The 72089-nt window shown below is 41.3% G+C and overlaps 1 long non-coding RNA gene across 1 annotated transcript; it reads left to right on the top strand.

Annotated features, from left to right (window-relative positions):
* The first annotated feature begins 27387 nt into the window (after positions 1-27387).
* Positions 27388-43019, top strand: LOC125960277 (uncharacterized). Its single transcript, XR_007479915.1, has 4 exons — positions 27388-27505; positions 27722-27765; positions 42057-42136; positions 42923-43019. It is a non-coding gene; the product is annotated as an uncharacterized LOC125960277 (long non-coding RNA).
* Positions 43020-72089: the final 29070 nt, after the last annotated feature.

The raw sequence follows: 72089 nt of genomic DNA, 5'->3' as shown, positions 1-72089 counted from the left end.
CAGGATTAATCTCCAAAATATAGAAGCAGCGCATGCAGCTCAATATCAAAAAAAACAAACAACCGAATCCAAAAATGGTCAGAAGACCTAAATAGACATTTCTCCAAAGAAGATATACAGATTGCCAACAAACACATGAAAAGATGCTCAACATCAATAATCATTAGAGAAATGCAAGTCAAAACTACAATGAGGGGCTCACAGCCCGCCCATTGAAGCCATCTGGCACCAGGAACTCTGGTCTGAAATGCCAGGTGCAATGCCTCTGCACATGGCAGCCTATGAACAAGTTAAACTAGAGGAACGACAAAAGGGAAAAAAAGTTTCTTTCCTGCTGGTGCTAGTTTCTCTGAAGTGGGCAGGGGAGCCCTGTGAGCCCATTGTAAGACCAGGAACCCCAATTTCTGGAAGACCTGCGAGCTGCTGGTCAGAATAAGAAACACCCACTGCCCCCCCACCCAACTTTTGAGACAAACCTTGTGTGATTATCGACTGAGGTTCCACGAGCTCTCCTCCTGGTATCAGCACAGAATACCATCTGCCCCAGCGGTCTGGCATTACATGGGTGGCAGGACACAGATAAGATCACGCAAATCCATGCAATGTAATTTCCTGTCTCTGGGAGGAATCACAGATGATTGCAGAATGTGGACCCCTTCCACTGAGAGTGGACTCTTGTCTAACACTCGGAAATGAATTGTCTGAGGAGACACACATGCTGACAGAGCAAGAGACTTTATTGGGAAGGGGCACCTGGGTGGAGAGCAGAAGGCTTACTCGGGAAACTTTAATAAGAGTAATTAGCTTCTATTCAAGGGAGGGGCAGGGTTATGATTCTGGGGCTACGGCCTTGGTAACAATATCATTTAACAAAATGTTGCAACTCTAATGATTATTTCCCCCATACCCAGTAGACCAGTGGCTTCCAAATGTTTTTGAAATAAACTTTATTGTGGCATAGTTTATGTACAGTAAAGTGCATGTACGTTTCAAAAAAAAAATCGAAACTACAATGAGGTATGATCTCACACTGGTCAGAATGGCCAGCATCTATAAGCCTACAAACAATAAATGCTGGAGAGGGTGTGGAGAAAAGGGAACCATCTTGCACTGTTGGTGGGAATGTAAATTGATACAGCCACTATGGAGAACAGTATGGAGGTTCCTTAAAAAACTAAAAATAGAACTACCATATGACCCGGCAATCCCACTACTGGGCATATACCCTGAGAAAACTGTAATTCAAAAAGAGCCATGTACCATAATGTTCTTTGCAGCACTATTTACAATAGCCAGGACATGGAAGCAACCTAAGTGTCCACTGACAGATGAATGGATAAAGAAGATGTGGCACATAGATACAATGCAATATTACTCAGCCATAAAAAGAAACAAAATTGAGTTATTTGTAGTGAGGTGGATGGACCTAGAGTCTGTCATACAGAGAGAAGTAAGTCAGAAAGAGAAAAACAAATACCGTATGCTAACATATATATATGGAATCTAAAAAAAAGATGGTTCTGATGAACCTAGGGGCAGGACAGGAATAAAGACGCGATGTAGAGAATGGACTTGAGGACACGGGGAGGGCAAAGGGTAAGCTGGGACGAAGTGAGAGAGTGGTATGGACATATATACACTATCAAGTGTAAAATAGATAGCTAGTGGGAAGCAGCCACATAGCACAGGGAGATCATCTTGGTGCTTTGTGACCACTTAGAGGGGGTGGGATAGGGAGGGTACGAGGGAGACACAAGAGGGAGGAGCTATGGGGATATATGTATATGTATAGCTGATACACTTTGTTATAGAGCAGAAACTAACACACCATTGTAAAGCAATCATACTCCAATAAAGATGTTAGAAAAAAAAAAAGAAGAGAAAATCCATTATTCCTCTACTCAGTGGTAGTCATGTGAACATTTTGATGTCTTTTACTTCATACTTTGAAAAAATATTTTGTATGTAAAAAGTGTGTTTTTGTAATAAAATATAATAAAATACCCACCTGTGCATCTGCCTCCAGCTTAACAGAACAGCACCCATCCTGTTTTATCCCGTCATGCCTCCTCACTTGTGTTCCAGATGCAGTTTTTTTCCTTTTCAATTCAAATTTGTCTTTCAAAAAAAAAAAAATGTTATCTTGATTATTATAAACTTTAAGTCTCAATAGATTTTAAATAATTCAGTACCCTCGATTTTGTGTGTATCATTTTCTTGTGTTCCTTTATAGTTTCACCACACATGTGTGTGATCCTAAGTAATCATTACTTTTTTGTGTGTGTTTTAATCCTTTAAATAAGTGGAATTATATTGTATGTCTTCTATTGGAACTTACTTTTTTCGATTAACATTATATGTTTTGTGAGGCGTGTGGCTGTAGTACATTTATTTTCACTACTGTATAGTATTACTTTGAGTGAATGTACCACAATTTACCCATTGCCTATCGATGGACATTTGGGTTTTAGTTGTGTACCAGATTCTGTCAGTGCCTCACCCTTGACCCTTGGGTCTGTCTTGGTGCTTTCAGCAATTTCCAGATGCTGTCGTCTGCATCTATGCTTGAGGACGTTTCTCCCCACTCCCTGCAGAAAGCTGTGTGGCCAGTGCACAGTGCAGCAGGTTAGGCACACCCATGGGAGTAGCTCTCAACGACATAGCTCTCAATGACTCTTGAGAATTGGGATATAAATCCCTCTGCTCCCTCTGATAATTTCAGTCCCCATAGTTTACCCATGAGGTGATAATCCGGTGACCCACATAGTGACTGGTTTAATAATACAGTCAATACTCAGTATCCACAAGGGATTGTTTCCAGGAGCCCCGTGTATCCCAAACCCAGGGATGTTCAAGCCTCTTATATAAAATGACATAGTACAGTAGGTTCTCTGTATTCATGGGCTTTGCATCCCTGGGTTCAACCAACCATAGATGGAAATTTTATGGTTGACTCCATGGATGCAAGACCTTCAAATTTGGAGGGCCGACTGTTCAGTATTCACTGAAAAAAATCCGCGTATAAGTGGACTCCCGCAGTTCAACCCCATTTTCTTCAAGGCTCAATTATATACCCTTTATTGACTGCCTTTCCTTCCATTTGGTACTTCTCCACACCTCTACCAGTCTTCCTGTTTAGTTTTCCTTCTAAGTAACCTTAATCCTCACCTCAGGGTCTACTTCTAGGAGAAGCTAAACTAAGACAGGGTGTTTATTGCTGTGGATATCCTTGAACATGTGTCCTGGTACAAAGAGCAAGTATTTTTCTAGGATTTCTTCCCAAGTAGAATGACTGGATTACAGGGTATGCCTATGTTCAACCTTATTAGATGATGCTGTGTTCTTTTCTAAAAAGTGACCAACACTTATGAGTAGTGAATAAACGTTCCTATCATTTAACACCCTTGCTGAGTTACCTTTGGTATCATGGTGAGCATAAAGCAGTTTGTCATGGTTTTAATTTGTGGTTTTGGATGATTAATTAGATTGTGCATCTTTATGTATATTATTGGCCATTTGTATTTCTCTTCTGTAAAGTGCATATTTGTATCTTTCGTCACTTTTTCTTTTGGTCTGTAGTTTCTATTTGTAGGAGCTCTTTATATATTCTAGCTACTAGTGTTTATGTGCTTTAAAGATATCTTCTCCCAGTTTGTGGCTTGTTAGCTCATTTTCTAATGAACACTTTTGATGAACCAATATTAATTTAAAGTAGATTAATTCAGAAGAAAGCATTAAATCTTTAAAAATTAAGTATGATATTACTTGTAGGTTTTTCTTAGATGCCCTTTTAATTGGAATGTTTAGACCATTTTTATTTAATGTAATTATTGATATGATTTGGTTTAAATCTATCATCTTACTTACTTTCTGTTTTTCTTATTTTCTTTCTTCTTCATCTCCCTATTCCCCCTTTTCCTCCTCTTCCTCTTGTCTTGTCATATTCAATACTTCATACATAGAACCAGAAATCCAATACATTAAAATTTAACAGTGTTTTTATTACGTGGACAAGTAGAGGATTCCTTTCTATCCTGGATTGCCAGCTGTGGAGTACATATCTAGAATAAAGTGTTTCTGACAGAATGGATTTGGACATCACTCATATCATGAAAAGTATGGAGTGTGAGTTTGTAATACTGAGCCACATCCAGTGGGTGACATTGTTTGCTGATAAGGTGGCTCTTGAAATGACACAGACCCAGACAAATTTGCTAGAAAACACCACACAATTGAACATAATACTTACCTTTGAAGACCATGTGAGATAAGTGATGGGCAACATGTAGAAAGTGGAACTTAGAGGGACATCTGTATGTAGTTCATTAGGTTCATGATCAAATCAAGAGTCTCATGCAAGGGACCCAAAGCCATGTCTCAGTTCATTCACCAAATAAAGGGAGACTTGCTTCTCAACTTCCTTATGTTAATCTGCCTGTAAGTTCAGCAAAACTCTTTTTTTTTTTTTAAAGTAACTGAAATTACCTGAGAAAACTTTATCAGTTAACCTAAGTCTTGCTGCTTTAAACAGCTTAGTGTAGAAGAGTCTTCATAATGTTTATAAAATAAGGTTGTGTGAGGTCATTAGAATGGTGTTTGTTTTTCCTGCAGCCATTTCTGTGGCAGTTATAGGCTGCTTGATAGGCATTGTGATATCATGAGCATATACAAACTTTTGGTCTGTACTTCCTGAAGCAACATTTTACTCTGTGTAGAGATAGTGTGGTATATGCTAGTTCCTGTGATTTTTTTTTTTTTTTTTTTTGGGTAACGCGGGCCTCTTACTGTTGTGGCCTCTCCCGTTGCGGAGCACAGGCTCCGGACGCGCAGGCTCAGCGACCACGGCTCACGGGCCCAGCTGCTCTGCGGCATGTGGGATCTTCCCGGACCGGGGCACGAACCCATGTCCCCTGCATCGGCAGGCGGACTCTCAACCACTGAGCCACCAGGGAAGCCCTCCTGTGATTTTAATAACAGAATTAATACTGTGTGAGACATGAAATGGGTCTTAGATGTCATCCAACTGCTTCACTTAATAGAAAAATAAATAGGCATGGAGAAATTAAAAATCTTGTTTCAATCATGCTAACTTGGAAATACAGATAGATCACGTAAAGTAGAGCTTTACCCCCAAAATGTATTAGTGGTTGAGTATTGATCTGGCAGAACCATTCACAAAATTGTTTTCTTTTTACTATCAGGTCCTTTAATTCAGAAGGTGACTAAAGTTACAAGAATGAGGAAGGCAGTGTACGTTTCAGGAGAATATCTATTTCTCAAGTGATGCGTTCAGTGAAAAGTGGTGGGAAGGGAGATTGGAATCATAAATCTAAGCTTAGGAGTGTTATAGCCAATCTCAGTATTTTGAAGGCCAAATCTCATGCATGCATGTCTTTAGGTAGTCCCTGTCAGTGACTGCTTAAGAAAGAGGGGAAGCTTAAAAATAGTTAAAATGGAAAATTTTATATTATGTATATTTTACCACAATTTAAAAAAAAAAGAAATACAAATTAAAAAAAAAGTAGGCTGTGAATTCACGCCATTTCTTCTAGTTCCTTGGGTAAAAGAGAAGGTAGCCTCTACTGGGTATAACTTCTCTGACTTTCCTGAGGGTTGCTACCAACTCCTGAAGACAGGTATCTCTTTTGAAGGTGGAGCTGAGGGGATCCTTAAAAAAGTTATGGGAAAATAAAAATTGGCCTGGCTGCTGGAGGCTTCCCAATCCTCTTCTTTCTGTCTTGTCAAATGAGGACTTCATTCCTTTTGCTCTGGCCTTGCTGCTGTGAATGACTCATGCTTCCATATAAACCTGAATGGATGGTATTTATTCAGTATCTGTTATGTGTGAGGCAATGTATACATTATCACAATTGTTTATCACAGTCGTGTGCTGGAGGTGATATTATCCCTACTTTATATACAAGAAAAATGAGGCTCTGAGAGGTAAAATAACCTATTCAACCTCACATAGGTCGTGTTTTAGAGTTAGAATCCAACTCCAAGTCTCTGTTATTGAAGTTCTCAATCTTTTTACTATAACATGATTACTTCAAATTTTTTATCCCGTTCAAGTTAAGTGAGGGCAAGAATTTAGTACCTTACACTTGGTATATATTTTTGCAAGGGAAATAAGTTTAAGAAAAAGGATTTTGTTTGGCATGAAGTGAGTATTTCATTCATTCGTTAGATTTTTTTGTTTTTTTTAATATTTATTTATTTTTGTCTGTGTTGGGTCTTCGTTTCTGTGCGAGTGCTTTCTCTAGTTGCGGAGAGTGGGGGCCACTCTTCATCGCGGTGCGTGGGCCTCTCACTGTCGCAGCCTCTCGTTGTGGAGCACAGACTCCAGACGCACAGGCCCAGTAGCTGTGGCTCACGGGCCTAGTTGCTCCGCGGCATGTGGGATCTTCCCAGACCACATCTCGAACCCGTGTCCCCTGCATTGGCAGGCAGATTCGCAGCCACTGCGCTATGAGGGAAGCCCCCATTTGTTAGATTTTTAATGAGAGTCCACTTTGTGCTAGGTATGGTGATCCACAGCCCTGAACAAGATAGACAGGGTTCCTGCTTACAGGGAAAAATAGATTATGTCATTTAAACCCACTTCATCTATATGCAGAAATTTATTTAAAATCTAATTAAAGACAAAAGTACAGCTTTTGTCTAAACCCACTTCATCTATATGCAGAAATTTATTTAAAACCTAATTAAAGACAAAAGTAGAACTCTTAACCATTTCTCTGCTACTTTCGTTACCACCAGCTGTCGTCTGGTTTAGCAGGAGCAAAATAGACTGATTTGCCAAGATATCTTTCTTTGGAGAACTCGAAAAATACCCATATTTAAAATAAGTGCATTCAATTCTTGTTATTCATGGTAGTTATGCTCTGTACCGTCACTGTGAACACTGAATTTGCAAATATGGAACCATTGCTCCTAGGGGAAATACAAGGTTAGGTTCCTGTGAGCCTCTGGTCACAACATTTTTGTCAACTGAACAATACATAGCCTTGTTTTATTTGTGTTTCTGCTTAAAAACACTTGATTTAATATATATTGTTGATTGGTTAATATTTAACTCACAGCCAACAGCCCTGGCACTCATGCCCGAAAGATGCTTATCTAACACAAGAATTTTCTCTGTAAGTACACCATAGCCTTCCTGTGCAAGACAACACTTCAGTACCACACTTGGGGGGGGGCATCCTAAACAGCAAAATCACCAATAAAAAGGACAAAAATGTGAAAAATGGGCAGTAAATAGACCACAGAAAGGATACTTGTTTGCTGTGTGAGACCTGAAACAAGAAATAGAGCATGACCTTGTTGGACCCCAGCTGGGAATGTGTGCCTTGGTCAACTCAATATTTTTGCTGCTCTGTGCTTGCCCTGAATGAATGTGGAAGCACTGTGTGTATTGATTTGGGGGACTACAAATGAATTTTAGCCAGTTAGCCAGTTAGGCATGTTCATAAATACAAAAATCTGTAACTAATGAAGATGGACTGTTCTGATTTCCATAATAACAAGTAATGCTCAAGAAAAATATCAGATGTTGCCCTGCAGAGAAGTAAGTAGGGTGATGCAGAAGCACCAGGGTGGGTACTGCTGTTTGGGAGGTCAGGTGAGGTGCTTCTGAAGAGGCTTCCTCTGCACTGGGACCTGGATTGCAAGGAGGAGTCGGTCCTGTGAAGATCAGAGGGAAGGGCATTTGAAGTGGGGGGAGCAGGCAGAGAAAAGGCTCAAGACAGGACGGAATTAGGAAAGAGGAACCCCAAGAAGGCCAGTGTGGTGCTGAGGCATGAGGGAAGGACAGGCCTGCTCATTAGGGCTTTGTAGGCGGGGGTGGAGGGTGAGGATTGGATTCTCGTGCGATGGGACACGCAGGGATGATTGCAATATCAGGGCCACTGAAGGTCACTTTGGGGGCTGCCTGTACAGTTTGAGGAACTGTAGCAGTGTCCTGGTCGCACGAGTTATTTCAAGTGTGCCCGGGAAATTCAGGTTTTCCTGATCCCACGCTTGCACGAGCCTTTCCTCTCCCTGTTAGTGCCGGTCCTTGCTTTTCCAACAAATCCCTGGCCAGGAAGTCCTTCCCTTGTCAGAAGCATTTGATCCTGACCACTGCTGTGTTCTGCATTTCCTGAGTACTCTTACTTATTCCTCTGGTACCTCATCACTGACTCTTGGTCTATTTCCCTGTCAATGTTACACACTTTAAAACACTTTCTCAGTCATACTTCCTAAGTGTAGGGGTCATTTTTTCTTCTTTATTCTCTTTTTTTTTAAAAAGTAGTAATTTTTTAATTGAAGTATCGTTGATTTATAATGCTGTGTTAATTTCTGCTATATAGCAAAATGATTCAGTTATATATATATTTGATATATATATGTTCTTTTTTTAATATTCTTTTCCATTATGGTTTATCACAGGTTATTGAATATACTTCCCTGTGCTATGAAGTAGGATCTTGTTGTCTATCCATTCTATATTTTATTCTCTTTTGGTACCCTGACACAGTAGCCCCTGTATGTGTTGAATGACATGGAACTTTTGTGTTCCGGTGCTGTGACCATTCATCCTGTGGACATTATGGTTGCGAGTGAAATATACATGAATGATGGCACAGGAGTCTGCTGGGTGGTAAGGGCTGAGTGGTGGGCAAGGAGGGAGAGGGCAGTACTTACAGGATGAAAGTTACCTATACGCTCCAGGTCTGAGTTTTCTCTAAAGGAAGAATAGCAATGTTTTGTCAGGAAACAAAAGTCTGGACCAGAAATACATTTAAAGTCTTTGATAATTCTTAATATCTACGGCTTTACGATGGTCATAGAGCAATTTAGGTAGCTCAAACCCTTGAGGAATGGGGCAAGGTAGACATAAAGATATTATACTTTGCTACCTTTTGGTATGTTGGAAGCTCAGAACTGCTGCACTGAGCATTCGATGCCACATTAACCGATAGTTTGGTTCTCTCAGTTATCTGTATTCCCTCTGATCCCTGTCTAGGTAAGCTTTCAGTAAATGCAGCTTCTCGTTTCTGTTTAGAAAAATTGACTGAAAACGATAGAACTTGTGAGTTTTAAAATTTCATAGAACACACTTTGTATGTTGTATTTGTTGGACATGTTTCAGCATATTTGGTGAAGGTGGGCACATTAAATTTGCCTTTTCCAATGTCCTCTGAATTTTTAATGAGCTGCTATATGTCTTGTCATTTTTTTTTATGCCCATAACCATTGTTTTCAGTGTAACTGTGTTCTAGAATTCTTTTCTCTACAGAAGTAATTTGTTTCTTTTACTTTTCAAGATGGCTTCTATTTTTCTGCATGCAAGTTCCAAATTTAGTACAGTATAGGGTGTATAAAACACCTTTTTTTAGACTGAAAAGCTATAGAATCTGTTATATGCAGTATATAACTGTGACATATTTATCTAAGAAGAAACATGTCACCACAAAGGCATGGATTTCTTTGCTTTGGAAGAGTGTTCAAGTGCATCAGTGCTTTAAAAATCACCCTTGTGTTATCCAAACGTGAGAATGAGTGATTTGTCAGAAAGAAAAAATGTGTTCCAAATAGATCTCAGGTGATTTATTTAATCATACATTCATATTATGGACTTTTTTTTTTTTTGAAGCTGAATGTTTATACTAAACACTATGAAACTGCAATTATAAGCTACTGTGTCAATTAGGAATTAGAGGTTCTTAGACCCGTGGATTATTCCATAGCTCTGTGAGAACACTAAGTCTGCATGCTAAAATTCATTTTGACCATAATTAAGTACAGAAGTAGAGCTTTTAACCACTTCACTGCCAGCTTTTGACACCATTAGTCGTGGTTAAGTTAAGCAGGATCAGGTAATAGACTAATTTAATAAAATATGTATATTTTTGAGAACTAAAAAATACAGGTACTTAAAAATATTTCATTCTAGTCAAAATTTTGTTTATTTACAGAAAACTGTAATTTGGTTTGGGAAAATACTGATTGTTTTTACCTTGGTTTTAAACCGCAGAAGAAAAAGTCCAGTCTCTACTACAGCCAAGATGAACCAGTTGATCAGCTGAGTGTCTTTGTGAACAACCCACTCTTTCAAGAAGATTAATGACTCAGCCGTCTCGGTTGCCTGATGGACTTAGCTTGGGATCATGGACTAGATAGGAAATTGTGGCTCTGTCTTTGCCCAGTTGTCTGTCACATGCCACCCATTGAACACGATGGTTTATACCGAGAAAACGTGAATAATTCAGTGCCAGATACATCTGTAATGATTGGAAATGCAACTCAGAATATACAGGTCCCTAATAGTAACGTCATAATTATGTGAGAAGATGAAATCCTTATATTAACCCTGTGTGCAGGAAGGCAGCACCATTTAGAGTTTCCATTATTAATAATGTGATAATTTTATGAAAATATTGCATCTTCAGCAAACAAAAATGTAAACATTCATCCCTTGGTATATGAGGGGGATTGGTTCCAGGACTGGCTGCAGATTCCGTAATTCATGGGTGCTCCAGTCCCATAGTTGGCCCTCCAGTGTGCTTGGTTCTGCATCCACGGATTCAACCAACAATGGTTTGTGTAGCACTCTGCAGTTATTGAAAAAAATCGCATGTAAGTGGACTTGTGCAGTTCAAACCTGTATTGTTCAAGGGGAACTGTATACATTTGTCACTATGTTGGTAGACACGCAAAATCAGTAGTATGGGTTTTTTATGGAACTCTGAGTATCTGGGTGATTGGTGACCTTATAGCAAACACATACAAAAAAATCACATCTGGCCTTTAGGGTTTGTTTGTTTGTGTGTTTTTTTAAGTATAGTTGATTTACAATTTTGTGTTAGTTTCTGGTGTACACCATAATGATTCAGATATATATATATATATGTATGTATATACATATATCTGAATCATTCATATATGTATTCTTTTCCTATTCTTTTCCATTATGGTTTATTACAGGGTATTGAATACAGTTCCCTGTGCTATACAGTAGGACCTTGTTGTTTATCTGGGCTTTAGGATTTTTTAAACTGGAGAGTATAAGGGAGACTATTTAAAAGGAGGTTGAAGCCTCGTTTTTCTAATGTGCACTCATATTCATGATAGGAACATTATATATTGCCAAGCACATCTCTTACTATCTGTTCATTTACATTGTATCTTTATGTATTACTCTGTATCTCCCAGAAGGTAGCCATTAACTTGCCTCTTAAGATTTAGTTAAGATTTCCTCATATCCTCATTCCTCAGATTTTGAAGGGTTTGAACCCACTTCCCTCACCATCCCCTGTCAAGATATCCTTGAATTTCCAGGGCTCTTTTGGCCATTTCTTGTTTTTAGCTCCTTTTCCAACTGAATCCTTAATCTCACTCATATGTACCCCTCTATGGCTGTCCCTTTCTCTTCCCTCTGCACAAACTCAAAGCCTCAGACTCCTTTCCATGATTTAAAAAAAAAAAAAAATCACACAATGCATTATGAATGTAGAGACTTTAATGAAAGGGGTTTTAGAATCACAGGAATACCAGTAATTCAAAACTTATAATAAACATCCCTGTTCTTCAATATCTTACTGGCCATCCTTTCTCCATGAACTCTGGGATTCTGCAAATTGCTGATTCTTCTTTCTCTCTCTCTCTCAAATTTCCATAATACTTTTACATCAAGAGGTTAGCTACACTATCTCCTTTATCTCCTGTCTCCCTTGCCCTCAAGTGGCTCATAAATATATTTTCCTAAATAAAGACAGTTTCCTCCCCAAGAGGCTCTGGGATCGGCTGTTATAATAGTATTTATTTTTCCCACAACAAATACACTTGTCATGCAAAATACTGCCAAATTCTCATCCCATTATCTTTCCTTCTCTCTGTGTTTCTCTATCTTGGGGAATATCTGTAGAGTTTTTGTTTCATATTACAGCAGGCTTTGATTACTTTGGCCATCTGTGCCAAGGCAGCAAGGGGTTGCTACTCAGCAACTCAGTGGCAAAGTAGGAGAGTCACTTTGGTTGCTTCTCATGCTTTTCCACATTATGGCACATAAAATATTTGTAAGGTGCACACTCAGGAACCAATAGATAAGGTTGCATGTGGCCAAAGATGCCTGGTCCAGGGGTTCCAGCTGTTCTGAGGGCTCTGGCCACCCAGGCTCTGTCCAGCCAACACAGGGCTGAAGAGATCAATATGGAAGCATACGTGTGAACATCACGTGGCCACTTGTTGGGAAGCTCTGAAACACAGTAGCCTCACTCAAGCCAGGGAAAATCAAAGCAGCCCCTCATCTGATTGGGTCAACTGTCTCTGTTTGGGACTTCTTGTGATACTTTCAGGAGATGTATCGTTTTTTCTACATAGTCAAATATGTATTGCATTAAGTTGCATTACCTCCAACCGTGGAACTCTTAAAAATACAAAACCAAAAGCCTGCCTTATGGCACCAGGGTTACTGGATTGTACTTCATTAAGCCATGTTTCCAAATGTACTATATTAAGATGCACCATAGAACTATCTTTTGTGTTTATTGTTCTTTTAACATTCTAGTCATTGCTCCTTTTAATCAGCTGAATAATTTAAGGGGACCTTAGAACATCTGCAGGAGAATCACCTCAACATGTAGGTGGTTAATTCCAAAGCTCATTTTCAAAAGGGATGGATTGTGATCATTCACTTTTTTCATTCAATCATTCATTCAAGAAGGTTGGCTGAATGCCTGATGATGTGTGGAAAAGAGAGAAAGGAAAAAAGTACGCCATAGTTGCTCCCTCCAGGAACTATGGAAACTAGAGTCCAATGGAGAGACAATTCTGGGATATTTGAAGTGTTGAAGTTACGGATAAAAGAGTTTATAGTAGAGAACAACAGCGTTGGAGGAATTTCCCCAAAAGTGTGCTCTGGCTGAGGGTGCATTGTTAGGGAGTAAGGCATGATTTTAGCTGGTCTGGAAGGATGAGTGGGATTCAGAATAGCTAGAAGGGAGCTAGTCCTAAAACCATGGATTCCTGCAGAGTTCAGTTTAGTATAAGAAAGGGCTTGTTTTAAAATAAAATACCTCCAAGAAGAGAGGTAAACATTGGAGCTAAAAGTTTTTCTAAGTAAAATTGTATTTATTTTAATGAAAGAGAGAGTGAAATAAAGAAGAAATGATCAATGATGTTGGCATAATTCTAATGTAAAACGATCCAGCATAATTTATTCACTAAATATTGGCGAAGGATTGTGTGTTAGTTGTTCAGATGGGTGTGCTTATTGTTCTGATAATGAAGAATAAGTGTCTCAAAATTGTTGCCTCCTAAGAGAGCAGAAATAGGCATAACATGCATTTTTAAGACCCTGTAAATATTTTATTTGTTCATAGCCAGCACCTTTATTGAAGGGAAACACTTTTGCTATTTTGTGACAATTTATCTTATTAGCCATGCTGCCAGATGTGATTGATGATAAGAGAAATAAGGGTTGTCCATCTGTATTCTCATCCCAGCTCAGCAGAACCCAGTTAGATGTTATTTATTTTCCTTTTCTCCTCTGGATTGCTTTAGGGCCTGCAATAGAAATGACGTAAAACTGTGATTTTTGAGTTCTTCTGGGCCGGGGGACCAGGACTATTTTAAATCCCTAGAAAGAAGCAAGACTAAATTCTTGTCGGTTTTTTCCTTGAATGTGCTGGTCTGAATAAATTCTTCCCACGAGTTTTGAAAATTAGTCTGTATAGGAAATTTGCCCAAGAATTAGAGTGTAGAGGGGCCAGAAAGGGAAAAAAAGAAACACAAAAAAGCCTAGCTGTTCACTTTTGTCATTGCAATCAGTAGAATAAGTAAAAACTGGAGAAGATTCTTTTTGCCAATTAAAAAGCAATGGACTCTTACACCTGCTGAGCAGGTTAAACTTGTCTGTGAAGGTTTTGTTCACATGAGAACCAGCTGTTCAATTTATAAAGCAGCCACTTAGAGCATTTATCATTCATTCATTCATTCATCCTTTAAATGTTTTGTACCTACTTCCCAGGTAAGCTACCCTGGTATATGTGGGTGGTCATGCCTCTTCTTGCGCTGCTTGCGTTTTCGCCCACGTGTTCATATACTATGATCAGCTTTCTGAGCCCAAACAACTCGATCGTCCTTATTCTTATGAATGGCATGGCAGTATTGGATGGAACAGAATGAATGTATCATAATTTCTTCAAGGAGTTTCCTTTAAAAAAGGGCAGGAAAACTTATCAGTTCTCATACTTAAATTAGAGTTAGGGAAGGCAGTTAATATTTGATTTATTTGATTTATTTAAAGAATTCCACAAGCCCTGGGGGGTGGGTGGTCTGTGTATATGAATTAGATATAACATTTTCAAATAGAAAATCTGAAGTTAAAATCACCCCTAAAGGACAAAATACATTCATTCTTTACAGGTCCACACACAGAGACAAGACAAAGCATTCTATGGACTGCAAGAAAGTCTTCTTCAGCGTGGGCTGGCCTCCATTCTTTTTAAGGCGCTCTCTGCTTTTGATTATTCCATTGCCCTTCCTCTTGCATATTCAGTCATGGTGGGGCTTTTGCTCCCCAACTGCCCTCCCTATTCCTGGAGGGACCACCTCCCTCCCTAGCCTCATGCATATGTTTGGGTGTCCTGAAGATTTGCAGAAACCCGCCCACCATGCACCTTCTATTTAAGACTTATCTTACTGTTTTATCGTAGGTAGAACTGGAACCACTCTTCTGTAAGGTTTGGTACAAGACCTGGTCCTGTTTTCACAGAATCTTGCATCCTTGCTTTCTTCCCTCACCTTGAACACCTTGATGTTTTGGTCTGCCTGATTATAATGATCCTAATTTATTTTATTTTACCTATGTGGATCAAACATTTCAAATTCATCTCTTCACATCTATGTAAACATCATTACATAAAATTAATTTGAAGGTTGTTTTTCACGCAACAAAGAACAACATGTTATGTCTTTAATTTTGGCTGCAAAGTTGAAATAAATCAGTGTTTTAACAAAATGGATTTATTGGGAGATGAAATACAAACATCGCTGAGAAGGAAATGCGGTATGTATTATCTATTTAGGAGTTTACCGAAGATAGACACTTTTGTAATTTGAGAAATAAAGCCTTCCAGAGAGATACAGAATTAATCTTACCCTTTGAATGATTGTGGTAGGAGAGGGTTCTTTTTTGTTTAAAACTCAGGTGAAGTCTGATACTTTTGTCTAGAGTCTACTTGGCTGCATTTTATTTGACATCACTGAACAGGACAATGCAACCTTATCCAACATGACTCCCATTCTTTAAAAAAAATTAAAATGGGTCGGGAGACGATAAAAATTTAATTTCTTTTAAATAGAGGAACTTGAGAAAACTATAAAGTGCTTACCCAAACAGCGATATTTCCATGGATTGATAGCTAAGTAATTTAGAAGAGATTGGTTTATTTCTAACTGTAGAATGATATCTGTACCAAGATACATTTGTGAAATAGGAGACCTCTAGAAAATAATGAAAAATTATAAACCATGCCCATAGACAATACTCATCCAAACCAGATTGTGGAAGTACAAGAAGATAGAGCTCATCTTAGTCATGGTTGGGAGTGGAGAAAATTTGAGAATTCTGCACACTCCTCAGAAAAACCCTGTATGGTTAACAGTTCATGCTAAGGCAGCCCGATTGAAAGCATTTCTCTTCATATTATCTTATAGCACTAACATCTACCTGTACATTGTCTCAAAAGAACTTTGGCCTCATAACAATCTTGGTTTAGCTCACACAATGTCTTTTTATTGTTCTGAGTTATGTTCATTTCATAGGGATGATGCAACTGATTATAGAATCAGTTAATTTGAAAGAGATGCAGCATAAGTACTGTGAATCATGAAATGTTTTTATTACTTCTTTTAGGTTCTCATTTCCTTTGGTCATGGTCTTATGGGAGATTTCAGTGGTAATATAATTTTGATTTCTCTTTTCAACATTCTTTGCCCATGAGAAGGCAATCTTCCCTTTGTTGTTTTTATTTAATAAATTCTGATGTTTTAAAGAAATCGGTTGTTCACTCATTGATAACTTACCAAGTACCTACTAAGTGTCCTGCACTGAATTAGGTGTTAATCTGATATTATTTTCAGTTCTTCAAGTCGTCTTATTTACTGGATTTAAAAAAAGGGTATTCATATAGACTAGAATGTAGATTTTCGTTTTCTTTACCAGTTGTTTGCTGCTTATATAAATGTGGACTAAATGGTTAGTTTTTGGTGTTCCCAACCACCTAACCTTCAGAGTTTTAAAGGTACTGCTGTAGAATTAAAATAAATAGATCCCTCAGTACTGGCCAAACTCATGAATTGGTGGTGCTTCAGAATAATGTTGGCTTTTAATGAACAGAATAGATTTGTATGGAAATGCCATTTTCAGAGAGAGAAACAGAGCTGGGATTTAATTTCCCCTTGAAGATCTGCATTGAAAATGTGTCCCAGGCCTGCTTTGCCCCTATCCTAGTGATAAAAATTATCACTTTTATTCTTCCTTGGGATTCATAAAGGTAAGAATGGCAAACAGTCTGTTTTGCAGTGCAGTTATTTTTACCTTATCTTTCACCATCCACATAAAATCACTTTTCCCCTCTTACTCCACCTGCCTTGCACAGACCGGACAAGAAGAGTGAATGTGAAGATGAATTCAAGGGCATCACTAAAGTCCTTCGCCTGCCCTGAGCCACAAGAATTTTTTGCATAAAGTTACAAGTTCATATTAACTGCTCAACTTTCAAACTTTAGCGGAGAAGCCAGTCCTTCTTCTTCAGTGGTGTTATCAGTCAATTAAGTTTGTATTCTGCATCCTGTCTTAATATTTCCCCTCTCTGAGCTTCTCTCCAGCCCCAGAGATCATATTCTCTGCATGTGTCAAACTTCCTTTTCTCTCCTCATATTTCATCCTTCTAGGATCTGTCAAGTGTCCAAGTTCTCAGAGCTCACTTAAAAATGGATCAAGTCCAGAGGGACCAGTGCCGACTTCCCATTAATCTATCAGAGTTTCAAGTATACGGGCTTTTGAGGTGGGAGAGGAGGAAAAAGAGAGTTAGGGCTCCTCTCCAGGAAAGGAAGGTGTTGCCTCTATTTCTGTGGCAGGATTCTTACCTTAAAGTTCACTCTCTCCAAAGTGAATTCTGAGCTGAGCCATGCAGGGACAAGTCAGCTCGAATCCACAGGAGTGAGACAAGAGTTTGGCTAGGACCCTGTGACTTAGCTTTGTGGTCAAGGAAGAATATGTAAATTCACTCAATTCCCAGGCCTTTCAGCCCTACAGGAAGCGGATTAGGGGAATCCAAGAGTCCTGACTTTCCTGGGAGGCCGAATTACAACTAGAGCCTGTTTTAACTAGCACAGCTTTAGTTTCATACTTGAAATGAAGCTTAAATCAAAATACTCTCCACTCTTACCATATTCTGATGGGAAATTTATTAAATGTTAAAGTCTAATCTGAAAGCAAACGTAGCTTTAAATAAAGCTATGCAACATCATTTAAATAGTCTTTATAACTCGAGTGATGAGTATCTGGGCCTAATAACCCAGATAGGAGAAGGAATTCCACAGCCCTCCTTCCCAATCTGGACCTGTCTGGAAGCGTTTATTTGTACTAAGTTTTCCAGTCTGAAAGTCTGTGTCATTGTTTAGATTCTGCCTGAATAAACAGGCAGAATGATAAACTTCCTCTTCAGGTGAGGTTTATATCTTTTGAATCAGACCATAGCCTCTAAGCCATAGCTTTCCCGTTCAGAGGCTGCAGAATCAGTTCTGCAGATGTTTTTGGGAGGCCCTAATATGTGGCCAGACCTGTAGGGTGTACTTGTAGGTATAACGATGATGACAACGATACCTAGCCCCTAATGAAGTTGTAGTCATTTTGGGAAAGTCAATCTGACACACATGAAATAAGATGCTCATTTAGGAAAATCCTAAAGTAAATAGAGTCAAAAGTCATGATGTCAAATATCAAGTTCAGTTCAAGCAGAAATTTTGCACTTAGTAATCAGGAAGAGGAAAAATGAGTGTGGGCTTTAGTTATTGGGGGAGAGCTTGATGAAATAAATTGGATTTGACATGGTCTGTGCAGAATGTGTTCAATTTGGGGTGCCAGATTTTAAAAGAGTAACCAATACTATTAGTGTAGATCTTCCCATGTGGCTACCATGCAGGGGTTATAGGCGTGCTACCCATCCATGCTACACAATCCTGGGCAGAGGCCTGAGCCTAGAGTCCTCAAGCTGGTCAGCACTGCCCCAAACCCTTGTCATCCTTCCCCAGTATGTACCAGTGAACATACAAGAATTCAGTTCAAATAAGAGTTTTTTTACAATTAAAATGTCTGACAGGGCACCATTTTTCAGAGCAGTGACTCCGTCACCCCTGAAAGCGTGAAGGAGAAGTTGGATGTCTGTATGGTCAGCTGTGTGGAGAGGTCGGCCGGGCTGGACCAAGTGGGCTCCAAGATGCTCTTCCATTCTGATAGCTTGATCACTGGGTGTGTATTGAGGAAACCTAGTTGAGTAGAAAGTGTGGTGGCCCAGAACTGAAGGGTGAATAAACATGTCAGGGGAAGCAGGGGGAGAACTGGAGATTTCTCTGCATCGCGTGAGTGGTGAGGAATGAGATTGATGGTTGAGAACTTTACATATTCTGATAGGCAATGGGGAACTTGCTTCCTGTTCTGGGGCAGGATATGGTAAAACCAGTGTTTGAGGAAGCTTTGCTTTCTATTCTGTACTCCAGGGATGTAAGAAAGAGAGCGAGAGCGAGACAGAGACAGAGAGAGATTGGTTCCAGCCAGGGAGACCACTTAGGAACTTTCCTGTAATCCTATGCCTTACCTGTACTATGGTGGGTGGTAATGGAAATAGAGAAAAAGGGGCAAAATCAGAATTTAATGGAAGGACTAATATGGGTCTCCTTGAAAATGGCTTGGAATTAGGATTCTTTAGATTATTACTTGAAAGGTATGTGGTTGATGTTTTTAGGTCAGCAGGCCACAATCAAGTATTTACATCTTGTCTACCACTCCAGCTGACCAGTGACCTGAGACAAGTCATGAAAATTCCTCTTATTCTCATGCCCTGGTAGTATCATCCCAACAAGAAAGAGTGTTTGCAAAATAGTCTGAGCCGTGGATGTAAGGGGGCTTGTTCTATTAATATTGTGCTATAACAATTCTTGGTATTGGGGTTATTGTTCTCCAGTACATCTCCAATGCAATGGTGATGTAACTCTATATTTCCTACCTTAGGGATATTTTTGTCTTCCAGCAGGATTCTGAAAGTGGGCTTTCCTGTGAGATGTTCTTTGAAAGACTGGCAAATCATTCAAATATTTGTTTTAATATTGGTCCATCAGGAGAAAGTGAAAAATATGTAATATTCAAGATGATCACTCCTATTCCCCTCTCAATCTAATACCTCAAATATATTGAAAATCCTCTGGCCTCATCTATTTACAAGAAGCTATAATGATTTAGATGGATGCTTTCCTGGGGTACTGATGTTATTTTTCTGTGGAATTCTCTGAGCAGGGCTTTCCTGAAAAGAATACATTAAGACTGTCAGAATGATTCTTTTCAGCAGGCTAAGCTCTGCAGATGCCCTTTGTTGAGGAAAAAATGCATTATTCTGAAAGTCCTTCCGATCTCCAGGAAAACTGAAAATATCAAATGTTCTTCTACAATTTGAACTTCCCTATAAGAAAATCCCAGAAATTTTTATTTTCTGGACTAAGATCATTCAGAGCTTATGCTTCTTTAAAACATGAGAATAGAAACGTCTGGAGGAAAAAAACAACTTTTAACATATGCATTTACTGAGAGGAAGACTCCTCTGCTCTCGAAAAGCAGAAATCATTGTGCCTCCTTTCTGTTTTCCATTTAACCCTTTTTTTTTTGCACCTGAACATTTTTCTGAGCGATGTGTCCAGCATAAACATCTTGGGATATAATTACATAATGTGTGCAAATAAGACATGGTTCAGACATTCACTGAGCCCTGGTTGGCTGTGTCCTGAACAAGATCGTGCTGTTTCAGGATTGCAACAACAAATCCAGCGCATTGGAAAAAGAAGAAAGGAAGACATTCCTCGAAAAGAGTTGCTTTCATGGTTTAGACATCCACTTTGTGCTTATATGGGCAGACAGAGCTTGGGTGGGAGAGAACTCACTTTGATTTACAGGGCCTTATAAAACATGCTACCCTTTGTACCCAAAGCCACAGACCTGCTGTTAATAGGGCATGGACCCAGAGTTTTTTCTGGTGGTAAAATTTGTAAAACCCAACAATATTCTCTTCGGTAAGCTCCTCAAAGATGGGAGCGAGTCTGTTAACTTCCGTTTGTTTGTTCAGTGTTTGGCACGGGGCCACATGTCCACAAGCCCTCGCACATGTCTTTGTTGTTGTTGATGATTGAAACGGGGACGAGAGTGAGGAGCAGAGGGGTTTGTTTAGCATGATGGATAGAGGAGAGCTCAGAGAGGGGGAGGGGAAAGATGGATGGGCAGGTCGAGGACGTATTTTGGCAGACGCTACTGCTGTTCTTGAAGAAAAAGGAAAAATGGCTCAACTGATCTTCAAGGAGTGTTCTGGCCTTCTGCTAGGAAACTGGTCCCTGGTTTGAAGGTGTCTGAGATGTACACTGTGATTAGAGGGCGAAAGGTCATCTGTGGCAGAATCCTGTCTTGGCTTTGCTGTCTGCCTACCCTGCTCAGCCTTTTAGGTCAGTCCCAACTCCCTTCCTTTCCTTCCCCTTTTAGTTTCTTCCTTCCTCAACTACTTCTTTAGTGCCTGCTTCTCTTCTAGGCTGTTAAGATACCATTCTTTTCCTTCACGCATATAGAGACCATTTCAGGGTAGGTAGAAGGACCTCACATCAGCATTTTCGTGTGTGAGGAAGCTGAGGCTTGCTTATGGACAGAAGGGGAAAACCTACAACATTTTCTCACATGCATATTGCATTTTCTTACCCATTTAGTGGAAAAGCATATCAATGGGCCAAACCTCAGCAGTATTGCGGTTTATTATTGTTTAAAATGTATTCATTTAAAGCAATTTTGTTGAGAAAAATTTCACAGTTTGGGGGAGAAGATAGTAGAATCCAGTATGTGGTTGTTTCATTGTTGAGTTATTCTTGAAGTAGCAAGAACAATGAAGAAAAATTTCTCTCAGGTAGTATATTGCAACTGAGCTGAAATTCTACTCTGCACACATATGCTTGTGAAAAGTTACAGTAATTTCGAATTGAAAATCCTGAAAAACCTGTATGTTGCTGTCAATAGTTACCCTAATTCTAGTTTTTGCAGAAAAGATGATTCATAATAGAAGGAAGAAAATATACACAAAGTATATAGTTTGTTATACTTTTAAAAGAGATTTTGCATGCACAAATTACTGTGATTTTAAATATGTATTTTTATTTATTTATTTATTTTTATTTTATTTTTCCATACGCGGGCCTCTCACTGTTGTGGCCTCTCCCATTGCGGAGCACAGGCTCCGGACGCACAGGCTCAGTGGCTGTGGCTCACGGGCCTAGCTGCTCCGCGGCATGTGGGATCTTCCCGGACCAGGTCACGAACCCGTGTCCCCTGCATCGGCAGGAGGACTCTTAACCACTGCGCCACCAGGGAAGCCCTGTATTTTTATTTTTAAAACGTTCTTTTTTATTGGAATCATAGAGCTCTGTTCAGTGAGAACTTTTTATGCTATATATTGGTCAACAAGCACATTTTCTTCTAAAATGAAGCCCTCCAAACTGATTTTTGCCTCTGTCCCCAGTGTAGTCTTCCTTAGGGCAACTCTAACTTTGTACTACACTCTGGATGGCCGTGGGGTCCTTGTGGCCACAGGAAAAAAATGTCACCCCTCGTGGTTTCCTCACTGCCAGAGGCGGGATGACATCCATCCGTTGTAGGCCCATTTGTTCCAAGAAACAAGTTGTGCCCTTTGCATCTGGAATAGTCCAGTAACTACGGTCAATGGTGTCCCTTCTCAGGTCTGGTAAAGTGACTCTACACTCTGGCTTGTCCGACACTCCCATTGAACACCTGCTATCCCAGTAGAATTACTAGAAGCACCTCTTTCATTCTCTGGGTTTATTGCTGACTTTCCTCAGGTATTAGTAGAGAGAGGCCAGGGTCAAAGTGGGTGTTACATTAAACCCAATACTATTGTATTGGGAGAGAGAAACCATTGTTGTTGGTAACTTAGTAACCATGGGTCTACGCGAATAGGTTTCTGATCTGGGAAGTGGATCTCAATTATTCATTTAAGAGATATTCATTCACCACCTATTTTGCGTCAGATGCTCTTCTAAGTATGGGGAATATCGATGTGAAGAAAACAGAGTCAAGCCCTAAAGAAGCTTATGTTTTGGCAGGGGAGACTGGCAATGGTGAAAATAAAAAGAGATACGATTTAATGTCAGGTAACAATAAATACCATAAAGAAATAAAGCAGAGTGTGGGGATAGGGGTGTCACCAGTAGTGCGGGGTTAGGTGGAGTGTCCACAGACATCTTCTGACGTTTGGACCACCATCATCATTCTCTCAGACAGATCCTGTGCAACACGGAAGGCCTCCTTGAGTTGCCTCACATGCTCCTGGAGTAGCCACAACCCTACAAGGGAAAGGACAGTGATAGCTCAGTGCTATGGCAGTTTGCTTTGTGTGTTATCTTCAGTTGCTCTGAACTTGCTTTCCACATCTTAACTCCGGTCCCAGCCATCCTACACCAAATATTTTCTACTTGGTCCATTCCCCACATTGCACAACCAGTCCGTTTAAAAGCTCTAAGAGGTATGGAGAGAGGTGGGCATTTTAAAATATGGTGCAGCAACACTACAGAATGTTTCCCGAGGCTGCTTCCTGTCAGTCACTTGGCTTCTTGGGGAGGCATTCCGGAAAAGTCTTCCTATGCCCCAGGTCTTAGTTCAGAGCTTCCTGCCATCTGAGAGGACTGCTGTGTTTCCTGAACCTTACAGAGTGAAGGGGAATGGGCTCCTATATCCAAAACCTTCAGACTTAAGGGTTTGCCAAGTGCTTTGCAATCTGCCTTTGCGTAATTCCTCTCATTATCTCTGGGATGGGGTTTATCGTGCCGGGACTGCACATCGCTGAATAAATGGAGGGACAGATGGAGGCGGCAGAATGGAGGCGAGGAGCAAGAAATGACATCGCGTTCCGAGCTCTTCCCAGGGACGGTCCGTCTGTGGCCTTCCTGTGGGAACGAGCTTGTGACTGGCAACATGGGATGGGCTTTCAGCAAAAGTCGTGGCATGAGTCAGGTACGTCAGGTGGTGGCCGGGCTGCTGTTTACCTGAAAAGTTTTGAATACAGTCAGATTGTAAATTAACTAAGAGACCCTGCTGTGGATGAGGAATACGATGACTCAAGTCCTCTGGCATGGTGAATCTTCTTGATCTGTATATCATAAAGACTTTTTCCACTTTTTTTTTTTTTTTTTTTTTTTTTGCGGTACGCGGGCCTCTCATCGCTGCGGCCTCTCCCGCCGCGGAACACAGGCTCCGGACGCGCAGGCCCAGCGGCCATGGCTCCTGGGCCCAGCCGCTCCGCGGCATGCGGGATCCCCCCGAACCGGGGCACGAACCCGCATCCCCTGCATCGGCAGGCGGACTCCCAACCACTGCGCCACCAGAGAAGCCCCATAAAGACTTTTAAAGAAATGGATGGCATTTAAAGCTTTTTGGTAGATGAAGAAAGCCTGAGTGATGAGGGGGTTATTATATGGTGAGTTGGCTCACTATCCCCTCGGGTTTGAATTGCTGACAATATCTTGAAAGCTGTAGCTGATGGCTGGTTGGTCTGTCCCTATGTTCATTTGCCCATCCATTCATCCATCCACCCATTCGAGTTTGTCACATAGGAAGAGGTTCTGTCACTTCACCAATGGTGTGGTTATTCGGTTTTCTTTTTTTGGCCGCACCGCGCAGCATGTGGGATCTTAGTTCCCAGACCAGGGATCGAACTCATGTCCTCTGCATTGGAAGCGTGGAGTCTTAACCACTGGACCACCAGGGAAGTCCCTGTTCAGTTTTCTTACCTATAGAATAAGAAAACTAGATCATTTTGTCTAGATCATTTAAAGGGTCTTGTTAATTCTAGAATCCTGAGCTTCTTATAATTCGATTATCTGTATGACAGTGGAACGAATACAAACATGAATTAAACCAGGGTCCTGCCTCCCCCAAAAAGCACACGGTGTGGTAGCTGTGCTGACATTAGAGGGGTAGTGATAATGCAGTTAGAGGGTGGGGGGGTGGGCGGGGGAAACCCAGCACAGCTGAGTTAAATTAGGAGGGGACTTTAGAGACGGGAGAGATTATTTTTGGCTGCAGGTGTTAAGGAAGGCTTGGGGGTTAAGGGGATGGGGGCATTTAGTTTGAGGGGGGGAAGTAACACTAAGTTGATGAGCATGTGTTGATTATCATCCTGGTTTCACTTAAAGTTCACAATGAGATAGTCTTTATCATCCCCATTTCGCAGATGAAGAAACTGAGGCGGGGAAGGAGATGAAGTCACTTGTCCAAAGCCACCGGGCTGTTTAGAGGCAGAGCTGTGATCCAGGAGGAGGGCTTTTAACCCTGGTTTCATCCTTCTGTCTTGAAGGTTGAGTCAGTAGAGAGATGAGGACAGCTGGGCATTTCGGGTGAATAAAAGACCATCCCCATCGGCATGGCTGGGTGGAAGTGCCTGCACACAGGAGGAACAGCAGGGACGGCAGGGGGCCTGGAGCACCGTGAGCCTCAGGGCTAGTAGTAGAAACCAAGCCCGGGAAGACAGTTTGGGGTCAGGTAGGAGAGGCTCCCTAGTGTCTGGCTACAGGATCTGGTCTTTATTTGGCCCACATGGAGGCTCTGTGCAGGGATGGGACATGATTAAAGGAGTACATTTTAAGATGTTTATGACGGTAAGACCTTCCTGTGATTCTAAAATACTTTCATGCAACTAAGCTCTTTAGTGTGATGCTGAAGAAACTCCCTCCCCAAATGCTTCCTGCAGTCTAAGCCCTTGAGAGTTTTAATCCCAGGGTTTCTGTCCTAAGGAACACCCAGGCCCTGGCTCCACCGTCCTGCCCTTCTGAACATTAGCATTTTAAAAATCCCTGCTCGATTCTTGGGATTTTGAGAAGAAAATTCCTTAATCTTCCTCCTCTCTGCTGTTCCCTCGCTTTTAACCTATTTTCTGCTATTCAAAACTTCTACCTAGATAGACGAATAATAATTAGATGTCCTTTGGCTTTGCTAGTGAAAAATATACCAAAATATTTAGATTAAAACAGTGTAATAACGGCACTAGACAAATACATCCTGGTTACAAGATGAATTCCTCCTTTTCCTTGTTATTCGTGGTATCCTGGGGTGGCCTACTGGAGAAAAAATACTATTTGATTCTCCCTGGGTGGTCAGACAGGACTTGTAAAAACTCTTGTTTGTTTAGTGTTGAGACTTCAAAGGCACGCAGACTTTCCTACATAAAGATGGACTAAGAAAATAGGAATTTTTTTGAAGTTGCTTTGTATAAAGGGAAATTCAGAGCAACCATCTTCCTTTAGAACTACAAGCTAATGTGATTAGAGGGTCCCTTTTCACCAGGCATCTTTGTTGTTTCCATCTTGGGTCATTACCACCAGTCTGATGGGGAAATCTGTGCTTACGAAAACCATCTTCACCTTTTTTTTTTTAAACCATCATACAAACCCATCCTTTCAGTTTTAAAACTACATTTATTGTGCATATTTAGATTTCGTAAGAACTAAAAATCTGAGTGGGGTGTGTGTGTGTGTGTGTGTGTGTGTGTGTGTGTGTGTGTGTGTGTGTGTGTGTAATTCAGGGCTCTCTGGTGGTGTGTGCTGCTTCCAGGCCACGTGATCTGCACGTTCCAATTAGTAAGGCCCACCTGCTGTGGTATGGGAGAAGAGTTTGGACTGGGGTTAGGGCTGGCTAAATGTAGGGTACTTTATAGTGCAGGCTTTGCAGAACTCCCTTATTAGCACCTCGGAGTCAATGAGCACTTGGGAAGGAAGCTCGTGTCTTGTGCACATTTGGTATTTTCTGCTGTGTGTGGTGTTTCGGCCATTTTATTTATCCATACTTCCTTTTCTCATTTCAGAATATTTTAAAAATTTTAAAAAGCCTATTTATTTATTTTTAAAATTGAAGTACAGTTGATTTACAATGTTGTGTTAGCAAAGTGTACAGCAAAGTGATTCAGTTATACATATCTATTTATCTATTTATAAAATTAATTGTATGTAATGGGGGAGGTTGATAGTGCTGAATTATTTTGAGCCTGGAGGGAGCAGAGCAGCTGTGTCCTACATCAGACCCCTGATCTATCTAATAGGTTGTCTTGCCACCTGATTCACTGGATGAATGTGCGTAGCCAGTTATGTGAATCCCTATAAGGAAGGAAGAATGACCTTGAACCCAGAGAGCCAGACAGTTGCTTTACGCAATGCATTCACCCACCGAAGCTGCTTCACTGCCTTGGCCTAATAGGAGTGTCATATTTCTAATCCCTGGAAAATTATTGCTCCTTAAAAAAAATAGCCACGATGTGAAATAGCTGAATCTTTCATGACTTGCCAAGAACTTTGCTTTTGGAAAAAGGTGCTGAGAAAAGTAATTTGGGGATGTTGCCTCTAAAAATTTTAAGCAAGCTCAAAACCTCCAAGCTTCTTCCTTGTTGTACCCAGACATAACCTACTGGTAGAAACTATGTTTTTCTGTTAAATGAGGGATATTAGAGAAAGGAAAATACAGATTTTTAAGTAAAAACATTAGAAATATAAGCTAATTTTCCTGGGCATTCTATTGGGCAATTATTTTATAGTCAAGAGCATTTTTACAAAATATCAGGTATTTTGAAAAGATAAGTCTGGCACAGAAAACAAACCTAACCCTTGATGTAATCTTGCATGTCTCTTTAAGTCCTGGAGTCAAAGTTCATGGTGGCTTTGATGTGATGCTACCAGTTAACACGATGACATTCGGTAAATCACCAAGGGTGTAGTGGGAAGAACTTCCCCTTTGGGGTCAGCCAGCTCCTGGTTTTGATCTATGGCTTTGCTACTGCTGGATCTGTGACCTTGGGCACGTTCCCGCACACTCTCAGCCACAGCCTTCTGTTGCTATCAAGACTACCCTTACTAAAGGGTTTTAGAGGTTAAATGAAATAAGCTATAGAAAAGGACTATCTAGGGTCTAGCATGTATACTGCCATTAGCTCCCTTCTTTTCTTCTGATTACATCCCAGGACTAGTCTTTTCCAGTGTAGCTTTGTACTGTCAGGTTTGGGAGTCACTCTGGAGAACATCTAAAACCCCTTCGTTTTCCAGATAATGAAGTCTGGACCCAGAGAGGGGGAGTGACGTGCTTGCGGTGCTTTAGCGCAGGACTAGCAGAGCTGGTGGTAAAACCGTGCCTGGCTGGATGCTTCCAGTTTTACTCAAGGTAGGAGGAGGGCTTAGCACTCTGAGTGTGTCCCTGGCACGCCTCCAGAGCAGTCAAGTCCAAGGCTGGTCTTAGGGCTACAGTTTAAGAAATAATCAGCTTTTCAGATTTTCCTCTAGGTACCTTCAAGGTAGACAAAACTGTGTTCTGAAACCTTACTCTGCTGTGTGCTCCTTCCTTTGACAACTTTTGACTCAGTTTCCTTTTCTCTCCTAGTACTCTCAGGTGACTACAGAAGTGTCAGTGCCCACCATGGTCAGGTAAGAGACTTCCTGGATGGGGAAGATTTCCAGACAAATCCCTAACTCCCTCAGTGGTTACCGCTTGTCCCTTGCTCATTTCTGGGCCGCCCCAAAGATCCTAAGGGCCACCGTTCCCTTGTCTGTTCTCCATTTTGCTTTCCTTTGTTTAAGTTTCATTTTTATGCTTTTAGTCTATCACATTTTTGGTTTTATTTTTATACATTCATCCATGCACGCTGTTACGACATAAAACATGCATGGGGATGGTAAATCCTGCCTTCAGGACAAGGGTTGCCCATGAGGAGGGTGGCTGGGTGCAGGGTGGATGTCAACTCTAACTGTAATATTTTAAAAAACAGATTTTTTCTTCAATACATATCTCTTAAAGATAAGAACTTTTTGGGTTTTTTTGAACTTTTTGTTTTTTAAAACATAAATACAACACTATTTTCACACCTAAAACAATAGTTAACAATAATTCCTTTCATAAAATCTCTAGTCAATGTTCAATATTATTAGAGAGACAGATACTGGAAAAACAAATCTCTTAGGGATGTAAGGCAGTACAGGAGGGCTGTAGTTCCCACTGCTGTCTGGTATAGTTGACAGTTGTTAGGGTAGATCCCAAAGACTTATCATCACAAGGGAAAAATATTTTCTCTCTTTATTTTTGGGGTACCTATATGAGATGATGGGTGTTAACTGGATGTTAAGTAAACTTATTGTGGTAATCATTTCACAATATATGTAAGTCAAATCATTACACTGTACATGTTAAACTTATACAGGGCTGTATGTTAATTATCTCAATAAAACTGGGGGAAAAATAAAAAAATAAAAACAAAAACCAATCTTTGGTAGTTCGAGTATTTGGACGTGCCAGAAGTGTAGTGAGACCAGTGGCATTAGCATCACCAGGGAATTTGTTAGAAGTGCAAATAGTTGGACTCCACCCGGAAGGACTGGATCAGAAACTTTGTTGGTGGGGTGTTTTAACAAGCCCTCCAGGTGATTCTAATATTTGGTAGAGTTAGAACCACTGGCCCAAGGAAAATAAAAAATGTATGCTCTCTACTCAGTTTTAATTTGTCTTTGTGTTTAACACAGCAACATATCCTGAGACCCTCAGAATACCTAAGATGGTATACTTACACCTGGATTGCTGTGGTATAATAGCAAATACATTTTTTGGTCTCCTGGCCAGAGCTCCTAAACGCCCTGTAAGTTCCGAAGACATGAGCAATAGGAGCATCTTTTGTTCTAATATTTGGTTTTCGCTCAAATAACCTGAAACAGCTCTGCAGTGGTGAAGGTGAGAAGACGATCTTTTTTTTTTTTTTTTTGCGGTACGCGGGCCTCTCACTGCAGTGGCCTCTCCCATTGCGGAGCACAGGCTCCGCGATCATGGCTCACGGGCGTAGCCGCTCCGCGGCATGTGGGATCCTCCCCGACCGGGTCACGAACCCCTGTCCCCTGCATCGGCAGGCGGACTCTCAACCACTGCGCCACCAAGGAAGCCCAAAACCGTGTTTTGTTATTCAGAACAAGCTGCTTTCAGCCACTGGGGAGTTTATGTTAATGAGGTGATTTTGGAAAGTCCCTAAATATGGAGGCGGGTTGCCAGGGGAACCAACCTTCTAATTAGGGAATTGGCACTCTTAGCCCCGCCTTCTGACCTCCCGGAAGGCGAGTGGGGCTGGAGGTTGAGTTCCTCAGCTGTGGCCAATGATGCAATCAGTCGTGCTCACCTGCTTACGTGCTTACGCTTACGTAAGGAGACCGCCCTTAAACGCCCTATAAGGCGGGGTTTGGTGAGTCGGTGGGTTCAGTACGTCTTGGTGGGATCGTGGAGGCCTCACACCTTGCCCTGCGCATTTCTTCTATTTGGCTGACTGTTCCTGGGTTGTACCCTTGATAATAAACCAGTAGTCTGGTAAGTGAACTGTTTTCCTGAGCAGTGTGAGCTGTTCTAGTAAATTGTGGAACCTGAGGGAGGGGTCGTGGGAACCCCTGATTTATAGCTGGTGGGTCAGAAGCCCAGGCCACAACCTGGACTTGGAATTGGCATCTGCAGTGGGGACCGAACTGCCTTGCGGGCCTGAGCCCTTAGCTAGCGAGGTCTGTGTTAACTTCGAGCAGTTAGTGTCAGAATTGAATTAAGTTATAGGACACCCACTCCGTGTCCGTTGAGAATTGGAAAGTTGCTTGGTGTGGAAAACCCCCACACATTTGGCACCAGAAGTGCTGTGTGAGCAGAGAGAAATGGGAGTTTTGCGTTTCGTTTTCATTGTATTTTATTAAATTAAAAAATATATACAATTTTTAAAGGTTACTTTCCACCTAGTTATTATAACATTGTCTATTCCCTTATTGTACAATACAGCCTTGAGCCTATGTTGTACCCAATAGTTTATACCTCCTACTCCCCAAGCTTTTGCTTTTTATTCCCCAAGATGGCGTCCGGCGTTTCCTCGCCTCCTGGGACGGGTCCCAAGCCTGCTCCCACCTCTAGCTGTGGAGAGCTTCAAACTCAGCCTGCTCCCACGTTAGGAAGTGCAGAGTGCTCGCAGGCGGTGGAAGGAATGACCAGAACTTTCTGGAACAGGACAGCCTGGGTGGAATTAGAGCTCTAATGTCTTTGAGTGGATTTGGGAGAGAAACTGGATGGTATTGTAAAGAGCATATTTCTAAAGCTGTGGCTCTCATCTACGATTGTGTAGTGGAGCCACCTGGGAGGCTTTTAAGAAACACTGGTCCCCTGGCCTGACTTCAAGAGATTCCAGTTTCAACTGAGGTGGGGGTAGAGGTGGAGGGAGGTGACTGCAAAGGGTCTCAGCACCACCTTGGTTTGAAGGCTCTCCACGTGATTCTAATCGCAGTCCTGGTTCAGCACCACTAGTGGAGACAGGTTTGGTTTGGGACTCAGATGAGAAAGAAGGTAAAGGATCCTGCAAGAGTCCACTTTCAGGAGTCCTACCCCTCAGATGAGTAAGTGCTTTTCAAACTGTGGGTCTTAAGCTATTAGCGACTTGATTTGGGGAAGTGTTCTTCCGCCAGTCTTTCACTTTTTTGTTTTTGTTTTCACCTGGTGCTCATCTGTTGCACAGTATTTTTGGCCAGATTGTTCTAGGCCAGGGGACTTGACTAAACTTTGTCCACTCATCTGTAGGTGTGTTGGAGGACACTGTTTCTACTGCATGTAAATGACATCCCCTCTCACCTCTGTGGTTCTCTTTGTGTGAGTGGATAGAGCTCTAGGGAAGGAAGTCAGAGGTACTGATACATATTTTGCAGTGTGAGGCATTCCTTCCCTGCAGTCCCGAAGTTAACCGAAAGGAAAGACTGAGCTGTGTTTGTTGGTTGAGTGTTGAAATATTCCATGGAAAAAGGAAAGGGAAACAAGTTCTACCACTGAATTTTTTTTTTTTTTGGCAGGGTTTGTCACCTCCCCCCACCAAATTTCTGGCAAGTGCGATTAGAAATTGACTTGCAGGGTTTGCTCACACTAGCTTCCCAAGACATCTCTTGTCCGTTTGCTGCTGACTAGCGGTAGTTAATTTGCTATCTCTCACACGTGTTACCCAAAAATCACAGAACTCATTAGCAATAAACAGCATGAACTTGGTCACATTTGGAGGATTAGCCAGATGTAAATCTGAGTTGCACTTGGGAGGTTTCTGTGCCTCATTTTAAAAATAAATAGAACTCTAGCCTTGAGTAGAAACAGATTTTTTTTTAAATGAAATATCTTACTGGAAAACAAATTTTTTCTCCAGTAAAAATATGTGGAGGAGGTAAGCTTTCCTTGACGCCAGTGCTTATTTGATTTCATGCCCTTCTCCTTGCTGATGGCAGATGTGGCAGAAATAAAGACCCAATTTCATTGTTCACAATGGGAGAAAAATTTAATCAATTCAGGAATTTATTCTTAATTGACAGCAGACGTTTAAAACTTGATTGGTCACAGTCGACTATTTAACGTGCCTTTTAGGAAAATAAACATTTTTGTATTTCCCCAACCGTTCTGTGCACTCATCACTACACACTGCAGGGTATGGAGGTGTTGGCCTTGATGATGATTCTTAGACCTTTTAAATAATGTTTCTCACTAAGCAATTGAAAGGGGTAATTTTCATGTGGTTACAATATATGATTGATGTGATTAGAAAATTTCTGTTTCCTGTTGATATGCAGACTCGCTGCCAGTGTCACTGGATATTCATATGCCACCTGTTTTTAATTCCAGCAGAACTTATCAGAATGAAATAAATAACTTACCTTTGAAGAATCAGAAAAATAATTCAAATTTATTGAAACTTTGTGTTTATCCTTCCAGATCATACTAAATCAGATGAGTACACAAATGCCCAGGGGTTGACTCTACCAAGTAGAGATAATGTTTCATGCAGACACATGAATTGAATTAGAGACCTGTTAGAGACTTCCCATGAGCTGATTTTGATCATCCTGGTTTCTAGCACTCCCCAAATGCAGCAATTATATCACACTACCTCCTGTTTTCTATTTCTTACAAAAATATAACCTCCTTAGTAAGACATCTGCTTTATCAAAATCAGTACAGGACTGTTAGCTGTTCAGTCCATCTTTCTGCTCATGAAATCATTCATTTTCTATTTATTGTCAATCCTGAGGTCAAATTAACAATGTATGTTTTTCTCGTTTTCTAGGGAGAAAGACATTTTGCCCAGTTAGCATAAATTTAGTGTTTCAGAAGAAATAGATGGTCAGATCTGCAGCAGGCTGACTTCTCAGGATTCATTACAGAAGGGCTCTTTTTTGAAACATCTGTCACTGAAGGTGTGTCATGAGGGATGTGGGAGGAATGTATCTTCCTCACTTCCAAAGAGCTCTGTCCCCTTAAAAGCTCTATGGTAGCAAGGTAGTAGAACATTTCAATAAGGAAGGCTGCAGGGAAGGGTAAAGAGAAAGAGAGACAAAATGAAGTACCAGAAGCAGGTAGTTCTATCCATGTTCATATCATGTCCATACGACCTGAGAAACGGATACTGAAGTGGCAGAACCAGACTGCTTCTTCATCCCTATGGTCTAATTAAATGTATTTTCACTTAAAAAGGATAACAATGTTAAATCTTAATGGGATGAACCTAAGTGAAATTTATTATGCTTTGCTTTGACAGTAAAGATTATGGATGGCTCAAGTGCCATTTTGAGATGGTAGCTTTGGATCCTGTAATTTTTACTATTGCTGCTCTGCTGAAGATACCAGAGTTACCCAGCAAAACTTGTGGGTTATATAACTGAGACTTGAAATACAAGTAGAGTTTGAATATTTTTCCCTTTAATTTTTTTGGAGGTTAATTTTTACTCTTTCATGTTAGAGTGAAGTCTCTTTAGCTGAAACAAAGGAAATGGGAGCTTTTTTAAAAGACAAGGCAGTGTTGATCACTCCTTAGGGTCTGTCTTGCTCAGAATTACCTAGATGAACTGTTTCTTTAGTCCATGTTCACTACCTGCTCCTTTTCCTTTGTATGTATTGCAGGAGTTCAATAATATAGATAGGTTTTTTGGTGGTAAAATATACATAAAAGTTACCATTTCAACCATGTTATGTGTACAGTTGAGTGGGATTAAGTACTCATATAGTTGTGCAACCATAACTACCATCCGTCTTCAGAACTTTTTCATCTTAAACTGAAACCGCTTACCCATGAGACACTTAACTCCCCATGCCGACCTCCCCCAGACCTTGGCAATCACCATTCTGCTTTGTTTTCATGACTCTGACTATTCTAGTGACCTCATGAGGGGAATCACACAGTATTTGTCTTTTTGTGACTGGCTTATTTCACTTAGCAGAATGTTGTCAAGGCTCAACCATGCTGTAACATGGGTCAGCATTTCCTTCCTTCTTAAGACTGGATAATATTCCATTTTATGTATGTACCACACTTTGTTTTCCCATTTGTCAATGGGATAAGAGCGTTTTTAAACCTCTTGGCTTTTGTGAATAATGCTACTAAGGACACGGGTGTATAAATATCTGTTTGAGTTCCTCAGTATCTTTGAATTGCTTCCCCATAAGAAATGTCTTTCCAGCTTAATGCTGATGCTGGTTTTGGTACTAACTTAGTGACTTAATATTGTTTATAATAAAGAAAGCCTTTTATGTAGCATAATTGGAATTAGTATGTTGAGTCTGAGTTATGAAGGTCCCCAAAAGCATATGGGACAGGTAAACACAAGGCAATGAAAACCTTTTTGGAATACACCTGACTAGGTATTGTGAGCCATTTTCATTGATAAAGACCCATTGCAAGAGACTTTAAAAAAAATTGGATTTATTGTAAAGAGCTGTGTTTTAGCATCTTCATTAAAAGGTATGTTGCTGCATGGCATCTGGAAAAATCAAATTGTAGAAGTGACTTGCAAAATAAACATCCTGTGATTAACCGAAATCCTCCGAGCAGAAGACAATCCAGGGTTTGGGATGTGTGTCTCCTTCTCTAGAGGAGAGTCTGGCTTCCCTCTTGGAATGTAGAGTAATAGCTCATACTGCTGGCATGGAACCCCTGAAGATACATATCCTACCCTCACATTCTTGGTGTTTTCAGCGTCTTCTCTATTTTCTAGAACAACCTTGAGAATTCTTTCCGATACCTTAAGCTTAACTAGACAGAGACAAGCTCCTTCGTGTAGTTAATACTATTTATTGAGCATGAACCATATATCAGAGCTATATTATTACTAGCTAACATTTATTCAGTGCTTGGCATATGTTGGGCATTGTTCTAAGCTCTATATGTGTTATAACTTATTTGATCTTCACAACATCTCAATGTATTTGATACCAGCATAACTTCCTTTTACAAATGAGGAAAGTGAGACACAAGTTGACTTGACTGAGAACACAGAAATTGGCAGAGTAAGACTCGAACCCAGGCATCTGACTTCAGACCTTGTATCTTTGGCCTCCATGCTGTGCTGACCTGATACTTTACAGCTGATCTAACTTATTAGCCCTGTGAACAACAGTCTCTGGAGGACCAATTCTTTTTAAGAAGAATCACAGCTTGTAAAGCTAGAAGTTGTGTGGGTCTCTCTGGAAACTCATGCAATGTTAAATGGTCCTAGAGTAGTTTAGAGGTTCAACACCAAAGAACCAAGTTTTCTACTGAACATAGTGACCTTTATTTCACTTTTAAAGGTGAAACAGAAAACGATATTCATAGAAAACATTTCATAGAAAACGATATTCAAAAAGACCATGCTTAGGAATATTGAGAAGTTTATTTTTGTAAAAGGTGTTATTACTTCACTATGAATTCATATTTGGCAAAGAAATTACCAGGAATATGTATTAGGAATCAGCCTCACTCAGAAATTTGGTATTAAAGAGTTTGTAAGGAATACCTACTTAGGTCCATTTATAAAGAGATTTCTCTTAAAAGAAGATATTGGGGGTTTCAAAAGTACTTGTAGCCACTTTCGTTTAAATATATCTGTGTACCTTTATTTACATCTGTTACCAAGTGATGAGTCTTTTTAATGAGAGGTCTTAATTCTTAATGCTCATGGTGAGGTTTAAAGAGTTCTTTACAGCTGAAGGAACATTCACTGAGCAACAGTTGCCAGGAATTTTGCTAGATGCCAGAGCTTTAAAGACAGACAAGGAATAATTGTTAGTTTTAAGGTATGCTTAATCTATGAGATACAGAAGGAAGAAGAGACTTCATCCTCTTGAGGAAAGAGGTTAGGAGAAAACAACTGGGTGGGAGCTTGGTTTTGAAGGTTGAAGAGGAGTTTTCCAGGCAGACAAAGTAGGGTGGGGGCGGGGTGAGTGGTGTCAGGCAGAGGAAAAGCCATGTACAAGGGCACTGAGACAAGCAGCACGGCACGTTTAGCAAACCTTTAATAGCGAATTGATTATAGTGTAAAGACCATAGGCTTAGGCAAAAGTTTAAAAAACTACTCTTGAGTCTTGGTTTTACCCTATTAAAAAAAGAAAAGCAAAAAGAAAACCTCAGCCACTTTCGTTCTTGTTTTGAGGATTAAAAATAATACATGTAAATTGTTCAGTAAAGAACAATTTAATGGCACACAGGTTTTTATATTGATACTATCAATTATTATTATTTTTTTGCGGTATGCGGGCCTCTCACTGCCGTGGCCTCTCCCGCCGCGGAGCACAGGCTCCGGACGCGCAGGCTCAGCGGCCATAGCTCATGGGCCCAGCCGCTCCGCGGCACGTGGGATCTTCCCGGACCGGGGCACGAACCTGCGTCCCCCGCATCGGCAGACGGACTCCCAACCACTGTGCCACCATGGAAGCCCCTATCAATTATTTTTAATTTTTGTCTTTTGATTTATTGTTTTGAATAATCTGAATGGTTCAAAAACCCAAAAAGTAGACAAAGCACCCATCTTTGTGCCTCATCAAGTGCTTCCTTTTCAACCCCCATCAGAAGCCACTGTTCGTTTCTTATCCTTCCATAGTCCCTTTATGCTCCACAAGGGCCCTTTTACAAAAGGTAGCATGTTACACACATTGTGCAATACCGTCCTCTTTTCACTTAACTATTCATCTTAGAGGACTTTGCATATCAGTTTATAGGGAGCTTCCTCATCCTACTATAAAGAAGTGCCACTTTATTTTTATATAGCTTGACTCAAGAAATTGTAACAGTGTAGAGTTCCCATTGTGCCCTTCACCCAGCTTCCCCCAGTGGTAATTTTACATGACTGTAGTAAGCTATCAAAAGCAGGAAACTGGCATCAGTACAGTACTATAAACTCAGGTAGAGACCTTATTTGATTTTACATGCATATTTTTATATGCAGTTTTTATATGCATTTTTTTGTTGGGGGAGTACATATTTCTATGAGATTTTATCATCCTTGTACATACAGTATATTCAAATAACCATCACCACAGTCAAGGTACAGAACTAATTGTTCCCTTACCACAAAGGAGCTCCCTTCTACTTTTTTTTTTTTTTTTTTTGCGGTACGCGGGCCTCTCACCGCTGGGGCCTCTCCCGTTGCGGAGCACAGGCTCCGGACGCGCAGGCCCAGCGGCCCCGCGGCATGTGGGACCCTCCCGGACCGGGGCACGAACCCGTGTCCCCTGCATCGGCAGGCGGACTCTCAACCACTGCGCCAGCAGGGAAGCCCCCTTCTACTTTTTAATAGTCACACCCTCTCCCCAGTCCTAGCTACTGACAGCTGCTGATTAATCCACACATTGCATGTGTGCTTACTTTAAGACAACCCTACCACGTATTATATCTTCCTCAAGGGTAAGAAACCTACTTTCAAACTTTTATTCCCTGCAGGCCTGTGCACTTGATGGGTACTTAATGGTTTTTTTCTTTATAGATTTATTTATTTTTGGCTGCGTTGGGTCTTCGTTGCTGCGCAGGCTTTCTCTAGTTGTGGTGGGCGGGGGCTACTCTTTGCTGCAGTGTGTGGGGTTCTCATTGCGGTGGCTTCTTGTTGTGGACTGTGGGCTTGGTGCATGGGCTCAGTAGTTGTGGCTCGCGGGCTCTAGAGTGCAGGCTCAGTAGTTGTGGCGTATGGGCTTAGTTGCTCTGCGGCATGTGGAATGTTCCCGGACCAGGGATCGAACGCGTGTCCCCTGCATTGGCCCGCAGATTCTTAACCACTGTGCCAAGAGGAATCAAAACCAAAACAAGGGCTTCCCTGGTGGCGCAGTGGTTGAGAATCTGCCTGCTAATGCAGGGGACACGGGTTCGAGCCCTGGTCTGGGAAGATCCCACATGCCGCGGAGCAACTAGGCCCGTGAGCCACAACTGCTGAGCCTGCGCGTCTGGAGCCTGTGCTCCGCAACGAGAGAGGCCGAGATAGTGAGAGGCCCGCGCACCGCCATGAAGAGTGGCCCCCGCTTGCCACAACTAGAGAAAGCCCTCGCACGGAAGTGAAGACCCACCACAGCCAAAAATAAATAAATAAATTAAAAACAAACAAAAAAAACAAAACCAAAACAAAGCCAGCCCAAAAGACAATTCAGAGTTGAAAAACAAATGAGTCAGGATAATTTGCTTTCCAAAATAACAGAAGTTCAGACGCTCTTAAATAGGAACTCCTCAATGTGAATTAAGTGATAATTTATCACTTCCTTCTGGCAAGACTCAGTAACCTAAAAGTGCTAATGATGAGAAACACAATTTCTCTAAAACATCACTTTGCACTTTTCAAATCATTTTCGTTTTTATAAATTTTTCTCTTTAAGGACTTTGATACGCTAGAACGTTTATTATTTCTAGTTGACAGTAGGAAACTGAGGCTAAGAGAGGGAAGAAAGAGAACAGGGACTGAATCTAATGCGCTCTTTCGTTTTGTCCTCCCAACAACTCTGGCCTCGACATTGTTGTGCTCATTTTACAGAAGAGAACTTGGGTGCTCAGAGGTTCAGTAATGTGTCTCTGGTCAGTGTATAACCGAAAAGACTCTCAAACCCTACACGTCACTATCCCATTATGAAGCTTTCCTTAGGGAATCTGAATTCTTATTTAATTCCTAACCTTTTCCAAAAAAATGGTGGTGGGAGTGGTGTTTCAGTACATTACTCACTTATAAAAGGTAACTACTGTAGTAGTTTATAGAAGTGGTTAAGGGTTTTGGAGTCGGCCAGACCTTCTGTCCAAATCCCAGGTCAGCCATCCTCTAGTTTTGCTGACTACGGGCGCAGTTTTATTTATATTTATTGAAACTTAAGGTAATCAGCTATAACATGGAGACCCTGGTAGCTCCTCCATCAGGTTGAATCGATTAAATGGGATAAAACCTACACAGCACTTAGCATAGTGTGTGTTGGCTGCCACTCGTTCAATAAACAGCAGCTGTTATATGTGAGCCTTCATTTTATGGACTTTCCACTTCTAATAACAAATATTAAGCAAATACTAAGTTGTGTTGTGCAAAACAATGAACTACTGATGGAATTAACGTAGCTACACAGTTAGACCTAATCTTTAACCTTAGAAATTTAGAATACATTTTACCTATACAATTTTAAAATTTCTCATTCAAGTTGTTGTATTTTCACATCTAAAGCTGCCATTCTCCCCCCAACCCCCTAAAGTTTACGACTTTGGTCTGTGAACGAGTAGACTTTCCAGAAATGAAGAATTCATATCTATAACATGGGGCAACCGTGAAAGAACTATTTGTGGCTTAGCTCTTGCTAAGCTTCTGGTACCCTTATCCCTATATATCGATGGACATTCATGACCTGAGAAATGGTCCAGTGGAGAAGGGGGTAGCTGGTGTGTGTGTGCGCGGAGGGGTGAGGGGTACTTATTGTATACAGCTTTTGTAATACAGATAATTAAGTACAGTCAACAGGCATTACAGTCATATCCTTTCAGTTATTCAGAGAATGTGCTTAGCTCTGCTTAGCGGGGTGTGTGTTTAGGGTGAGACTGACAGTTGAGGTATATCGGTGAGAAGCATTTGTATCACAGCGACAGACTGCAGAGAGCTCTTTCCTGTGTTACAGATTGCTAGGAAATTGGATAGGACCTCCTGAGAAATTCTATCCCACGCCTTCCCACAAGACTAGTCAGTGACATCCGGTAGGAAGGCAGCGGGGGTGGGGAGGAGAGCCGGGGGTTTCTGGGAGTGAACTGACACCCCCCCCACCGGCCACACCGCCCCGGCTGGTGTGGGAAACACCCTGTACTTCGGGGCACTCTGCACAGAGCGGTTGAGTGTCCTCAGGTCAGCATGGGAAGTGTGCGAATGTTCCTTTGAGAGCCCCTGGGACTTGTCAAAAGACCTGATCATAAAGGAGAGCTTGCTTGGCAGTTCTCATCAGAAGTCTAAATGACGGAGTTTAATGCTGAGATAGAACAGTGGCTCTCAACTCTAGGTGCAGATGACGTGGGAATTTTCTTTAACCTTCCAGGTGATTCTACTGTACCTCTGGGGTTAAGAACCACTGGGATAAAGAGAAAGCACTCTGACAAAAGGGCAAAAGGGCAGAAAAGCCCCCCACCCTACATCGGGTGGCTGGGTCCCCATATTTCCCAGTGAGGCCACTGGCCTTTTCAGTTGGCTGAAATTTCTATTCACGTTCTGGATCAGGGTCCACTGGGCAGAGATGCTGTTGGCTGCCGTGGCCATCCAGCTGCATTCCCTGGTGTGTGGGGTGAAACTGCTCTGCTTGTCTCTGGGGTGAGGAGCAGGGTGTCTCCCTACTTTGGAATCATCTTTTCAAGCCTTGGCCCTCAGGCTTTAAGCAGAAATGTATGCTACATTCTGAAGGATATTGTGTTTAAATCTTAATAATTTGTCTCTTTCACATAAGAGAAATAACTGTGCAGGGTGGACAGAAACCCTCTGAGAAAACCATGTGTTTCACATTTACTACGAATAAGTCATTCCCTCTCTTAGCTGTCAAAAGTCATAATCTGGGAATCATTCTTTTCCTACGAAAACCAGAAACCTGTTTTTTCCCCTCTCCTTTTGGTAGCAGCCATAACAAAAGTTCCCATAGGCAAGAGCTTTTGATTTGATAGGATGCAGTGGCTGTCTTTCTAGGGAAGCTGTGGAAAATGCATTGGTGCATTTTTTTTCTCAGTTGCATGTATCTTGTATCCCCTGAACATCAGTCCAAGCATGATGTCACTCACATGACTTTGCTACATCCCAAGTCCTTTTACAAATGCAAACTACAGAAGAAACAAACTGGTTGAGTGTGCAAAGTATATTTCAGGAACGTCCTAAACGGTCTGTTTCAGAGGCACACAATTCCAAAGTATTTGCTGACATTTATTGTCTGGCTTCAAATTATTAAATGTCTTTCTGATCACATGCTGCCATGTTTTGCATAGGGTGACATATCTGTCCTCTTTTAAATGCATGGGAATTGGCAACAATCTTATTTCACTGGTGAGTTTGCTGAAGTGTTATTACAAGACAGCCAGGATGATTCATGAGTGCTCTTCAGGTAGGGAAATGCTGCCAGCTTGGTTTGTGTTTTGTCTACCTAGAGTTCTGCTTAATTTTCTATTTCGGTTAAGCGTAATCCCCTTTCCTGCTAGTGTCCGTAATCACATTATAAGAGACTTAAAAATTCTCATTTCCCAGTGGTTCTCACAATGTAAGCATTTTTATTTCATGTAAGATTGCTCTTTTTTCCTGACATTGGGAAAGATAAACTAGGAAATCTAAATATTGGTCTAATTGGAAGAACTCAGGGTACGTTCTGGTCAAGTGGAGAAGTTAAGGAGTGATGGAGGGGAGTCCTGGACTCCATCTGAAAGGGTAGCAATAGGCCTTAAATGTGGTAAGAGACTTAATGTACCTTGACAGTTTTTAAAGAAGAACATTAAAATTTTGCCTGAGAATCTGATGCCTTTGGTAAATGTGGGATCTAGTGAGGCGCACTCGTTTCTGCCTCTCCCCATATATTCCTTTGATCGTGTTTGTGCCGTTCTTGAAAGAACCACATGTCTCTCCCTGACTGGACAGGCCCAGAGATGGAGATAAGCAGGCCCTTCGTAGACACCTATTTTCAAGTTTGTTCTTGTAAGAAGGCCAGGAGGGTGGAGGACAGCTCTAAAATCTGGGAAGTGCAAACTGTAGCTACTTTTTTTTTTTTTTTTTTTTACAACCTTGAAACTACATTTGGACGTGGTTAATTCTCAGATGACTTGGAGCCTATGCCTTTCATAATCATATGTAACTATGTCTAGAACTTGTGTTTCATCTCACCTTTCATAGAGTATTTTGAGTGGTACATTGTTCACAGAACTCTCTCTTCTGGACCTAGGATATAACTTTTCTTATTAGGTCCTTTGCCATTCAATACTAGGTATTCAGGAAGTTCACTGCATGTTGAGAGGATGTGATGCGATGATATTGCTTGATTGATTGTATGGTTGTTGCAGTTTGGATTTATAGATGCTGCAGATACTGTTAATGGTTAGTGGTCAGATAGGCAGAGTGAATCACTATTTTAAACTAGCAAGAAAATTGACTTTAAATGGAGGTTTCTGATTGACTGCCTAAGGCTGCTTAGTGATGTCAAAAATCTTAGAAAAGATGAATTGGAAGTATTACTCATTTTTATTTATGAATTTAATCCTGTGGATAAATAACGTTGAACATGCCAAACAGTAATCCTGTGGCGCTTGTCACCTAAAGGCCACGTGACTAACTCTGTAGTAAGAGACATGGAAACACGTGGTACTCATCTCTTTTGGGATTTGTTCTTTTTTTCTCCCTTTTTTCGGGTTCATGTCTCCTGATGTTCTAGGGGGCTCATTGAGATACAAGAGTTTTATACTTTGGTTTCTTTGCAGAAAGACGGCAAACAGAGTTCACATGAAGTTCATAAGTATTTGCTTGGCTGCAAATAATTTTTTACCAGGTGATGATGGAGGTGAGTGCACGCGGGGCCAAGCCAAGGGCAAGCGGAGAGGAGAGGGGTCTGTGTGTGTAGACACATTTCCTATTTCCCACAGCTTGGTTCCGTGCTACCGTCAAAAGTAAAGAAGTTAATTGGTTTTCTTCCTGGGATGGTCTGTTTGACTGACAAGCCCTCAGTCAGCCATTAAATCCCACTGTCTTGGCCTTAAATTGGGAAATTCAAGTTCCTAACAGACGGACTTTTCCAGTTCTTACTTGATTCTCTCCTGCTCCTATCCTCCACTGAGGGAAATGGAAGGGAGAAGAAAGAAGAATCAGATTTCCAACTTAGATTTTACTGATTTGGAATTAGGAGTTGGCTTAGTTAGATACTACCTTATTTTCTTGTTTCAAGAAAAACAAAGGGTGTGTGTGTGAGTTATAAATAGCGTGACCTAAATTGTGTGACATTTATTTGACACGACATAGCTTAGAAATATAGCTCTCACACCAACAATTGTTAGGTTAATTACATATTTACGAGGCCAAAACTGAAAACATTTTGTTTTGGTATTTTATGCCTTTCAGAGCAATCCAACTTTTTTTTTGAGTTGTAGAATTCAGATGAACCTTCAAGGCAATTAATGTGAGTTAGGTTGTATTGAACCTACATTCAGAGATGCATGATGATTTGAGTTAGTGCCTGTGGTGTGCCAGCTCCTATTACCATTTTAAAGTCAGCGACGGGCAGTGTGTTATGACATTGGGGTCAGATGAATGCTACCTAAACCTAGATTTTTTTTCTTTTTTTTCCAAATAGTAAACCAGACTGTTGAAACAACATCGATACATTCTTTGGCTACAGTTCAGTCGTTTGAGAGAGGTTTGAGAGGCTTTTTAAAAGAAAAGTTCATGTACGTGTATTGTCGTCTTTAAATACTAAATCATTTCACACCAAGAATGTTAGCGTTTTGCAGTTAGTTAAAAGACCATTCCACAGTAATTAGAATTACCATGGCATTAAAAAAGCTTACCAGGAATTAAAGAGAGGGGGCAGCTGGGGTATGAGGGGCAATTTGGGGTTCTGTTGATCCTCTGGGGCTGGCAGGGTCTCTGGGCAGCAGAGTTCAGGGCTGGATCTAGGTTGTACCCTGTAGTTTCTCTTCCCACTTGGACAGAAATGGAGGTGTTGGGCCTATAATCTGGTTGTTGCCCACAGCCAAGTTAGTGTTAGGCAGTATTTCTGTTTTGAACACGTTTGTCCTTATTTTCCCTCTTCTCTGCTTGCCCACTAGAAGGGAAAAAAAATAATCAGAGGTCCTGCTTGGGTGGAGCCACGCTTTGATCTCAGTGCGCCAGGTTTTTCTAGGTTAACCAACTAGAACTTTTCAGCCGGCTGAGGAGGGAGTGGGCTGCAGCTGCTCTGTCCTGCCTTCTCAGGTTCCCTTCCTCCCTTCCCACTCAGGAGCAGCCCAGTTGCTGAGCTCGGAGGGGAAGACATACTGGTTGGGGGGGCTGGGGACTGTTGACAGCAGCTGTGTCCTTTTGTAGGGAGGAGTTCCAGCAGGTTCCTGGAAGGTGTGGGATGAAAAATACCCACCTTTGAGTTAGCTGCTTCTGTAACCTTGCCGTGTGTGCCTGGGCGCTCAGACGTGCCAGGGTGGGGGAATGGTGTGCCTGAAGATTCTGGTGAGGATGGATGGCGAGGAGGTTGAAGCCTCTGGGGCTCCATCAGAACGGGAGTCAGCGTCCCAGGAAGCAGAGAGTGACCCTTTGGCTTGCGTCCTTAACGCTCCCCGGGGGAATTAGGAAGGACCTTGGTCAATTGTGTGGGAGCTGAGAAAGCCAGTGAGCTAGCTTGATTCCTCCTCGGAGGAATTGGGCTTGTCAGGCTGCCTCCCCACTGCTTCTCTTTGCTGGGGGTGTGGAAGGGGCAGCGTGGGGAAGTGGGAGGTTTTCTGCTGGAGTTGATTGAAAAAACAGCTGCCCTCCTCCATTCCCCCCCCCCCCCCCCCGGCCGCACCCCATCCTTCTTTCTGTGGCAGGATAGAACTATGCTGTAAACTTTGGCAGGGGTGAAACATGTTAATATTTTTCGAAACAGGAAACTTTCTTTTTGTTTGGCATGGACCTGTTAGGTTAAAGCTGGGGGGAAAAAAAGCATAAATAAAATTTGATATAGTCATTCAAGAAATGATTTGTATTCGTCCAGAAAAGGGTCAGAGTTCAGTGGGTTTGAGTCTAAAAGAGCCAAACTAAGATAAGGTAACGAGCCAGTATTTGGAACTGGCAAGCTCATGCCAGAACTCGAAAGCGCATTTGCAGCCCTTCCTTTATTATCATAACCTCTTGAACAGAATACACCATTTGAAATGACAGTAAATGCTTCTCAGTGGATAAGTTTATGACCTAGTTTTTTGACCAAGAGCACTTACGGGATTGAACGGCACAGGGAAGCACAGGAGCTTGGACACCATTGGCCAGAAGTTCTGTGCAAATCAGCTCAGGGCTAATTAGAACCCCGAGACATTAAGCAGCAGCTGTTTTATGGTGTGAACTTTTGCACAGAGGATTTCACCAGGCTCATTCTCCTTGGAAGGCTGTTTGGAGAGTGGTTCTTTGCTGGCTGTTGCTTCATTCTTCTTTGGAGGCCTGTTTTCACTGAGTGTGAGAGTTTTGTGCCAAACCTAGCAATGACCTTCTGGTGCCTGGAGCTGCCTCCTGCCTGGGCTGACCCAGTGGGGCTGGGCTGGGGGGATACTTGGGCAGAAATGAATGGGGTGGGAGGGTCATCTTAAGTAAGCTCTGCTGGCTCTGGGGTCGTCCCACGTCTCAGACCTGGAGTTGAACAGAAACCAAGGGGAAGAGAAAATGTGTCTTCTGTCTTTTCTGCTCATAAAGGGGGATGCTTGGTCCCTTCCTCCCTTGTGCTTTTTCTCTGGACTCTTGGACCCACTCTTACCTATGCCTCTTACCTTACTCTTGGACCCTTCCCCTCTGCACTCTGTTAAATCTGAACTTGTTTTTTTGGTTACACTTAACATGTGAGAATATATTTTTCAGGGAAAATTTTGAGAAATGAATTAAAATGAATCTAAAGTTCACTAATGGTATGGGCCTTAGGGTATAGTTGACAAATTCCTGCCCCCCTCCGCTTTTTCCCTCCTTCTTTCCTCCACAGTTTTTCTTTCTATCCTCCCGTGTATATTTGCTTTTATAGTGGAGCTACTAAACATACTTAGAAATGTTTTAGAAAGTAAAATCACTCTCTAAAAAGTACCATTAATGGCATGATAACAGAGTCTGGGATCCATGAGAAATTGCAGAATTAAAAAGGGCTAAAGTTAATATCAATTATTATTAATAAAAGTTACTTAAATAATTACAGAAAACACTACTTTTTCATATTGTGCATTTCTTTTTTAGGAGTGCACATCTTAAAGACCTTAAAAGATACACTTCTGTCATTTATAGACACATGAAGTCTCCATGCAAAAGGCTCTTTACATGAGAAAACTATGACAATATCCCTATCATACACCAATAGAGACATAATTATGTATGTTAAGGTGTATGAGAAATATTGGATATTAAAACTGTTTAGGCATTGTTTTTAATTTACATTTAAGTTTGATTTACATTAGAAAATGTGAAAGGAATATAAGAACGTAGATACAATATTATCTATGTAAAAATGTACTTACGGATATTTAGAAGTAACTATGCCAGAACATTTAACAATAGTTGAATAGGGATTATGAACCTGTGAAATTATTCACATTTGCTCCACTCAGTTTTCCACAGTGAGCTAGCAAATCTGTTATAACATCTAACTTTTGCTAGTACACTTTAATGAATGAACATGAGCATGGCTTTCTCCTATGTTTCTTTCTGACACAGTTCAGATGAGATATGAATGACAAGACTTCAGCAAAAGTTATTGTTTTAAGTCTATTCACATTTCCAAGGCTTTCAGTCATATGTAACTGACATCGTTTGGGGCAAGGCTGGCGCAGGTGGTTGGCACCCTGATTTCCAGGAAGAGAATGGAACATTTCTTGTCTTCCATGGTACGTGCCCATTTTTTTCTTCAGTGCTCAATTCCTTTCCTTTGACTTGAAGGACTCATCCTTCCTCCCTGTTCACATCAGGTTTTTTTCCTTCTGGGATCTTGCCCGCCCTCCTTGTTGTTGCTGCTGAGTATTCCCTTTCTGCCACCGTGGATATGATCCCTGCATGACTTTATTGAAGATGACTCATAATCAGGGAGCCACAAGTCACCAGTAAGGTTAATAGTGCTTCTTTGGGACCCCGTTTGTGGCAATAAATTTGCAACTAGGCATGAGCAATTTCAATTTGCGACACAGTGTTCTAATTGTTTGGAGGTATCTATAAAAAGCATGCGGCAAATTAAAATCGCTTGTGAAGGAGATGCTTTTTCTTACCCAAAGAGGTGCCCCTGGAAAGCGCTTCTTTTCCGTGGTGACACACGACTGTTGGCTCAAGCATTTGCTGTCTGCAGTGATCAGGCTGTGCTTGACACGGGGCGCAGGGGCACACGTTTCTCAAACTGCCAGCTTTCCAGATCTTGTCTGAAGGAAGATTTGAGCTAGAGGTAGCACCACCGAGGTTGGTGAATTGAATGAATCATTCCACTGTTGATGCATTTTAGCCCTGACTCAGCCTCTTTACATACCACCTAATGAAATGAAATCTAGGTGAATGAGTTCTCCCAATCCCCCCCTTTTTTCATGGGAGAAATTAAAATCTTATGAGCTCTATTCCACTTTCCCGATTTCCAAAAGGTAAGTGGGGGAGGAAGGGGATGTCTCTAGGGTGTCATGTTGTCACTAATAACTGTGGTACTAGAATGTTTCAGGTAAATGTTTCTGTTTCTTGCCTATATCTGCCCTTCTTACCGTCTTCCTCAATTTTCTTGGTATCATCCCCCACAAGTGACCCACTCTGTTCCTAAATGATTTCGAGGGTGAATGCCAATAAATACCTGAGATTGTTGTCTGCTTGTAATGCCTTTCATTTTGAGAAATGCCATATACAGCAAATTTCATGAGGCCATTGCTAGTTAAGCTTGGGCATCAATTACGCCCAAAGTATTCTTCCTTAGTGGGTAATTGGTGAATGTTTCAGGCTGAACCAGACACATTCTGGGTAGAGACTAAGGTACTTGTTACCAAGAAGAGAATGTAAGAAACATTGAATTCTTAACCAGGTGAACCTGTTGTGTAGGTAACCATCCTCTGAAACCCAACAGAAGGAGATGATTTGGGCAGTGAGGTTTGGAGTCAGTCTCCCTCATTGTGTAGATTGTGGCATATCAACAAGATATAGTATGTATCATTGGGGAAGGGTTGGGAGCATAATACTGTATCTGAAATGAAAATGGAAAGTGAGCAGGAGACATACAGAGCATCAGGGAACTACCTCTGTTATCACTAGTAATTCTCAGGTAGAAATGCAGCTTAGAGCGTCTACGGTAGCGTTGCGTCCTCCCACTAACAGAAGGGTTGCTGGAAGAGTGAGATGACAAATACACACTCCAGAATCAAACTTCCTGAGTCGCTTACCTTTCTGTACCTTAGTTGCCCCATCTGTAAAATGGGGGTTAACTTGTAGAGTTGTAACATCTCTCCTCTGAAGGCCATACAGGAAACACACGCCTGGCTGAATTTGTGGATCCCAGAGCTGACCTGCTGAACTGGAGCAAGGCCCCAGAGGCCATTCTTTGATCAAGTTTTGGCCTTCCTGCCGTCTGTCCTGGGCTGGTCATTTTAGCCTTTCTGACTTGAGTGACTTCCCTTGTGGAATGAGATGATGGTGCTCTGTCATCTTTTCCCTTAAATCTCTCTGACCCAAACCATACCCTCCAAGAGTCTGGCCCTCTGGAGGGTGAGGGATGCCTCATAAGGAATGCTGTATCTGGAGATCAGGCAGGGTCAAGTCTGAGTCCCTTTCTACACTGACAGCCCTGTCGTACGAGTGAGGGGGAGGTGAGGCATCTTCACTGTGCTGGGTGTTAAGTGCTTGACCTTAACAGTGAACACCAACAAATTAGGCAGAGGTGGGCAGTAAACTTCCTTGGTTCCAAATTGCCCTCTTTTTTCTTCTCCTCACCTATGTGATTTTTTATTACTTAAAAGCAGAGATGACTTCTGCAGAAAAAAAACGCAACCCATTGTAACATTAAAAAAAAAAAAAAACCCTCCAGATGGCTGTTTGTGCTTGTTTTACAGCCGGAAAACCTACTTCCCCTTCCCTGATCATTCCTTCCAGTCCCCCGTGGAGCCCTTGAACCTTTGCTTGCCTTCAGACTCCCCCATGTCAGACTTAATTATGAACAACCAGTGTCGTGGGTTTGGAATGGGTTTGTACACTTGGGCAGGCAGAGAACAAAGCTCAGTCTGTCCCCACTTTGAGGCCTTAGGGCAATATTTTTGAGCTGCTGATGAAGCTATAGTACACACTTTCTAGGAAAGGTTGCTTTTCATAAGCATACAGAGAAGAGAGAATTTGTTGTGTCTACCAAATTTGTCTCTATCTTGCTGTTCATACTATTCTCATGTTAGATCTTGCCAGTGACAAGATAGTTAAAGAACTTAAGTTGGAGAGGATTTCCTCAATCCACCTAAATTCTATGCATTTCTTTCAGATCAGATTTTCGAACTGAAAACCTCTACTGTGCTTCTTTGGAAGGAATTACAATGACAGAGTTGATGTTTAGAATCTTGTTTGAATCAACTCTGTGTCTGAGGGCTGGTTTCCCTTCAAAAAGGAAGATCTTTTATTTTTTTCTCAAACATTTTTCTCCAGCACCTTGGAATAGTGACTTGTGAGTGGTTGATGCTTACCTAATACGTATGTGTCAGATGAATTAACACTTCCCCTAAATCTTGTCTACCCTCTTTTTTTTTTTTTTTTTTTTTTGCGGTATGCGGGCCTCTCACTGTCGTGGCCTTTCCCGTTGCGGAGCACATGCTCCGGAAGCGCAGGCTCAGCGGCCATGGCTCACGGGCCCAGCCGCTCCGCGGCACGTGGGATCTTCCTGGACCGGGGCACGAACCCGTGTCCCCTGCATCAGCAGGCGGACTCTCAACCACTGCGCCACCAGGGAAGCCCCTTGTCTACCCTGTTTTACACCGTTTGCCATCACCATAGTTCTTGAAAATCTGCTAAAGCCAAGTGAGTCTACTTGCTATTTTTCTTTTGCACACAACACACGTGTTTTCACTTTGTTATTTTGCACAGATTTTCTCTCTGCCTAGGTTGCCCTCCTTCCTCTGTTCAGTAACTTACATTTGCTATTACTGACAGTCCAGCTGAAAAGCTGAGCCTTGCAGTAAGCCTTCAGTGAGCAGCCCCATCTACCTAGATCTCTCCTCCTTACCTGCATCAGCACACACACTTGCTCTGTTTTGAGCACCCAGAAACCTGGGTGTATCTTTAAATAGTGAGTATACTTTGATATGGTGGAAGAAGAGTGTGGAGCTTGGGTGTTGGAAGGGACAGCTCATCCTCCCTGGGCAGCAACACCCCTGGGCTGCCAGACTGCAGTATGTCGATGCCATGATGGTGGCAGTCCTGATTCCCTGCTAGCATTTATGGGCTCGCCTGTATCTGAGATGAAGCTTATTTCAAGATGACTGTTCCACAGCTCTTCTCTCTTCTGTGACAGCAGTCATTAAGAGATTAGATTTCCTGAAATATCAGCATTTGTCGGCCCCCTGGCTGAATAATGCTCTGTAGCCTGAGGAGGAAGGGATTTCTGAACAGATCTTCAGCAGTAAAGAAGTGCTGAGCTTTCAAAAGAAACATTCATAGTGCAATGCACTCTTACCTACTGTGAATGGGCATATGCTTCTCAAAAACGTGACTCTGTGAAGGGCATTTAGAGGTGTTTGTAGAGAGGGGAGGGGATTTAGAGGGTGGGGAGGGGCGTGGGATGGAGAAGGAGACACTTGGGTTTCTCATCCTAGTTTGGTAATCATCACACAGTCTTATTTGAATATCCCAATTCTTACATGTGTAGTTACCTCTTATTTGGAAGGAATTGCTCAAATTTCTTTGCACCTTAAACAGTTCTTGGTTCAGCATTTATAGGACAAGAGGTTGCAGGATTCTTAAATAAAGCTATTCTCTGGCCTGTTCAGAGCCACAAAGCATCTTTCATAAAGTCTAGCACTCTGTTGCGGAAGTGCCCACTGATGTCAGGGTAAGGAATGAAATGAGGCTGAGGATTCAAACTGGTAGTAACAGCTTAGAAGCAAATTACATCAAAATAACTACTTAAGGGAAGGATGTGACCACTTAGAGGGCCTGGGTGCGAGCAGTAGGGTTACTTAGCACCTGGACATGGCAGATCCAGTTTTGCTTGGTAGCTAGAATACAATCCTGCATTTATGGCATTTTTATACCGTTTTTATTAAAAAAAAAATCTTAGTTGAGGAACCTCTTTGGACAGGAAAAGAGGTCAAAGTTGTATATCTAACAGTCATTTCCAAAACCATTAACCTGATTAGTGAATTGGGTACTATTTAGGGAACATGGGTAGAATTGCATTAGCCCAAATGATTGGGCTACTTCTGATAACTAGACAGAGTAGAACTTTCTATTTGACTCTACTGCAACCTACTGAGGCTCGCAGCGAGCTGTGGAAACCCAGTGAAATTGGTAGTCAAGCATAATAAAAGATGAGAGTGTACTGTCTCACAGTTGGAGCAGGAAAATAGGGAAGCTACCCTCGGCGTTTGAATAGAAATTCCATGTGCCCTGGTCGCATGTACATTGATTCTTGTGTTAGCTCCTGCTTTCATTTTATTACTGATACTGAATTGATAAATCCAGAAGACTTCTTCTGGGTGTTTCTCATAGCACCATGTGTTCACAACAAGTCATTATCTCCTTCCTTGACCTTTACCTGGGCAACTGCTCTTCTAGATGCAACTTCTTATTTCCTATAGGTTTTCTTTCTCTCCGCTTCTCTCTATAGAGTTGAAACTAAAATCTTGTGTATCTTAATATGTTTAATAGAAAGAAACAAGCCAAAATTTGTCCCTGAAATATTTTGAGAGTCATGTATATTTCAGCAATTCCTTCATATCATTGGATAATTAACAATATACATTTGCTTCATAATTTTGGTGATAGAGCTCATGGCCACAGTATATCCCATCAATCTGAGAGTAATTTAACCTAAAACGGAGCTAGTGATGGAGCCTGGAACATGAGCAAGGTTTTAAGACCAAAATGGATAGTAGGCGTTCGACATTTCTCACATTATCTTCTCCATGAATCGCTGGTAGGGTCAGGGAATAACTTTCATCAGCGTCTTGATTTCTCTGGCCAATTAAGACATGTTTCTGCAATGTAAGCCTATTAAGTGAAAAGGGTCGAGTCCTATTGGGTATAATTGTAATTAAGAATAGCCCACCATCCCTCAGGTAATTGAACCAAAATAAATAAGTATCCTAAATAGAAATCATGGTTAAAGCAAAGCAAAACCTGTAACTCTTATTACCATCCCAGCGATGTTACATCAATATCAATATGTGGATTTCATAGGATATTTTTTCTTCTGTGGGGTCTGAGACTCATTTGGAATTACTTTGGCAGAAGAATATTAGCTACTCAGACCTATAAAGGATATTTTGAGCTGGACTATAAAAAGCACATGTAGTAATTAATATAAAAACAGCTGAAAGTGCCTGAGGTCAGTAGTTGCTACATCTATATTGCATGTAAACAAAGTATTAGCCAAAATTAGTTTCAGAGGGCACTAATTACATCTGTTTTAATTTAATTTAGTCTGATTTAATGATGCTTTTTTTATATGAATTTGCTTCATGGTTACTCTGATTGCAATTTTCTTTCCCTGAGAAGAGTGTATAGGAGCTGGGATAATTGTAAACTTTTGATCATTTAGTTTGACCCTGGATATATCAAAGGTGTGGTGTCTTACTGCATAGAATTTTCGGTCTAAAGAATGAGAAGCTAATAGATAGAAAGCTAGTGATTCAGGCTTCATTTCAATTTGTTTACAGGTTTTTTTTAATGTAAAGTTTACATATAATGAAGTGCACAAATCTTGCTGGTGTGTTTGATTTTGACAAATGCATACGCTTGTGTAACTTGGGACTCCTATCAAGATCTAGAACGTTAACTCTCGCCCCAGCTAGTTTTTCTGCGCCTTCCAGGTCACCTACTCTTTGCCTTACCAGCAAGTAACCACTCCTCTAGCTTTAAATTTTTTTCCATTGGAGATTAGATACGCCTCTCCTGCAGCTTCACGCAAATTGAAGCCTCACGACGTGTGCTGTTGGTTTAAGGCTTCTTTCACTCATGAGCTTAATTTTAATGAATCGTTTTCATAATATATATAATGGAAGCTAGTTATGATAAGTAATTGCTTGGGAATGAAGCAAAGAGCTGTCCTGTTTCAAAGAAGGAAGGCAAAATACTAATTCCAAGATGGTTAAGCGAGCAAATACTTGTAATTGTTCTGTTTTTTAATTGAAATTTGAACTGAGATAATTATAGCTTCACATGCAGTTGTAAGAAATAATAAAACCTTAAACCAGTTTCCCCGAATGGTAGCATTTTGCAGAAGTATAGTATGATATTATAGCCAGGATATTGATGCAATCTACCAATCTTGGTTACACTTACAGTTTAACTTACACTCACGTGTGTTTGTTTGTATTTAGTTCTGTAGTTTTATCACGTGTGGATCTGTGGATCCACCACCACAATACAGATACTGAACAGCACGAGGATCCTTCTTGTTGCCCTTGTTAACAGTGACACCCACTTCCCTCCCACCATTCCTCTACTATCCCTAGCCCCTAATTGGTTTGCCACTTCTAAAAAAGCCTGACATAAATGTAATATATAGTTTATAACCTTTCGGATCGGTTCTTTTGACTCACCATAACTCCCGGGAGAGTCATGCAGGTTGTTGCATGCACCAAAACCTTTTCTTTTTATTGTGGAATAGTATTCCATGATACGTGTATGCCATAGTTCAACCATTCACCTGTTGAAGGACATCTGGGCTGTTTCCAGTTTTTGGCTATAATGAGTGAAGCTGCTTTGAACATTTGTGTACAGGTTTTTATGTGAACATAAGTTCTCATTTCTCTGGGACAGATGCCCAAGACTGAAATTGCTGGGTCGTATGGTAATGGCATGTTTAGTTTTAAAAGAAACTGCCAGACCATCTTCCAGAGCAGCTGGACCAATTTATACTCCTCCAGCAAAGCATGAGCGAGCTAGTTTTTCTGCATCCTCACCAGCACTTGGTGGTGGTCTTATTTTCACTGCTCTGATAGGTATGAAGTGAGATCTCATTAGATTTAATTTTCAGTTCTCTGATAACGAATGATGTTGAACCTCCTCGTGTGCTCTTTTGCCATTGATAACCTTCTCTTCGGTGAAATGTCTGTTCGTGCCTTTTACCTTTTTTTCTAATCGAATTTTTTAAACATCTGTGCTTAAAAGACACACTAAACAAAACACAACCCAAGTAGTTTTCGAGAACATTTCAGAAAATATCTCAAAGATCTCACTTGGCTTGAGATGCTTTTAGACTCTAGATAAGTAAATTGAATCACTTAACAGATGTAAAAGCATGTTTTTCAACAAAGGGGTGGAAAGAATTGGGAGCTTTTTAAGGTTCCCACAATTCTCCTGTCAATAGCTTTGGCTTCCAGTCACTCCCATTTTCCCAGGTTCTGTGCTCTCTTCCTCTCCTCTTCTGTCCCAGACCTTCTATTCTTTATTGCTTTTCTCTGACAAGCCTGGTGACAGATCTCACCCCCTTGACTAGTTTAATTCTGAAGCATATTAATGGATTCTTTAAACAGATCTTGTGGACCAATTTCTTTTTTGTAGAACTTGGACATTTGAGATCATCTTTCTTTGCACAGTTCTGTAGTGTTTGCTTCTATCACTGTAAGATAGTGTGTCAGTTATCTTGATAGAAGGTTAAGAAAGCAGCAGTCTAGAGACAGAACCTTTCGCGTATACTTGGTAATGAATTACTGTAGAGTGACATAGGAGTCATCAGAATGTTTCTTAGATGATGCTTTTCTGACCAAATAATAAGAGCCTAAGACTTAACAAAAGGACCTGGATTTGTGACGTTGTTCTGCCCTTATTAACTTAGTGGCATTGGGCAAATTACGTAACCTCTCTGAGCCTCCACTTAATTATTTGTGAAAATGGGTAATAATTCCCATACTATTACAATGAGTTTATAAGGATCAAAAAGAATAATGTAATGCATTTGTAAGTGGTAAAGCACTACACAAATGTAAGCTAATTACACTTACAATAGTTATACTTCTCCTTCCCACATCTAAAGCAAACACATACAACCTGAAAGAGAAACAGTCATTTGCACAGAATGAGGTCAAATGATCACTGTTTCCTAAGGGTGGGGGGAACCTCTACACATTGTTTTCTTAGGTGTGATTTTAATTTTTTTTGGTAGGCAAGAAACTGCTAAAAATTAATCAACCAGCAAAAATTGCACTTCATTTATGGCCACTAAGGAAAGCTACTAAAAGTTAAAATTGAGTTGCTTTAGGAGTTTCCTGATCTTACTCATTTAAATTCTAGTTTTAAAGATGGGTTATGAATCTACTTGCCAGTTGAAGCCTTACCTGAAGTCGTATTTCCCCCCACTGTTGTCTTTAGTCGTCAACGACATTAGCCTTATAAAGAAGCCAGACCTAGGTTTGTACAAGGAATGTTATTAACTGTGTGTGACCTTGGACGAAAGATAGGGTCTCTCTCTCTCTGTAATACAGATCCAAGTGAAATTGCTAATTGGTGGAGGTGGTTAACTATCTGAATATCTGCCTTTAAATAGTAACTTTGAATAATGCTGTACGCAGTAGACACAGGGTAGCTGGTACCCCTATCTGTAAATTGAGAAATGTAGAGAAAAGGTCAGTTAGGGTCTGCTTAGCAGCAAAAATACTTTCTTCTAAAATGTCATTGGTAACAAGCAGCCTAAGATTTGATGGAGCCAAAAGCCGGTTTGCAGTTTACCCCCAGATCTTAGTTTAGACAATTTATTTTTGTGATTTAGGGAAAATTAAAAGGGCTCAAGGCTGTTGTGAGGATCAGATGAGGTAAATGTATGTGAAAATGCTTTGGGAATTTTTATGTGCTATGCAGGCTTTCAGTTTTAGAGGTGATGGTGAAGGAGGTGGTAGTAATAGAAGTAGTGCTGTGAGAATGTGTTCATCAAGTTTGATGACTTGTCTAAGAACATGTCCAGTTATTGGATCGCATTGGAAAAAATTTTAAACTTTCATTCTTTAAATGTCATGTATATCACCACCCCACTCTTGGAACACACAGCCATGAATTGAGTCACTGTCTAGTTTACGTTTTGAACAATTCAGTTGTAGTAGGTGACGTTTATAAAATTATCCATGAAATTGGGGAGAACCAGTGCAATGACTTGAGAGCACAACGGGCAGAATCTTGATTTAATGGAAGCCCAGCCAATGATTAGATTAGGTGACAGGAAGGGGGTCAAATTCATTATGGAAAAATGAGGAAGGAAGTGAAATGAGTCATTATGCTTTTAGTTACGGTATATTTTTACAGTTGATTCTGTGGGTGGTATATTGTTTAATTCATTACAGCTTTTAAGGACCAGTTTCAGATTAAAAAACATGAATGATGGAAGCTCTAACCAAAGTCTAATTCCAGTTACTAGAAAGATGACTTTTTAAATGTCCTTATACATATAGCCGATTCACTTTGCTATACAGCAGAAACTAACACAACATTGTAAAGCAATTATACGCCAATAAAAATTTTAAAAAATATTAAAAAAATAATCTGAACTAGATTATGGCTTTCCTGTACTGTCGGATTCCTCCAGTATTTATTTTCTCTCAAATACAAGGGTTTATTTCACTCTTTCAAACTTCTAAGGCAGTTGCATCCTGCCTTTTAATATAGGATATTGGTATCTTTAAAAAAATCTACATGTTTTAAATAAGAATTACACTAGGAATTTGAAGCTTGTCCCTCCTTTATTAAGAATAAAAAATATATATCTGATCATAATTGCAATCATATAATCTTTGTAAAATCTTATTACTTAGGCTACTTGCATCTGATGGTATAAGTTACTACATTCAGTTATTGTCCTGAAAAAGAGAACCCCAAGGAATTCAACAATAGCTTTCCTTGGATTCCTCATTTTTCCTTCTGTGCAGCCCTTTACATGGGAGTCAGCCTTGCGAGTGATCTTGGTCAGCTCATGTGAGGAGGGCTAGAGGAGGGGCACGCCTCTCGTTCTTTGCTTCGGAGTCAACCAAGCACGTAGAAGAATCTAGCCTCACACTTCGCTTTCCTTCTCTAAAATTCCTAGGTGCTCATTAATTCACGTGCTTGTAGGCGTGTAAGCAGCCTTCCACTTCTCATACTGACCCATGATTGTGACTCTGCAGAGTGGAGTTAATATTATTTTTGTTGGATTTAGTCAATATGATTTAAATTCTCTTTCTGTCTCCTCTACTTAAAATAGCAAAATTCTTTCCCTGACCCTTTGTCACTTTCCATCCGCCTTATTCCATCTTGTTTTACTTCTTGGCACTTAAAATTATTTGATGTTATATTAAATATTCGACTGGTTTTATTGTCAGTCTGCTAGGATATAAGCACTATATGACAAGGACTTGGAGCCTGTCGGTTTGGACTGGAGCTGTGGGGCAATACACAAGGGTTTGATGAATCAGTCAGTTAATGTGGTTCTGTGAAACACAGCCAACCAGTGAGATAGACTCTCCTAATATTTAAATTTCAGGTTCTAAGCTTGGTATCTTTGGAACCATGCTTTTCTCTTTCTGGCTTCTAACACTGTCGTTGTGTTGCGCGAGGAGAGATTCCTAAAGAACATTTTGGGAGGAAGGAAGGCAACTGAGTGTGGGTGTCAGGTTATCAAGTAAACACTGGAACCATTTTTGCCTATGATTGGGAATGTTTATTTTGTTCAAATGTAAGTTTGGTCTGACCTTAGAGTTAGAGTTACTTAAGAAGTTGCATAAATGTTAATGAATGTTTATAATGTTGAGTCTAAGCTGAAAGCACTTAAAATATAAATATTTGAGCCATATGTTAGAAAATAACCAGAGCATTGCAGCTCTTTCGGATTGTGGAGGGAAATTGCTTGATTTATTGACAAGTGCTGGAAATTTTGGAGTCCTGGGTTCTATTTCCATTCCTGCTTTTGACAGCACTTTACCAAATGTCTGTTGAATAAATGCTTAATAGGCAGAGCTAATCCTTGTTAAAAATAATACTTTTATATCACTTAGACTTCTTGTGCTCCAGGTGCTCCGCTTTATTGATATTTTGTCTTTTCTTCAGGTTCTTTTTTAAACCTGTTGAGGTCCTCCCTTTAGTGCATGTGTGTGTGTTTGTGGGGAGTTTGATTCTATCTTATCAGTGCCTCATGAGTATTTTTCTACCTCTTGTATAAGGTTCACCTAAAAAAAAAATGAACATGGTACTTAAAATATAAAGTAGTATAACTGTGCTTATTGTAGCAAATCTTACAAAAGTAAGAACAACAAAAAAAGACGAACTAGACAAATTTTGATGGCATTGGGGAATGGCATTCCCCGTGAAAGTAACCAAAGATGAGAGCTTTCTTCTCCAAAGCAAAGAAAGCAAAGAGGCGGGACCTCGATAAATCTTGAAAGAAGGCAACTAGGCACAAACAAGGTGCCCTATTTAAAGAAATCCCCATTACCACCATTAGTGTTATCAGGGCTTTCATGTCAGACTTCTGTCTGTGGTGTGTTTGGTGAATTTTTAACTGAGCAGGCTTTGAATTGGAGCAGTGGAACAGACTATAAACAAAGCTAAAACCACTTTAGAATTCCAGAGGCCTGACTCAACTCCTTCTCTCATTCTGTGTACTCGCCCCTCTTGCTGGGGTTTCTCGAGGGGTGGTCCTGGGACCTGGGACCACGGGCATCCAATCACTTGGGGCCCTTGATAAAAGTGCTAGTTCAGGCTTTACCTGTGGACCTGCTGAGTCAGAAACCACGGGGGAAAATTTTTGAAATCATTTTTAAGAAGCACCACCCAGGTGATTCTCAGGCACATTCCAATTTGAGAGGCACTGGTTTAGTGCTTCTAGTTTAGTGCTGTCCCTTGTCTTAAGGTAGCAGTTGATTTTTTATAGCTTCTTCTAGGACCACGCTAGGCTGTGAATGGAGGGGGAGAAAACCAAGATATGAAGAAAGACATATTTTTTTCTTGAGTCCAGTTTCTTAATAAAGGTTGTAGATGGAGAAGCCACGCACTTGTTTCCTCTGTGGGCCTGCTCTCTAGTGGGATGCCCTATAACTACCAGATTAACATATTGGTGTGTATTCACTAGGAAGACCTCTGCAGATAGGAAGAAGAAACTATGAGCTCAGCAAGACCATACCCACTGGTGCATGTAACCACTTTGATGAGGATGATGTCTGGGTACCCAAGCCAGATGCATTGAGTATGCAGGGTGGGTTGGGGCTGACATTTCAGCTCTGGGTGACATTGAGGGCTTTTTACAATGAGATTGGTGTACAGTCTTTTCTTGGGGAGAGGGTCAATACTGCTAGAGGTCCTAAAATGGGATATAATGTGGTTGCACCCTTTGTGATAATTGTTCAATAAGGAGTTTCCGTAAGGGTCTCGGTTTCCTGATGTGTGAAAGACAGCCCGTCTAATGTAAGAATGCAGTCTCCCTGAGACTTTGAGCAGGGGACAGGCTGAAAAAGCCATCAGGAAGGAATTAGGTTTTGACTGATCACGGAAAAACGGAGTTTCTTTGTCTTACGTTGGGCACCTGCAGTGAAAGAGAAAAAGCAGCTTCCTCAGTTTATTTAAGTCAAAAAAGAAAGTTGGTGTGCCCAGCTTCCATGACATCATTCATAAAGAGTTCATGTGGGAACTTTTCAAGTCAGGCTCCCTGCATGGTGAGATGGAGAGAGTGACTAAGATGCTGAACTTTCTGTGCTTGCCCTTGACCTTTGCCCATCTGGGGGAGATTGAGGAGTTGAAGCCTGGTATGGAGAATTAATTTGTTTTGAAATAGACAGATGGCTAGGTCATGAGAATTGGTTGAAATGCTTTAAGAAACTGCTACGTCGGATCAAGTATTGTGTGTTCTTAAATTGAATTGATGGGCTTGAAGAGACCCAGGGAAGAGACAAGGTGTGTTCTTGGCGCTGATGTGACAAGACATAAGAACTTAAAACTGCAGGGCGAAGGAGGAGCTGGGCTAAGCTATGGGAGAATTGTGCATACAAATGGGGCTGCTGTGTTGGGCATCTGGAAGCTGGTGGAACTTATCCAAGACCTGTGGATTCAGGGGAGTTGCATTTTCAGGAGAGATACACAGGTCATCTTGAGAACCAGTCCTGACTGGAATTCCTGCTGCTGCCTTTGGAGTTAGACCCTTGTTGAGTTCCAGCACGAAATTTAGATTCTGCCCCTATTTTGCAGGCTTGTGGGAAGGACTAACTCGGACAGTATTTATAAAGCCTCCATCCAGTTTCTGGTGCACAATGAGTGCTTGGCAAAATGGGGTTCCACTCCATGAAAACCTGTACAAAGGAGGAAAAGGAGTTATTCCAGAAATGCTAAAGCATTGTTGCTGCCAATGGCCTTTGAACATTTTTCCTTCTACCAGTTTTTACTGGAGACAACCCCTAAGTGTCCTCTTTCCTTTTCACACTACATACAATTGTGTGGGAGAGCTTGGTTTCCTCCTCTACACCTCAGGGATTCTTTACCCCTTAGATGGTACCACTGAGTGGATTCATCTATGAATATTTTTGCCGTCGGAGTTTGGAAGTGGGGATAAGGGGGCAGAAAACACTGTCTCAGTGACAGAACTCTGTGCTTGTGCCTGGGACAGGGTAAGAGAAAGCTGGATTGAGAAGTGAGGTTTTTTTTATCCCCAGTAAGCCAAGAATCAAGAAGCCACCTATAATCTCAGATATTTCAACAGAGCGGGCTTATGGTTTTGTCTTGGTCCCCTTCCTCTGTGTGGGTTTTCTTTCTTTCTTTGTTTTTTTGAGCATAGGATGGGTGAAGAACCAGGCTATAGAGGCTTCATGGAACACCTGTTTGAGGATCGACCTGGGGCTGGGTGTTGGAGAGCCAGCCCTGCTTGCTGGGGTGGTGGAGAATGAATAGACAGTTGCAGGTTGACGGGAGCTGTGGAGGCTCTACTAAATGCAGAGAACTCATTGGGGCGGGTAGGGGGGAAGCTTCAGCTTCAGATGTTTTGACTTCTGCTGCTTGGACTTTTTGAGAAGCACAGCTTGATTTAAGATTAGCCAAAGCAGCATCTTAATTGAACGAGTAACAGCTATTGGGACAACCAAATATAATTAACTTTGATGTTTTTGAATTCCTTTTCCATTCTTTGGTTTGCCTGTGCTTTGATCCTTAATGATGTGTGCACAATGAATTGCCCTGGAAGAGAAATGTCTGTGTTCATATTAAATATTACCAGAACATTCTTTTCATTGAGTGCCGGGGCATTTTCACCTCATGGCAAGACGAATTGGTAAGGAACACAGTGTCCTCCGGTAAGTATGTTTTCAGTTGAAGTAACAGCCAGTAACATCACAAATTCAGGGTCAGAATACACTCTCTTCCAAACAGACAAATATTTGTGATGTTAGGAAATGCAATACGTTATGGAAATAGACTCAAAAGATGGAGATTTTCACTTACTAATCATGAAGCAAGCTCACTACCTGCTTACTTGTCTGTAACTTTGCCTGTGATATTCCTGACTTGGATAGCTGCAAGTTCACTAGGTGTTCATTTTCCTGCGGCTTTTATTCCCCTTATTATTATAAACTGAAAGTTAATGATAAAAATGGAACCTGTTACTCAGGAATCAGAAGATATGTGTTGTGGTTCTCCGGGCACTTGTTATTTGTATTGTTTTGGGAAAGTCACTTTCCTGAACCTCAGTTTTCTTACCTGTGAAGTGGGTGTGCCTACTTGGTGGATTGCTGTGGGATCAAATGAGGTTAAATATGTGTGAAAATGGCTTGGAAGCTGTAAAACTCTTTGTAGATAGGGTTCTACAATTATGCATAGAGAAAGGCAGCCCAGACTAAGCAGAATAGCATATGTACTGCTTTTTCAAGGTCTAATCCTTTATCTCACACATACTTGCTAAGAAAAGTTTCCTTCTCTAGGTATCTGCCCTTCATGTTAGTCTCCTTTCACCTGGCTTATCACTACGTCTATTACTTTGGAATCTGTGGTTATTAGGTGACAGACTGTTTGGAGTACATTGATCAGTTGTTTGAAAATTATTGCTGGTTCAATAAGCCATGGTCAGAAGAAGTAAATACAACTTTTTCTTTTATGGTTCTCACTTGTTTCCTCCATTCCTTTACCCAAGTTTTTGCAACGTAAGTACTGACATTTTGGTTTATCAGCACAAATTTCTAGATCAAATTATGGATACAGGACTTTGGACCCATTTTATCCAGGGAATGTTGTTTTTTTATTTTCAGGATGAGCTGATTTATCAGCTTGTGTTTAGTCTTTTGCATTTAAGGCTAAAGAACTTGAATACATTTCACCAGTTTTATTCTGATCTTGTACCTGTTACGTGTGTTGAAATGGGGTTCTCCTGCAGTTTGGTTTGCTTTCTTATGTTTTGATCGTCACCTCACTGGATGTTCGTTTAGGAAGGTGATTTGAAGCAATTGCTTCTTTGCTTGATTGCTTCATTACATACATGTCCACTCATTTCTCATGTAAAAATCATTAACCTGTCACCGATGTGACCTAATCCTTGCAGTAAGTGTGTACTAAGTATTAGATAAGCGCGCTGGCATTTAGAAATGCCCATCCCCCTTGTTTCCTTAGATGTGTTTTGTTGTTCTGTGTGACATCAAATTTACACTTGTCCTTTTCTCTTAGAGACAAGCAGTGGGAAGGGAAAGACAAGATCATAACATGAAGATTGAATGTGTTTCTCAATCTTCACATCCTTAACTGGTTTCTTTGATGCATTTGAGTGTTTTGCTCTAAAATGTTAGGGGAGGAAGGCAGGCCACCAGTGATAATCAAAGGGGAGGAAGGATCAGGGTAAGGCTCAGCGACATTTGAGGCTGTTTTTGAGCTGTTGCAGGAGTTATTGCTGCCTGTGACTGGCCTGGAGACATGTCAGAGCCATTAACTTCAGAATAACAGACCCTTTAAGAGAATGCCCTCTTTTAGAAAACTCCTCATTAACTTAATTTATGGAAGGGGAGAGGAGTTAGGGAGCAGAGAGCTGGGGGTGCCTGGAGTGGAGGTTAGGAAAAAACAGGCACAAAAGCTGGATTATGTGACAAATTAAAAAAAAAAAAAACAATCCCCCCAAACCCAGCTCTGCCTCTGGTACTCTCAGAGGCCTGTCCCACTGGAGATGGGATTGCCTCCTTGGTGATGCCTTCTGAAGCTCAGTTCCTCACATGGTTCCCAGACAGGAAATCTTCAGCTCTAATTAAGCTTTGGCTTATTTTGATTCTCTTACAGCCTTGTGGTTGAATAGCTTTGTGTATATGGTCTTTTGCTCACAACTTTTCCCACAGTCAGGAGAATGCACGTCTGCAGTGCTGACCCTTACCTGAAAGGCTTTGGCCACTGTCTCGCAGAAAGTGGCTGACGGGTGTACATGCCTCTCCCTCTGGTCCCCCACTTGCCCTTCACCATACTTGGGGGATGGAAGGAATAAAGCAGCTATCATTAATAGAAGAATGGGGAAAAAAGTGCTGTCTGGTCTCGTGTAGCCATGAGAACACGTCAGGATTGGCCATTCCCCTTGAATGTGTTTCGCTCTGCCCTCCCCTGCCTGGTGAGAAGAGGTGGGATAGATGGAGACAGTTTAAACTAGTAATGAAATCATTGAAAAATAGTTGATGCTACCCATCTGTCATGTGTTCAGATGCAGAGGAAGGAAGGATATTGTCATGCCAAGTCATTGCAAGGCAGTGGTGGTGTTGCTGTGGTGTTGTGTATACGGTACGATGATAACAGAGGGAGAAGAGCCCAGTGTGTGTCCTGGGCAGGCCGAGGGAGACTGTCCTGAAAAAGTGGCCTTTTTGGCTGAGAATTAGAGTCAATGTTTGCAAGGTTTTGAAGTGGAAGTAGGGTGTTTGTGTGGAAGGAATATCATGGAAGATGGTATGGGGGAATGAAGCGATCTGTCCACAAGTAGTTTACAATTTCCATAAGACATTCACTTGTTCATTTAATATGGATTTATTGTGCACTTATTTGTACCAAGTGCTGGGCTAGGTACCAGGAGTTTTGCTGGTGAATAAGCTGAGATAGTCAATAGAATCTTGTGATGGATGGCTTTTGGGAGCGGAGGTCTCAAGGTATGTAACATGGACACCTAGGTTGATGGTGGTCCATTTACTGAGCGAGGAGGAGAGGACCAAGTTTCGAGGGGGAGCAGGTGTGGCCATGGTATGGGTGACAGATGATGAAGCAATTTACATAAGCTCCTTTGTATCTCAGGGAGATGTTAAGTGGGTGGTTGGATTTACAGCTTTGGAGTTCCGAGCAGAGGTCTGGGTGGGAGATACGAATTTGAGGCGGTTACAGGTGTATAGATGGTAATTGAAACAACGGATGAGACCGACTAGGGGAAGAGCAGAGACTAAGGAAGGAAGAAGACCTCTGGGCCAGTGTCACTGAACTGCAACATTTCATGGCCAGGTAGGAGGGGATGAGCTCCTAAAGGATACTAAGAATCGGGAATGAAAGGAAGGTAAGAAAATCGGGAGAGTGTGTTACTATAAAAGTCAAGGGAAAGTATTAAGAGACCAACTGCAGACAGAAGATGAGAAAAGCCGAATGTCTACTGGATGTAAGGATGTAAAGATCACGGTCATTTTAGAGCTATTCATATGTAATGATGGGGTGAAGCTAGATTGTTGGGGAGAGGAGGCTGTCCACTCTGGGGGGGTGTTTGGGAAATTTGTGTGATGCTTTTTTTTCATCATAATTGATTGGAGAAGCACTGCTGGCATTTAGTGAGCAAAGCCCAGGGTGCCAGTACCTTACGACACACTGGCTAGTCCTGCACAAGAAGAATCGACCTGCGCTTAACCTGATCCTCAAAGGTCTTACCAGACCTTTTATGTAAGGTTAGAAACAAAACCTGTTTCAGGTGTTTGAGCTGGAAGCTAACTCTGCTTTACAAACAGGCATGAGTATTTGTGATTAGGTTTTAATATACACACTGGATTTTCCAGGAATAAAACATTTTTTAGATTGGAGAAAGATTGTACATCTTTTCATGTGAACCTTTACTAAATTACCCACTTACCAGTAGAAATATTGCTGATCTGTGTTTCTTATTGTTGCGTTCACGGTGATTCTGTGTATAGATGTGAGCATCTGTCCACTTCATGATATTCCCTAGTATGGTTTTGTGTAAGTACATGAATAAGAAATTATTTAATGTAAAGTATACTTTTTTTTCTTCCACCATACTAAGGACATTATGCGGGTAGGTTACAATAATTTTTATTTTGGGACAAAGTGTTAACGCAAAGGGGACTTGAGATTTTCAAGGCTATCAAATGCTGGCTTGACCTGGCAGCACTTCATATACCATTGAAAAGAGCCGTGTATCTTGTAGTCTGTTGTTCCTTATAGGTTGAGCCTCAGCCTAATCAGAATCACCTGGAGGGCATATAAAAAGTAGGTTTTGGGGTCCCACTCTGAAACTACTGACTTCCTCGTGGGGAAACCCAGGAGTCTGTATTATAAGTCCCCCTTCCCCAGTGTAGACATGATTTTTTTTTTTCATTTACTTATATGATCACCTTTTCTTTTTCTCTCTTGGCTGCGTGGGGTCTTTGTCACTGCACACAGGCTTTCTCTAGTTGCGGCGAGCGGGGGCTACTCTTCGTTGCGGTGCGCAGGCTTCTCATTGCGGTGGCTTCTCTTGTTGCAGAACACGGGCTCTAGGTGCGTGGGCTTCAGTAGTTGTGGCACGTGGGCTGCAGACCGCAGGCTCAGCAGTTGTGTTGCACGGGCTTAGTTGCTCTGCCACATGTGGGATCTTCCTGGACCAGGGATCGAACCTGTGTCCACTGCATTGGCAGGCGGATTCTTAACCACTGCACCACCAGGGAAGTCCCTAGACATGATTCTTAACTCCACTAACATTTGAAAACTCTTCCCTGTAGACAGGGGCAATTGTTTAAGGATTGAGAGAAAGAGGGACAGAAGCTGGTTTTGGGGTTAAAAATAATATTCTGATGGGACTTGAGAAGGTAGGTGGATGGAGCTTGGGACTTCAGGCTGTGAACCAGTGAGGTTTCTATCATAACGCTCTAGATGAAAAATTTTGACGCAACATAGCAGTGGTAGACCTGGCAGAGAAAAGTTGTTAAAAAGTAAAATGATTCAATGTAGTGATTGCACATGGGGACTAAAAGAATAAAAGAGGGATAAACGATGATTAGAGATGGTTTCCGGCCGTGGTGGGATCGTTGATCAAGCTGAGGAATTGAGGAGGGTGGATGGCTAGGCTGTGAGTTCTGGTTTGGGCACGCCGACGCTTCGATTCCTGTCTACCTGTAAGTGGAGATGTCAATATAAACATCTGTGATGCGGTTTAGGAGAGCAGTTGTCCGGAGATTAGAATGAGGGAATCATTCATGTAAGGTGGAAGCAGAAGCTGTTCAAGTGGTAGAGATTGTCCCCCGGGGTGTGTGTGTACAGAACTTTCATTAAAGTAAACGTATGTGAGCTTGTTACGTCTTCCTGTTTCTAAGCAAATCTTCCCTGAATATTCAAGACTCCTTTTAGGCCTGGTGGTTTTGATTATTGAAGATAACATGAGTTGAAAAATCAGGTAAAGGAAATGTAGTTACATCTTTGCTGAATAAGCTTAATTGGGGTGTAGTGTAGGAGACCCATAAACCTGATACACAACATGCCTCTGTTTTTGTTTTTTTTTGTGGTACGCAGGCCTCTCCCTGCTGTGGCCTCTCCCGTTGTGGAGCACAGGCTAGGTGGCCATGGCTCACGGGCCCAGCCGCTCTGCAGCATGTGGGATCTTCCCGGACCAGGGCACGAACCCACGTACCCTGCACCGGCAGGCAGACTCTCAACCGCTGCGCCACCAGGGAAGCCCCCATGCCTCTGGTTTTGCTGCTCAGTCCAGCCTTGGGACCAAAGATGTGCCTGAAAAAGGCTGATGACATGGTTTATGACATAGGAAGGACGGTTATACTCAAGACAGCTGCCAGTGGACAAAATCAGTGCAGGTTATAGAAATGGCATCTATGACCACCAAACCAGTTGGTTTAAAAGATTTTTACTTGTCTTTGCGTTTTCTTTTCCCTTAAGAGTACACATACTCTGGCCTTTGAAAAGATCATCCTTTGGGTTGAGGCAGTAGTAAGGATGTTCTAGCTTTGTTAGCTAAGTCACTTCTCATGCAATTCCTTCCGTTCACTCATTCACATTTGAACTTGCAAAATTAAACAAATAGACTGACTTTGTTTAGCTGTTGACCTCTGCATGTCAAAAATCACAACTTTCTCTTTTGTCCTCCTTTCTCTCTGCTGTTACGAGAAGTGGCAGTATACAGTTATTCCTGAAGTGAAATCTGTGTATTTCTCTCCTTCCTCTGATAATTCAGTAACAAATTGGGCAAGTGCTTTTTAAAATGTTTCTTAGTCAATACTCAGTGCCTTCATTTAGAAGTCCAGGGTCTCCAGCCCTTACCCTGGTTTTCATTGCTGGCGAGTTTCACTTTTACAGTTTAAAATCACAAAGTCATAGGCTCTGGAGACTGACTTCATAGGGGAGAGTCAACATATTTAAAAGCCTTTTTGCAGTGCCAGCTGGGGCTAATGTTGTGTCAGCATTTCCATCGTAATTCCCAACATTCGAGGGTTCATAACCAGACTGTTAAGTTTCACCACAAACTGAAGCTTGGTATGTAAGAGTAGAGCCTGAAGCAAACTTTCATGGAAAAAAAAAATGCAGTTTCTCTATAAAACCACTAATAAAGAAGCAAAGCTAGTGATTATTGTTGTTACAGTACCCGAACTGCTTGGTTTACTTAATGCTGCAGGGACATTAGTCCGTAACATAAACCAGTCACTCCAGGAGTTTGGGAAAAAGACAATGAATGTGAATATTTCATTTTGAAGGGTGTCTGTTTGAACAATTGAAAACATTTTCTTCTCAATTTTAGTATAATTTTCAAGGCTTGTTTAACTATCCCATGGGGCAACAAAAGTGCTTGGGACTCGTGATAATAAAGTCAGTAGAAATATACAAATGCTGAGGACCTCAGGCAGAGCCCTTTTCCCCCATGCTGGGGACAAGAGACATGAAGCATATTGATGAGGGCGCTGTGCAGCCCAGGGCTGCTGTAGAGTTGGGGCTACCTTGATTCAGTCATGTGCTTTCACTTCCAGGTAAACTTGATCCTGAAGGACTGTGGTAGGGAGAGCAGATACCTTGAGAGATATATTTGTGTGCAGTAATGATGATGGATTTCTGTGGATACACCCCTATGCTCTGGCCTCTCTGTTGTGACTAGTTGGAAGAATATGCAAGATGCTAATTTGAGTTAAGTACAAAATCTATGGCCCTGGAACAGAAAGACTGTGACTCACATATGGATGAACCCATGACTCTGGCCCCTCTAACACTCCGTGTTTAAATCACCTAAATTGCTTAGCCCTGGGTTAATGGAATGAAAGCTAAAGATAACCTTGTGTGGGTCAAGTCCTGCCAGTCTTGTCCTCCCTCCACTTTGTTGTCCATAGATACTCATTCCACTGTTCTATTTACCTTGTGTTGACTCATCTTCTTTTCTTCATCTCTTCTTGGTGGATCTCCTCTTCGCTCTTCCTTACTCCAAACAGTTTAGGCCTGGGAACTGTTTGTAGAGATCCTGCTAAATATCAATCCTAGGTGATGAGCTCCATGTTACCACATGCATTCCAAAAGTTAAGTGGGTGGACTCAAATTTATTGACAGTGAAATGATATACATATGTATATATACAGATACATGTATTTATAGATACGTATATGTATGTATTAACAAATAAGCATATTAAAATAGTTTATTTGAGCAAAGATTGATTCGAATTGGGCAGCATCCAATCTAGGAGGCAGAGAGGAGCTCTGAGGAGCTGTACAAAATGAAAGCCTTTTATAGTTAGAAGGGAGCAGGAACAAGGAAGTTACACTAGGCAAAAAGGTGGATAATTGTAAGGTTACTTTCCTCTGGGGGATGGCAGGGGTCCATCAGGCAGATGATCTCACTCGTGCTGATCAGGTGATTCCTGATTGAATAGTTTAAGATTCCATTTCTGGGAGAACTGAAATGCTAAGTTAAGCCTCATTTTGGTGATGTGGGGCTTAGCATAAGTGACTCCATTTTGGGCCTTTTTTTTTTTTTTTAAACAGTAGGTGTGTTTGTAATCTGACTTCGGATATTTCTGCAGCTAAAAAACGTACCCACTTATGCTGTTCAGGTTATGGGTTTGCAGAAAATTCTAATGAATTAGAAAAAGTCCTTTCTGGCACCAGGGCATGTGGTTGGCGAGTAGGTGAGGGCTGGCTGTGTGTCCCGCTCATCCCTTTGCTTAGACCATGGTTGTGTAGGGCAGAGCTTGTACAGCCCTATGGGGTGACCCTGAGAATATCATTAATTAGCATCAAGCCTCTTTCCAATGTGTTTTTCTGTATTACTCACTGTAACCCCAATTTTAAGAAAAGGGTCACAAATACTCAAGGGATAACAAAGTATTTTTAATATAATGCAAAATTCTTTCATTTATCTGTATCGGAGCGTATCTGAATTTTCAGATGTCGGGAAGAGGCAAATGATCTGAGGAATTATTTGTGCTGATATGTGGCTGTTCATATTGTAGTGTGACTTGCAGGCAAGTGTTAGCCAGGCCTCTGAGTATGACCTGTGATCATTGTTTTTTCACCCTCAATAATTTAGGAGATAAGTTTCAAGCATAGACACCGTGTTTTATACCAGGTTCTACGAGTGCCTGGGGTAGGCCCCTTCTATTCCTAAAGTGTGATGGTTGTCAATTGGAATCATATGCCAGGATCAATAAGTATCTTAGTAATTGTTTTGTTTTTATGTAACTCATATCGTAACCTTCTCTCCAAATCCAGTGACTTAACTATAATTAGGGAAGTTAAGAACTAAACCCAGTATATAGGGAAACCAGGACTGCTGAAGATCCTGAATTTATGGTGGACCTCCTGTATGGGTGTTTAAAAATGGGCTTATTAATCCTACCTTCACCATGCCTCATCCTTTTCCATACTTACCAATTTTCTTTCTCCTGTGTGTGGTGAACATGACCCATAATGCTGCTTAAATAAACCACATCCTCCTTTCATCTCAACTATGCAGTATTGATGTTATAAACACTATGCTGACCCAGCCTGTTAATTGAGAATGGAAGAGAATGTGACTGTGAATCTGCTGCTCCCAATATGAGACCTTATTTTTATATGGAAACCAAATCACGTGAAGTGAGATGCAAACCATTCAGATGAAATGTCTGTAAGAACCGACTTAGGTCATTATAAACATAACGAATGATTTGGCCATCTTGGAATATATTGTTTCAGAATAAAATGTTAATTCTGGAGTTGTCTTTTTCCTTTGAAAATGATGGATAGTTCCTTAGCTATGACTCACTTCCTGTGTTGGGGGACAGGACACTGGATAACTAGTTAAGGCCCGTATATATCCACTAGCTTTGCAAGTGGATGGAGTTTCCATTGCTCATCCAAGGAACAGGGAGTAGAGATTTGACCCTTGTTAAACTAGAACGATCTTCTTAGAAACAGAAAGCTGTTCTTTAGTGGTGGTTTATCTATAAAATCTTGTGACAAGATCTGTTCTGTAACCTTGGCTTTACTCTTTTGTAAGGTTATAAACTTCAGTTTGTCTTTTCTAAATGTAAAAATGACAGCCAGCTCATGTGTGTAAGAAGTGACTCATAGCACCTTAAATGCACATCTCCCTTACGCCCCCTCCCCGAATTGCCAAGGCGTCTAAAAGATGAGTCTTACGTGGGATTTAAAATTCCTTTCCTAAAATGTCAAACCTGTCTTCATTTCTTTTGTACTTCAAATGCACATTGAAAATAACACCCATATTTGATTCGACCATTGATTTGTCTCAAACAAATCAATGGGGACTATAGGAAATCGTACTTGTGTTTGGGGAGGGGAAGAAAAGAAAGATGATTCCTCTTCATGGTGGTGTTTTCACACTTTGGGAATACCCCTTCCACATTTCTTAAACTTTTTCTCAGGAATTCGGAAGCAGACATGATGCTTCTTCATTCCACAAAGGGATCAAAAAAAAAAAAAAGTAAAATTGGATTTGAATGAAGAGACAACAGCGTACGGTAAGATGAATACAAATCGTACCTCATGAGATAGCTTACATACCAACTGCTTGGTAATATTGAGGAAATAATTCACAATAAAGATAGCAAAGGAAGTAGATACTGTGATGCATAAGCACACATGAAGGCTTTCTGTACATGAAGGCCTGCGTTCACCTGTGTCTACTGGGTCAGATTATTGGGCAATTATTATCCAAGGTTCTTATGACTTACAATGTAGTCTAACTGTAGAGCCTCTGGAATCACAATTGGAGTCCAAATTCAACATGCTATTTCTGACTTTAATGAGGGTATGGATTTTGGGAATGTGTATGTTGGATTGGAGTTAGAGATCCCAAGATACAAGCAATGGCCTTACCTTTGAAGAACTGGGGGAAGGATCAGGTTATGAGCATGGAACACTGAGTAAGGGGATGTGATTATCATGACTAAAATATGTTTTTGTTTTTTTTTTGCGGTACGCGGGCCTCTCGCTGTTGTGGCCTCTCCTGTTGCGGAGCACAGGCTCCGGACGCACAGGCTCAGCGGCCATGGCTCACGGGCCCAGCCGCTCCGCGGCATGCGGGATCTTCCCGGACTGGGGTACGCGCCCGTGTTCCCTGCATCGGCAGGCGGACTCTCAACCACTGCGCCACCAGGGAAGCCCTAAAATATGTATTTTTGATGTCTCGCTGCCTCTCACACCTGGCCACATCTGTCTGCACCTTTGCTCGCACACCCATGATATCATTGGCAAACCTAGGCCTCAGGATGCCTACCAGCTCTTGCACCTTGAGCCAAGGCGAGATTCCATCACCGAGATTAGCTACATGTGGATCACTTATCTATGACAATTACAAAAGCCACAATTGGCTTTTTTCTGTTGCCAGCCGGCCACTGTCTGCAGTTGTTAGCTGGCTTGTGCTGAGGGAATATAAAATATAAAATCACTCTAAACTGAACTTAATTAGGGAGGGAAATTTGTTGCCAACTTACCGCCCTCATAGAACCAAATGTAAATGAGTTTGGGATGATCCAAATTAGTTTCGCCTTCTGCCAACTACTTTGGAGCCCCAAGATGAGAGAGAAACAAGAAGGCCTTCTAATAGGTAGGTTTTGGAAAGGATTCCCTTTGCCTTAGGAAAGGGCATTGGGAAGAACGCCCCTTAGAGACACTTAAATGTTTATTTTTGGATTGATGATACCAGCATATTGCCTTCTGATTCGTTCCTTGATGGTTGAGTGCTCAGCTTTTCCTGTCTTGCTTTTGATTTTTGTCTTGGTGAATTTTTATAGCTTTGAAAATGACAACACCCATTGCTTAGCATATGGGACAAAAGGAACTCTTTTTTCCCTCGTGTGTGTGTGTGTGTGTGTGTGTGTGTGTGTGTGCGCGTGTGTGCGTGTGTGTGTGTTTTAAGAAGGCATCTAAAACTTCACTTTTTTCTCCCCATTCTCCTAAGTTGGGGATGACCTAAAGGTTAGGAGGTCCTAGGTCAGATTCCTTTCTTTGATT

The sequence above is a fragment of the Orcinus orca genome, chromosome 10 (assembly GCF_937001465.1).
Source record: "Orcinus orca chromosome 10, mOrcOrc1.1, whole genome shotgun sequence".
In the NCBI taxonomy this organism is placed as follows: domain Eukaryota; kingdom Metazoa; phylum Chordata; class Mammalia; order Artiodactyla; family Delphinidae; genus Orcinus; species Orcinus orca.
Note: the sequence above shows the minus strand (reverse complement) of the source record. Positions and strands in the feature narration are given on the sequence as shown.